This window comes from Ammodytes marinus, assembly GCF_949987685.1.
Source record: "Ammodytes marinus genome assembly, chromosome: 7".
Taxonomy (NCBI): Eukaryota; Metazoa; Chordata; class Actinopteri; order Uranoscopiformes; family Ammodytidae; genus Ammodytes; species Ammodytes marinus.
In genome coordinates, this window is record NC_137211.1 from 26,252,712 (window position 1) to 26,324,800 (window position 72,089).

The following is a 72,089-nucleotide window of genomic DNA, read 5'->3' on the forward strand; positions in this document are numbered from 1 at the left end:
AAGTGTATATTTTCATGGGTATCTTCGAAAAACTGTCTAGCTCGACAAACGTACAGTCCTGTTTTTATTTCCGCAATCATTCTGATTTTTTTTCAAGGGGGCGTAGATATGTATCCTGTCTGTGAAAAAACATTTGTTTTTTTAGAGACATTTATATTTTTAATGATTATCGGGATAATGCTGTGGGAAAAAAAGGTATTTTGGCCAGGAGAATTGCGACATGAAATTCCTATGACCACCCATGTGTTTATTCATATAGCTTTGCTTACATGTGAATATGTCCTCAATCGTTTCCTTGTGAACCCCCTTTTTTCCCCCCTCCCCAAACTCAGTTGACAGTCTAATGGTCCAGCAGGGGTTATTTATAGGGTTGTTGGCCGAACATGCCGCATACCAGGCACAACTGATGAACTCTGGAGATTGTGGGCGAAGAGCATGAGAGAAACCGCCCCTCTGCTCCTTCTAAAGGGTGGCGCTGGTATTTGTGTTACTATCAAACACTCACACCGCGGTTAGGAGTAAGGGGTCTCACTTGCAACATTAGCAGACTGTGACAGACAGATGTTGTGGCTGTAGATCAACCTTCTGCGATCAGGACCTATTGTTGTGGATCGTACTGTATGGATTTCTGCTTGCAATTATTTTAAAAGGCATGTCGATTTCTGTAACTGAAAATCTGGAACCCACAATTGAAGCTGATTATTAAAAAGAACATTATTAAGTTGTCATTTGGTTGATAAATGAAGTGATGTTGCATAGCCTCGTCTTGATAGGTCTTCAATATGGAATCAGACCACCTTTCTGGTCTTTTACATTAACAGCAGTTGTATTTCTCTGTTCCTCCCCGCTGTCTCCACTTTGTCCCACACCACAGTCATTCATTCTGATCTTCTTTCTGCTATAGCTGGTAGTAAGAGGAAGTTCCCATGGCGATGGGGTCGTCATAGTCTATAAATAGGTCGACTGCAGCATGTTGTTCGGTCAAAGAGCAGGTGAGGAGGCCTGCTTAGAGTAACAGTGGGAATTTGTCAAGGCTGAAACTATCTGGCTTGAAAGGTTAGTAGCCTAGGCACCGGAGACTCTTGACTGTATTCAGCTGTAGTTCAAGAAAATAGCTGAATAAAGGTATAGATACGCTCTAGAAAGTGTAAAATGAACTCTATCATTCATTCAACTTGATGAACAAAATGTAACCCTACTATTCTTGTTGTCAGTAGCTTGATGGTTTCCATTTTGTGTCAAGAAATAGAAACATAACATTTATCTATCTCACCAAGTTCAGCCACCTTAGATCGAGACACACAATGTATGTCTGTAATAAGTTTCATTGCCGATCAGAAAATATTTAAGTTATTTTACCGCGGACCAAAGTGGTGAACCTACCTCATCAACCAATGCAATCTCAGCAGAGCTACAACACTAATATGGCTGAACAGAACTTGTATCTGAGGCCGGTATGGTAGCAGATTTGACTCAATAATACATGAGGCACACAGAATCGGTTTGTTTTATATATATGTATATTTTATTAGGACTATTGCTCTCCCTTGTCTCAAAGGAGTGTGCAGATTTTTCAGCCCTGTTTAACAGACTGTGATGGGCCACTCCTTCACACACTGACACTGACACACACATACACACACTGACACGTACACACACACACACTGACACACCGACACCACTCAAATCCTTTTGACAGTGGGCGTGGAGGTTATTACTAAGTATACTTCTTATTCTTGCTCATGAATAAGTAAAGAGTAAGGCCCGAGACTTCCCCCACTTACCAGACACAACCTAAGACACATGCACCTGCTCATGACAGACAGACAGACAGACAGACAGACAGACAGACAGACACACACACACACACACACACACACACACACACACACACACACACACACACACACACACACACACACACACACACACACACACACACACACATACAGATTCCCAGTCTCTTCCCTTTTAACCCTGTCATGCTTGTTCTGATTGCAGCCCCAGGGGGCCGACAGTTAGGTGAGGTGGCACTGCATGTCTAATGTCTGTGTGCAATCTATTCACACTTGCAAGGTAATGGGGCACAAGATTGTATTTTTATCTAAATATTACACTCTTGTAGAGCTTTCTCTTCACATGTTTTCTCTCTCTGGCATTATGCTGTGTGTTGGGGCACAAATAAATCCTTCTCAGAGCTCCATTATATTCTATGTATATTCTATACTCTATAGATCCAAGATGGTGTATTTGTCATATGCAGAACAATTACAACAGCAGTCACAATGCAATTCTTAAGTCCCAGGCTCCTCTCAACAATGCAATATAGAAGAAGAAAAACACAAGTGAAGAGAGCAACACCTGAGACACAAATAAACACAAAAGTAGTGCAAGGACACAGTGCAGATAAAAAGTGTAGATATAAGGTGCACCATATAAATATAAATTAAATTAAGAATGCAAAATAAAATGTAGACGAAATAGAATACTGTATATGAAAATAACAATACAATTATAATAACTGTAGTGAAATACGATAATACATGTTTTAGAATATGGTATATATAATAAAAAATATATCGTATAGTATAAAGTATATAAAGTATAGCTCACATCCACAGTTGAAAACTTCCTCCATGCACTGTGGTGTACAGCAGTTATTTATTTATTTATTTATTTGTGTGGGACCCTCCTCAGTGGGGTCAGGGAAAGGTCTGAGGAACCTGTTAAATAATTAAAGGTGTTTTTATGTCTAATGCGGAGGCTCTCGCTGTCCACACAGCACTCTACTCAGAGGTGTTGACTGATTGCTGTGGACACGGGGAGACAGTTGTTGTTCTTTATGCTCCAGCTGGAAGATATACCGAGGCTGCTATTGGTTTTTTGTTTTTCTTATTCAAATCAATACACTCTTCACATAGTGGTAAAGTCATATTGTTTTATGGTTGACTTGAGACTCTTGTGGGAAATGTTCTAACGAGAAGTGATAAAGAAACTAATAGGTATGAAGCAGCCAGTAAATATGGGGTAAATTAGACTGAACAACATGGCTATTTTTATTCTAAATATTGAAATAGTTGGCAATTGATAAAACCATTTTGGAGGGGTGCCAAAAGGGGACTCTTGAATCATAAATACACGGGACAAGATATTAATTGTCTGTTGTGCCAATGGATGGTATTGATGCTCACACATGAGGTTTGCCTTGATGTTGAGTGACGTGGGAACTGATATGGGACAGATGTAAATTTCGGGACACATTCTCAGTAGTGTACCTTTTGAATCAGTGGGTGTTTCGGCCTTTCATCACTAGACACCCTCATCAAAGGTGGCCAGCTACAGGGTGATCAAGCCTGTGCTTGTGTCCCATGCCCAATCATAATACATTTGGTTGTTGGAGCAGCCCACGGGACTATGCAAGGCAGGGGGGTCTTCTTCCCTGAGTCAGGCCTAGAGCTGACCGCATACCTTGTTCACCCTCCTCCTGGAGGGTTCTGACCTGGGTTCTCAAGTGGGTGGTGGGGGTGGGGATAATTGTTCAATGAGCCCAGCAAGGGTCCTTCCGCTTGATCCAGATCCACTGGCTGCTTCTTTCTTTATTGTCTGTCGCAGAGTCTGTCCATGGATGCCAAGGTCTTGAATGATCAGTTTTGAATATACACTTTCACTTTTTTAACATATACTGGTGAACTGGCATGTAGGATACACCAGAAAGAAGGAATATTCTGAATGACTATGATCTTTGGATTTACCCAACATAGACTACATTGTGTGTGCGTTTGTACATTGTAATGAAAGAACATGTTCAATGAGGTTCATGTGTTTTCAGTAGTTTTTGGTCTATGGCACTGAGGAGTGAGCTATATCTGGCGTTGACCACAGGAAAATTGCTGCTTGTAATGTAACTTCATTTTTGGGTTGACAATAAGGAAAATATAGATTTTTCTTTTTTTTAACCTTAGGTCAGGCTAAACATAATGCTGTGTTTCAGCCTCAAACATTTGCTAGTGCTATAGGCTTCTGACCCTACTCTCTGATCATACTTTATATTCTCTGTTTCTGTTCTTAAATATATTCTGTTCCTTTTACCTATTTTATTTCTGTTCTTTCTTATGATAGTATACATGTTATGTGCTTAAGTCTGTCTGGAAAGGTGCTATGTAAATAAATAAATGTAACCCTTTTTTTCTGTTTTCAGAATATTTGCCATGCTACATGGGAAGGCTCTGAACTCCACCCTGCTCTTCCTCCTCATCCTCACCATCATCTCTACCACTGCTTCCCATGGTCGCTCCTACCCTCGCTTCTCCCGCAATGACACGGAGTTCCAGCACCTGGCCCTGCACCCGGACCCCTCTGTGGGCCGGGTGTACGTGGGGGCCAGGGACCACCTCTTCCAGCTGGACTCTCTCGGCTCGGACCGTCTCCGGCTGGAGCGAGAGGAGACCACGGGCCCCGTGAGCGACAGCAAGGACTGCCTCCCCCCGGTCACCGAGCTGAACTGCCCCCAGGCCCGGAGAACCAGCAACCACAACAAACTGCTGCTGGTCGACCCCAAGTCTCTGGAGCTGATCACCTGCGGCAGCATCCACCAAGGAACCTGCCAGAAACGCAGCCTGGCCTCCATCCAGAAGGTCCTGTTCTCCACCGAGAGGCCCGTGGACACGCAGTACGTGGCGGCCAACGACCCCTCGGTGTCGACGGTGGGGCTGGTGGTGGGGGGGCTTCGCGGCGGGGACAGGACGGTGATGTACGTGGGTAGGGGCTACACGGCCAGCCACCCGCCCATCTCCACCCGACACCTCTCATCCGAACCCATCTTCTCCTACGAGGAGACGGCCAAGCTGGCAGTGGCGGGCCGTTTGTCAGAATACGACCACCACTTCGTCAAGGCTTTCACGCGGCGCTCCTACGTGTACTTCTTGTTTTACCGGCGGGACATCAAGTCACCGTCCAGGGAGTACAGGACCTACGCTGCCAGAGTGTGCCTGGATGACACCTCCTACTATTCCTACGTGGAGGTTCCTCTGGTCTGCCGATCCAAGACCTCTCCATCCACGACGTACAACCTGCTTCAGGCTGCACAGGTATTTATTTATTCTTCATTCTATTCAAGATTATTTCTGGGCTGTAACCAATACACCACAACGAGTGCCCTGTCTATCTGCATACATGTTAACAACACACCAGTCCATATAAATCCTTATCTTATACGAAGCAACAGCTTATCAAAATATACACCCTATAGCTAAGGTATAGGTCAGCAGTGCGCAGTGCCAATCTGTTTTGGTTGGTTTCGCAGTGCCTATACCTGCGTGATATAATTTACTATAACTGAATTGAGGTGGGGCTTAAGCATTATTTCCATGACGAGTCAGGACTAGTTGCAGAGTTAATTTTAGAGGGTAGGGCATGTGGAGTACTTTCCAAATTGGTAAGGCATTTTTCGTGGATACTACTATACTGTATACTATACTTTTTTATTAAGGGCACTTTTGGACTTTAGGGGCACAAGGACAGGGGCTCAAGCTCCCCCTTAGATCCTATTCTTTGCATGTGTGTTAAAAGGTGGGGTGAAGAAATACCAGTTTACAGAGCCTAGGCTGTTTATTAACACTTGATTTTTCACAACACACACACACACAGTACGCACAGGTAGCAGATTGTGAGGAAATATTCACTGATTTTGACAAAAAAATTAAATTAAACATTCTCCAGAATCGCTTCCGTCACCTTTTAACTTTGCTTTCTGAAATATGTTTTATTATTAAACTATTCCCAGGGCTGTGTTTAGTTGAACTTTTCTTCCCATCATGCCCTCTGTTGCAACAGGTGGGACAAGGTGGTGCAGGCAGGGAAGGCCAGGATCTTCTGGGCGTCTTCTCCAGCCGCGCCGGCAGCAGCTCCACAAACAGCGGCGGGGCCTTTGATGCCTCGGCCCTGTGCGTCTACCCACTGGACCAGCTGGACCGACACATCGACTACACCCGCGACCTGTGCTACACCCAGGACGGCCTGGTGCAGGGCGGAGAGGAGGTGGCCTATATAGAGTACGAAGTCAAGTCCAGCTGTGCCAACCTGCCCATGGTAAGCAGAGAGAGACAATGGAGATGGGGATTTTTTTAGTTTTAGATACTTTCATTTTTGGATTTTTTTTTTAAGGAACACAAACACACAACTGAAAAAGTGAACACACAAACAAAAAAAGTAGAATGGAATAGAATAGAAATAAACAACTAACATTGCGTACTCTACTTAACAGGTTTCTGAAAGATGGGGATTTTTGTGTGTGTGTGTGTGTGTGTGTGTGTGTGTGTGTGTGTGTGTGTGTGTGTGTGTGTGTGTGTGTGTGTGTGTGTGTGTGTGTGTGTGTGTGTGTGTGTGTGTGTGTGTGTGTGTGTGTGTGTGTGTGTGTGTGTGTGTGTGTGTGTGTGTGTGTGTGTGTGTGTGTGTGTGTGTGTGTGTGTGTGTGTGTGTGTGTGTGTGTGTGTGTGTTTATGCTACAACATCAACCTAATGTTTTCTCTGATCAAAGAAAAAGAGTTGTTCTTCAAAAACATGCTCAGGTCTATATTTTCGTCTGTATGTTTGTTACCGCATAGATGCTGGCCCATTAAATACATACATTCATAAATCATGTTGAATAATTCCCCTGTATGTCTTTATGTGAAAGTGAATTGGCTCAATTGGTTTCAGTGGTCTCTAAAACACAGTAAACAGAAAAAGCACAGTTAACAAGGGAGTGCTGAGATGAAGCTGAGTGACTGCACTAAAATGAATGCAGCCAGCGTAGTAATGAGGCCCTGGTTAGAGAGAAGAAGACCCATAGTTCTGAAATGCCCTGGCCGGGAGTAGCTGTGGCCGCTCCCGTACACACTTATAATGGGATCGTTAGGGATCAATAACCCAAAAGCTAAGCCTCAATCAGCTGTGCCTCTGCTTTATGAGCTCTGACAAGGAAAGGAGAGGAGTTCTTTTTAAACCCACTTATATAGGCAGAGAGAGACACAGAGAGAGAGAGAGAGAGAGAGAGAGAGAGAGAGAGAGAGACAGAGAAAGACAGAGAGTAAAGGGGGGTACATACATATGGGAATAGAAAGACAAGCTTATAGAGTGACAGACAGAGAGGAAGAATACATTCATCTAGACTCGAGGAAGGATAGTTGATTGAATCAAATGGAGGGATGACAGGGATGTATTGGATCACACATGTTTTGCCATGCAGCAACCACCACAATGCACCGTCTTATTTTGATAAACTGACTCCCGGGTTAGACTATAAAAAGATTCTACATCTGTCCTCCTCCTCCTCCTCCTCCTCCTCCTCCTCCTCCTCCTCCTTCTCCTTCAGGGCCAATTATCTGGAGCCAGAGCTTGGGAGACTTACTGTAAAGCAGGATTTGTTGTTTTGCCAAAAACGCAAAAAAGAGCGAGTTGGCCTCTAAGGAAGTGTACTTTAATCTATGGTGCAATCCTCTTACCAGGAATTAAGAGGGATTCAGAAGGCTTCCGTAGCAATCGCATGAAAGAATGAAAGACTAATTGAAAAGATGTGGATTTGTTAGTCTGTGGGCTCTCCAAGTGGCTTGGACATGTAAGAGGTGGAGTCAGCGATTCTGGAGAACACCTGTTACCTAGGCTATGTAAACCAGCATGCTGCTAGCTACCGTGGGCCCCTTTTTGTTTACATACCCTTTGTTTACAGAGCATCGGCTGTGTATGAACACCAGATTTCGGACAGGTAGCAGATCGTGAGGAGATATTGATTGATTTTGAAAACACGCCTTTTAGAAAAACAAACTTAACCCATTGATGACTATGGCAATCTAGGATGCATGTCCTTAATGCCTGAGGGTTTTCTGATAAAATAGTATGAATTGTAAAGTCTACCAAAACCTTAATATCTAAGCCTGTGTAGCACATAGAAACATGAAATAAAATACATTTAAAAGTTAAGGTTCACAGGTTGTATTTAAACGTGCTCCCTTAGCCCTTACAAACCAACACATTTTTCAAAAAATCGTCAAAATTAGATGAATTAGAAAATTATTAAATATTGATAATAAATAGATGCAATGTGTTGTGTGATTTTCGTCAGTAGTCTATAGTAGACCTTGATTCTGCGCATCAAACGCCACTAACTGTTCTGTCGCCGACATAGCTGGCGTATTTTTTTTTATTATTTTGTTTTATTTTTTTATTTTTTATTTTTTTGATTGACATGATTTTCGGCAAACCACACAACTTTTGGGTGGTCACGTGGTCTTAAAAAAATCAACAAAACCCACCTCATGTGTATTTGAACCAATGACAGTGCATTCTATGCTGGGAATGCCATGAAAATTAGATAAAGTAATAATGCTGCGCGACGCAGCATCAGGCAGGAGAGCCAATGTGGCATCGCGCAGCAGCCGTCATCAATGGGTTAATCTTTTTGAAAGTGGAAAACATGTTTGATTCAAACTAAGAAAATCTGGAGGCTTTCTGTTGAAAAAAAAAAATATCTCCAGTTTTGATATAAGATTTGGTGTCACTATACGCACAATCCAGCTGAGCTAACTGATCCCTCTGTGTTGTGTTCATGTGTTTGTAGAATACCCTTCAAGCATATCCCTGTGGCTCGGACCACACACCCAGTCCCATGGCTAGCCGCGCGGCTCTGGAAGCTAACGCGGCGTGGCAAACCTCCACCGCCCGACTCACCGCCGTGGCCGTCAGCGTCAGAGAAGGACACAGCATCGCCTTCCTGGGAGACTCCAAAGGGACTCTGCACAAGGTAGGGCCGGTATTACAGCCCATCTCCTGCTATATAGGGGATGTCACCATACTAGAAATGTTATAGTCCATACCAACGCAAGTGAAATGCCATGGTTCTCGACGGTGACCAATTCCATACCACGGTAAAAAAAAAAAAAAAAAAAAACATCCCATGTACAGTACTTCAGCATACACTGCTTTTATTAAGAACATTTTAATTTGTTGGGTGATACTTGACTGCTTGATTCATGTGCTCTGCTGCTGTTGGTATATATTGTTTTGTCTTCTGTTTTTTTGTTGTTGTTGTTGTTATTGTGTTTATACTATATGTCTTTGTTTGACAGACGCTTTCTTATTTGTTTTTTACTCTTTTAAACGGCAGACCAGAATACTTGTAGCACCTGTTAGTTCCGGAAGAATTGCATCCCTGGTACTTACGGTAAACGGAGTGCCGTCACATTTTCTGAATTTCTGTTATTGACTAATTTCGGTAGCATCGGTTCTTGTGTCATCCCTACTATATGTACTGTACTTTGATCCTGGAGCCTGCCCCAGCATGCACTAGGTGGAAGTCAGCGAGACGCCCTAAGCATTTCACCAGTATGTTACGAGGGATAACAATGATCAGTGTATCACAAAAAATATTTGGAACATTAGGCCCGTCCCAATTTGGGCAGTTTCTTAATAGTCCTGTTGTAATAGACACACGTAACCACTACTTAATGCCATGATCCCAACAGCCCTGTCCGAGATGTCTCTGCATGTCTATGAATCATTTCCCAGCCTAGCAGACACACCTTACACACCACATAAAACATTTGTAACCAATGTCAGGGTTTTGTCTTTTAGGCGATGCCAGTTCCCATTATACTACATTATGGCACCAGCCTGGAAGATTCCAGTCATTCCAACAGTCACATTTTTCCAGTGGGCGCGTGTGCACACACACACACACACACACACACACACACACACACACACACACTAGCATACCGACATGATCCCCCTGCTTAATACATGTGTTTTTTGATCCGTGGACCGCACTGTGCCATTGTTGGAAACTTGATGCATTTTTTAAAGTTATTTGGAAGACTTCCGTAATGTAGTTTCCAGGGGGGGTTGTGTGTGTGAAAGAGAGAGAGAGTGAGACACAGAGTCAGACATGGTGCTTTTGGGTAGCAGATCAAAGCAGCGCTCCATGTGGCCATCCAAAGTAAGCTTTGTAACAGGATTATCATATCACAGCAGGACAAATTCCACAGCATCCATATGTGTGTGTGTGTGTGTGACCAGTTTATTTTGGATGGGCAGTATGACTTGTGACAAAGTAATTGTCAGCAACTTCAAAAGAGTATAAATCAGACCACTGAAGGATTTTTTTTTTATCAAAGGCATTGTTGCCTTTGTTGGCTGTTTTCAGAGGGTTAGATGACAACTTTGCTACTTAAATCATAGATTTCTGTTAATATGAAGCTACAATGGGAAGCAGCTAGCTAAGTTATACCCAGAGGTAAGTCATTCCTTACCACATCTCTGCTCACTGAGAAACATGTTTTTGCCCGTTTGCTGAATCAGTAGCCTACAATTACTGAGGTGATAAAAAAGACATGTTGTGGATATTGCTGGACTAGTTATTGGCACAATCCCTTCCTTTAGTGTTGTCACTATGAGGTAGACAGGCAACTGACAGAGATTTCATGTGGGTTCATCAAACAAATATATATATGGGGTTATTAGTTAGTGTTATAGGCACTGTTAGGCAGATGTTATTTTCAAACCGTCTCTAGCTACATATTCAGGGCAAAGACATGAAAGTGGGTTCGATCCTCTCATCTAAGTCCTGACAAAGAGGGAATAAGCGTTTGTAATAATAAGTGTGTAATTTTCTGAATTGAAAATCCTATCAAGGAATGTATGGCTCTTTTTCTACCTAGTGTAAAGCTCCTTAACACCAGTAGCACATCGGAAGTTCCATCATCAATACAGCAACAGCCATTTCTACAAGATCTAACATGCCAAATGACACCCTTCATACATGTATGTAAGTCAGCAGGCATTACAAAGCTACTTATCATGCCAGTATGTGTTGAGTGCATCCTCTTCCATTCTGTTCACAGTGATCAAGTGAGAGCCTTATGGAAAGAGGCATGAAAAAAAACCCTGATAATCTCATTAGCAGGAGGTAACATGAGACTTTGAAGGCCTGGGAATCACTTAAGCCAGAGGTGTCCTCCTCCTCCGCTTCATATTAGATTTGACTGTGCCATAATCACATTCACGGCCACTTCCGCTGCGATCCGGCACAAAGTGTGATTTGATTTGCGTATGACTCCTTAGCTGAATATGATATTCCTTTTTGAGGTTTTTTTCTTTTTTTTTTGTCGGCTTCTCATTTAAGTTTTACACTGTGAGGAATGTGGGCTAACACTTTCTCTTCCAAAAAGGCTGTAGATATAACAAATGCTAGTGATATTATTTTTTTATATATTTAATAAGCCACAATTGATCAACTGTCTTGTTTTTCTGATGTTCTGCTTCAGGTGTATCTGGGCCGAGATGGCCACGTGGAGGTTTACGCAAACATGACCATCCTGGAAAACTCACCCATCAACAGTGACCTTCTACTGGACCAGAATGGGGCTCACATCTACATCATGACCAAAACTACTGTAAGTCTTCAGGGTGTAGTAATGCTGTTCGGGACTAGCCTGGGATTCCAGACCCTCTAGAACTATGAAGTGTCCGGCAATGAGCAATAGACTTTCCCAACTCAAGGGACGGCACGCAATTGGATAGCACTACGACAGATTAAGACCAATCGGAGCAATGAACAAGGTGAAGTATTCAGAGCGACGGTTTAGTGACCAGCGGGGCTAACTGGTAAATTAAACCTTTGCCGTATCAGTTCGGCAAAACAACAAATACATATTTCTTGCTAATGAAAGATTTGAGTGCAAACTTATGTACATTTTTTAAAGAAAGTCCAAATCATTCAGGGTGTATTCACACTGGGAAAGTCCGCTAGTTCACTTGCTTTGGTCCAGACCAAATAGTGTTTAGATTTTTTTTGTTTGGTGTGGTCCACTTTCATTTTGCCCCTTTTGCAAGTGAACCAGCGTTACGAAGCAAAACCACACGTGATCTGAGGTCATTCATTCATTGGACAGACATTCTTGGGTGAAGTGAAGCAGGAAGTAAAACTGTGAAATATATCATTGATTTAATTTGGGGTTAAAAATAATAAAATGGCCTACATCAAGCCTATAGATATAGAAGAAAAACATTAAATTATTTTTGTTTCATTTGGTTATAATATGTAGCCCTATGACAATGCCACGTTATGTGGCTTGTAGTCTACGATGTGAAACATCATTTTTACTGTATTTTTGCTGCTGGACGTGCAGCTCGCGAGAAGAATAGGCTCAAGCTGACACTCGGCTGATTAAGCTGTGTATCAGCTGGGTGTTAGTACGGCGCAGTTCAGCTCCAAACTGACACGGTCTTGACGGTCCCGTACATGGGAAGAAAAATAAAAACACACACTTCTTGCGCAGCGTGAACCTGTTGGCACTGTGCGGGAGATGCTCCCCTCTCCTTCATCTGATCGCTGAATGCATTCAGCCTTTTTACGCGTCCTCTCGATCAAATGTAGCCTAATATATTGTTCTGGGCTCCCGGTCAAACCACAACTTATGGTCCTAATAACGGCGACAACCACACTTTCCCATAATGTGAAGTTGATGGCAATTTATTAAAAAAGAAAATAAATAAAAGGCACAGTGCTTCCTGCATTTGGGTCGGATCGAGTCCGGACAAATTCACACCACAAACGAACTGCAGCAGAATGCGTTTGGAAGCGCATCGAGACCACCTCTTCAGCTGGGTCTCAGAGTGCTTGTTTGGTCCGCCCCCCAGTGCGATTGCTGTATTCACACCTGCCTGAAAGATGCGCACCTGAGTTCGTTTCAACCGAACTAAACACGGCATGTGTGAATACACCCTAAGTGTCAAGGCCAAAGTTCCGCAGCCATCTTTGTTTACTATCACGACTAAGATGGCGCAGCACTGTCGTTATCCAGTTACGCCCGACCATATCAGATAGTAGGATTTGATTGGTGACTTGGTGAATTTTCTGACATAGTTAATGAGCTCCAATGGTTCATTCCCAGAGTAAGCAGCAGAGAAAATTTAAATTTGCTAGTGCAGAGGCTGTATTTCAAGGGTAGTTTTGGACAGTTTGAGTTTGAGTTGTATATATAAATACTGGACTCCAGTGGATTTTGTTAGCAAGTTTATTTTTTAATCTTCAAAGGACTCAACAGTGGTATAAGCAGCCGTAGCCTTCTTGTGGAGTCTGTCCATTGAGCCTCTCACCCAGATGTCTCCATGCATGAGACTGAACACGGCTTGTCATTCATGGTGGGACAATTTATCATTTGTCTCTTGGAGTTTTTCAGCCTTTGATACTTCCTCAAGCTGGGTGCCTCTCTCTCAAGATAAAAAGAACAGAAGAATACGAGGCATGAGAGAGCATGAGAGAAAACAGAGAGGCCAGCTGGCTGTCCGGATCATAGGTCACTGACTCACCCCGCTGCCATGGGAGTACAACAGTCAGCACAGGAGGCTGTAGGTCAGACACAACAATGGTAATGACTAGAGAAAGTGGGCTTCATTGTGTTGGCACACTCCCTACACAGAGTGTGTGTGTGTGTGTGTGTGTGTGTGTGTGTGTGTGTGTGTGTGTGTGTGTGTGTGTGTGTGTGTGTGTGTGTGTGTGTGTGTGTGTGTGTGTGTGTGTGTGTGTGTGTGTGTGTGTGTGTGTGTGTGTGTGTGTGTGTGTGTGCGTGTCGGTAGACATACATGCTGATAAATGGATATGGGAAACTGACAGTCTAGTCTCTGAAAGGCTTCTAGTCTTCCTCCGAATATAATAATCAAGTTATATTTGACACAATATTTGATCAGAGGGATATAAGCATTAGACTGCTTTTTTTCCATCAGCCACACACTTAACCTTGCAGTACAGTATGTCTGCAACATTGTGGTCAGCCATCAATAGACATCCAAGGATTCCCACGGTCACGAACTTCCTGGAAAAGTTATGACAAAACTGTTTTCCATTGTGAAATATGGTTATGGACATTGGGTAAATTCTTATGGAAAGGTCATGGAACAGTTTTGAAAATGTATTGGTAAAAATGTGTGCGAACCCTGGACATCCAAAGGCACTCTAATGTTGGTTAACAAAGTACTCTGATTTCTATTTATCCCTAACCACAATATTACAAACCAGCACATTGATTTATTTAGTGGGTTGAGCAATAATTCACTTTATTCTATTTCAAGCTGGGCAATGTTTGTCAATACGTTTCCGAAATTGAGATATCATTAATGCAGCAGCCCGTTTGTGGTTTATCATTCTATTATTAGTGTGAATGGCTTTGTGAGAGGCAAAACAATATAGTATGATCAGCCTTAGAATATTTAAAATGGGCTGTATATTCCGCCATCAGTGCATAAGTACAGTATGTGTGTTAATGGGGTGCAAGCCACATGAGTGTAAAGCGCTTTGAGTGGTAAAGTACAACAAGAAAACTACTGTTGTATAAGTACAGATAATTCCATTTATCATTATTCGTAGAACTATTTAGTTGTTTTGTATGTTGCTCACTTATGTTTACCTCATTATACAGTGAAGACCACATAGGAGAAACTGACAAGGGAAAGACTATAAGCATAGCGCTGGGGTCCACTCAGTTTACTGCATACATTTGTCTTGAAATGAGTCTCTGAGTGCTGACCCTCCCTTCCTTGTGGTTTACAGGTAGAGAAGCGTCCAGTGGCAGAGTGTGGAGATCACCCGGACTGTGCCTCCTGTCTGTCTGCCAAAGACCCTTACTGTGGCTGGTGTGTGCTGGAGGGACGGTAAGTCACTGTGCATGTTAACATGTAACAGGATGCTCTACTGCTCTCTAGTCCAATGTGGGGCTGTGCTAAAATATCGATACGGCAATATATCGTGAGATTTATCTTCGTGATATCGGTATCGTATCGTCAACTCCAGGATTGATATTTTAGAGAAAAGAAATTCAGGTTTTTAAACGGGTTGTGATATAAAACCTCTGTTCATGTAGATGTCGCAGTAAGGCTAGTTGCCTCAAATTGCTCAGTTTTGAATTTGAATTAAAGTTTGCAATTTTAATTATCAATTTAATGTGATGTATAAAGACCACCCAGATCTAACAACTTGTATTACAAATCTGTTTTTCATATTTGAAATATCGCAATATGTCAAAATATGCATCGTACCATAATGTATCGTGATATATTGCATCGTGAGCCATGTATCATGATGTGTATCGTATTGTGAAGTAATTTGCCAATACACAGCCCTAGTCCTCAATGTCTCTCTCTCACTCTTCTCTGTCATGTCCCAGCTGTGTCCAGCAGGGGGAGTGCCAGCAAGGGTCTGCTCAGGGCCAGTGGCTGTGGAGCTTCAACCAGACGCAGCAGTGCCTCGCCATCCAGCAACTCAGCCTACACAACATCAGCCGCGGGGAGAAAACCAATGTAATTCAAAGGAGAAAATAATAACTGTTAACTGTGTGTCTGTTGTAGTCCTAAACTTGTAAAGGCCCTATCTCACTGGGCTGAGACTAGTTGGAGACACAAAATTGCAGGAAAATCTGCAAATTAGAGATTATTTTAAACTGTATTCACACTGAATTTCGTACTTACGACATGTTTGTGGATGCTGCATGAACCTCTGGCGAAATTTGGACCAACATTTGACCGGAGTTTGCATAAAGTCGTGCGATGTTCGCCCGACGTTCGCTCGACTATCGCCAACCCCTCGCAAATTTGTGTTAAAAATTCCAGCGACACGATAGCGAGGCTCTGCGACTCACAAGGAATTTGAGAACTCCAATGACCGTTTCGAGACATTTTGGAAACTCATGAATGTCGTTCGCAATTGCTGCAGTCACATACTATAGAATCAGGCAGACAGTGCAGGTTAGACAGCGGGTGACAACTCCTGACCGGCAAAAACATAAAACAATCTAAATAGACAGACAGATGGCAGGATGGCATAGGGAAACCAAACGAAGCGCGTATAACCATGTGTTGCAATGCTGAAATCAGTTTGTTTACAAGGAGTTGTATGTATTAAATAAACAAAATATGTTCAATGCATGAAGCTGTAAATACACCTTTCTCTTATAATATTATATTGAAAACCTAAAACAAAAGTTAAATTCCCCCCCAAAATGTAATGTTAGATTCCCTCCATAACGTAAGTTTACTGATTCATTTGAGTTCCACGATGCATTTGAGGAGCCACGTAACATCTGGTTGTAAAAGCCGTCGCACTCTCTTCCACTTCAATGACATCCGGTTTGCTTATATAAAAAATAGCTTAAAATAAATAAAAATATCCAGTTTGCTGTCTGCCGATTCCATGTGAATGCAGCATTAGCCCTACACAAATGTTTAAGCTTTTTAGAGATAGAAGTTGAACCCTCAGTTGGTGGAGTGAAAGAACAACTCTTTAACATGTCCATTCTTTTGATGTCTGTTTCCCATTCCATCTTACCTCAGATTGCGGTGTCAGTGGAGGGTCTCCCTAGTCTAGGGAAAGCAGAGGCCTACTCCTGCTTCTTCCAGGACACACAGACGCCTGCCTCACTCACCAGCACTGGAGTGACATGCCCCACCCCCGATGCCAGCAGTCTGCCCCCCATCGCTCATGGAGATGGTGATCCTCTTTTTATATTGTTAGCAATGTTAGCCAATGGGTCAAATTTATGAATACAAAAAATACAATAGTTGCATGAAACAAGGACTATCAATTTAAAAAAATTTGCTGGGTGAAGTTGACCCATCGTGGCGTATGCTTTGTGGTATTGCAGAGTTTGTCATGGTGACCCTGTCGCTGCGTTTCATAAACGTGACGGTAGCAGAGACAGAGTTCACCTTCTACAACTGCAGCTTGGTCCAGCAGCTCTCTGGACGCAGGCCGTGAGTACACTAAAATATACTAAAAATTTATATTTACAATTATTTTATTTTTGCTACAGTTCAGAATGTATCAATACCAAGTGGAACCTAGAGAACAAGATGCCTCAAGGGGCAAGTGAAAATGACAGTAAAGTATATATAAAGCATAAGATCCCCTGAGACTGTAGGCTTATATTTATTATGATATATTAATATTTATGCTGGTTTTTGCTATGATTTCCATTTGTATTGTCACTAATCTCTTGTCATGTTTTTTGTTGTTCTGCTTCCCCTACTTAGATGCCAGGGCTGTGTTAGCAGTCGCTGGGGATGTAACTGGTGTATCCACCAGCATGTCTGCACACACACACCCTCCTGCAGCCACGGAGTCACCATCTACAACCATCATGTGAGTCCACACCAATTCTGAAATGGAAAACCTTTTGCTTTCTTGCTTGAGACATGTTGAAATGAAAGTGGCTTTGTTCTACTGTGCATGTATCATGCAACTTTCTTTGTACGTATTATCTTTTGCATGGGCTGTCTGTTTGCTGTTCTTGTATGTTTATTTTTTTACGTCGCTCCTGAGTTGCTCCTGAATGTATTTTGCATTACCCTTTAAGTTTTTTTATCCTAATTTTTTGTCTTCCCACTGTCTTTTTTTCTTGTCTTCTCCTCCCTCCCTTGTTTATTCACTCCCATCGTCAAGTTCAAACCGCCCACACCCACCATCAGAACACTGACACCCTTACCTCCTACTGTACGGGCTGCTACGGCAACCACCACACAAGTTGCCACAACAACTACAATATCAACAACAACAATAACAACAACAACACAGCCGCCACCCACAGAGACCCTTAGCCCCTCCACAACCACTCTCCCTTCCACGACGTCCACAGTGTCTCCACCCACCACCAGCCCTACTAGCGCTGCGTCCAGCAGCTCAACACCCCTCGCCATGGCCACAACGTCCCCCTTTAGCAGGCTCTTCACCCAGGCCACCACCACCACCACCACCACCATACACACGGATGTCCCTACCTCAAACCTCTCCTCCGTCTCCATTCTGAATGGAACAACAGAAGAGGCAAATGATGGCATTACAATAGGTTTTTCAGAAAATAGAGGAGGGATTGAAACCTGGAATATCACTGAATCAACTCCCAATAGCACTAGTGGTCAGTTAGACTCTGAGCTGAGATCTTTGGGTGAAGCGATGGGTTCTTCTTCTTCCGATGTAAGCGCGACCACCTCCGGCGTAGTGGCCATTTTAACAGAGCTTTCTATGGGAGACACTAAGGAGACCACTGTGGACATGGACTCAGCTCCACCGCAGAGAGAGTGGGAGGAGCCAGAGGGAAAGACTGTGGAGGGCGCCAGAGAAAAGTCCCTCGTCTATACAACACAATCGCCTCAAACGGTTATTGAACCCGACTCTGAATTTGCAGCAAACTACCAGTCCGATTCCTCTTGGACAGAGTCTTATTTTCGGGTGAGTGCAGCAGCAGATGTCACGTGTGCAGCTTTAGTCTAAGGATGGTACTGTTTGCCTACGTCACCATGAGAAACGAAAAATTTAAAGTTTTGGGAAAGTGAGTTATATAAGAAGAAAGACAGAGGTGTCACCCTGTGTCATAGTTGTCTGTATATGAAGCTACAGCCAGAAAAGCAGTTAGCTTAGCTTAACGTTGAAAATTGAATTGCCTGGCTCTGTACAAAGCCAAGAATATCCACCTAACAGCACCTCTAAAGCTCACTCATTAACACCTTCTATTTAGTTTGTCTACTCTGTGCAAGAGAGCGAGGCTAGCGGTTTCCTCACTGCTAAGCTAAACTTACCCAGATATGAGAGTGGTAATCATGTTTTCTCATCTCAGTTAAGTGTTAATTAGGGGGCCAAGCCCGAGTAGGGCTGGGACCGCGTTTTGCAGAGCAACGCGGTTCCCAAGCCCTGCGGGGCAGGGAACCCTATTGTTTTTGTTGGGCCTTTTATTATTATTAGGGGGCCAAGCCCGAGAAGGGCAAGGGACCGCGGAATGCAGAGCATCGCGGTTCCATGACAATGCGGGGCATGGAACCCTATTGATTTAGTAGGAATTATTATTATTAGGGGGCCAAGCCCGAGAAGGGCAAGGGACCGCGGAATGCAGAGCATCGCGGTTCCATGACAATGCGGGGCATGGAACCCTATTGATTTAGTAGGAATTATTAGGGGGCCAAGCCCGAGTAGGGCTGGGACCGCGTTTTGCAGAGCAACGCGGTTCCCAAGCCCTGCGGGGCAGGGAACCCTATTGTTCTTGTAGGGATTATTATTATTATTTTTCCTTACGTAAAAGTGGTGCTGCAGCCCAAACCGTAAAGGGTTGGGACATGCCACTTGCAGGGCTTATCCAGGTCCGTGCCTGGTACGCAGACAAAAAAATTCAGACATGCCAGCCACTAGGTGGCGCTACAACAATAAAAAAACATGTTTGGGGCTATAACTCCCACACCGAAAGTCCGACAGTCAAAAACTTTATATCCACAGATGCCCACAAGTCAGCTGCATCTTTTGAGATAGGCCACGCCCATTTGCGTATATATACATTTTTCGCTACATCGCGAAAACTGTGTCAGTCACCAAAACATACTCCTCCTACAGTTTTCGCCCGATTTGGACGAAACCAAAAGCATTATGCTCTACCGACTCCCACGAGCAAAAGTAAGTCAAATAATTTTTCTACGACCATCGGAAGACCAAACGGTAGCGCTTTAAAGATTTGCGAAAATTCCTTAAAAAAATAAAATAAAGGGATTTTCTTGAAACTCAAGTGACACTATCATGGGGCGTACCTGAGTCTATACAAAAAATATGGGCAAGAAATTCCTATGTGGGCCGGACTTATTAAAAAAAATAGTTTTTCAATTTTTTTGCCTGTTTTCGCCATTTCCTAAGTCTTTAGGCGGGAAAATGGGAAAATTCAAAAAACTGTCTTTACAATGGAGAGGTTGACAATTTGATTTTGCTATAACTCCCCAACCAAACATCGCACATTCAAAAACTTGACATCCACTTCTTCGGTACATTGAGCAACATCTTTCTATCAAACACAGTTTTGCAAATGTCATCCATAGGGGGCGCCAAACCACAAAAAGCAAAGAAAACGCGTTTGGGGCTATAACTTCCACACCAAACATCCCACAGTCAAACACTTTATATCCACAGATGCCCACAAGTCAGCTGCATCTTTCTACATAACACAGTTTTGCGAATGTCATCCATAGGGGGCACCAAAACCGCAAAAAGCAAAGAAAACGCGTTTGGGGCTATAACTCCCACACCGAACATCCCACATTCAAAAACTTTACATCCCCGGATTCCGTGAAGCGAGGGGCCGGCGCTGCGGACGACGACGTCCAATCCCGAGTCGCGTGGGAGGCTTGGCCCCCGTTCACAACTGCTTGCAGTTCTAGTTCTTATTATTATTTGGAGTCGTGTAGAAGTGGTGCTGCAGCCCAAACCAGAAAGTGTGAAGACATGCCACTTGTCGGGCTTATCCAGGTCCGTGCCTGGTACGCAGACACAAAAATTCAGACATGCCAACCACTAGGTGGCGCTACAGCAAAGGACAACGCGTTTGGGGCTATAACTTCCACACCGAAAGTCCGACAGTCAAAAACTTTATATCCACAGATGCCCACAAGTCAGCTGCATCTTTTGGGATAGGCCACGCCCATTTGCGTAGAGAAAGATTTTTTGCTACATCGCAAAAACTGTGTCAGTCACCAAAACACACTCCTCCTACAGTTTTTATCCGATTCGGACGAAACCAAAAGCATTATGCTCTACCGACTCCCACGAGCAAAAGTTAGATAAAGAATTTTTCTACGACCATCGGAAGACCAAACGGAAGCGCTTCAAACATTCGCGCAAATCCCCCCGAAAAAAAAAAAAAAAGGGATTCTCTTGAAACTCAAGGGAGACTATCATGGGGCATACCTGAGTCTATACAAAAAATCTGGCCAAGACATTCCTATGTATGCCGGATTTATTCAACAAATTAGTTTTGCACTTTCACTTCCTGTTTCGAACTATTTGGCGGGAATATTCAAAAACGTGGAGAGGTTGACAACTTGATTTTGCTCATAACTCCCCAACCAAACATCGCACATTCAAAAACTTGACATCCACTTGTTTGGTACATTGAGCTGCATCTTTCTATGCAACGCAGTTTTGCGAATGTCATCCATAGGGGGCGCCAAAACCACAAAACGCAAATAAAACGCGTTTGGGGCTATAACTTCCACACCAAAAGTCTGACAGTCAAAAACTTTACATCCACAGATGCCCACAAGTCAGCTGCATCTTTTGGGATAGGCCACGCCCACTTGCGTATGGTTTTTTTTTCCGCTACATCGCAAAAACTGTGTCAGTCACCAAAACACACACCTCCTACAGTTTTTGCCCGATTTGGACGAAACCAAAAGCATTATGCTCTATGGACTCCCACGAACAAAAGTTGACTAAATAATTTCTCGACGACCGTCGGAAGACCAAACGGTAGCGCTTTAAAGATTTGCACATTAGCTACCTTGTACCAAACTGCTCCTAAATCCAAAACGATTCATCCTATTGACACCAAACTTCACACATGTTTGTCCTATGGTTGGTTCTACTTTTTCCTTAAATTGCTCCAAAAGGGGGCGCCAACAACACACTTGAGCATCTTTCTCTGCCATTTTTTCCCCTTTTGGTCTGTAACTCCCGAACCGAACATCCCACATTCAAAAACTTTACATCCCCGGATTCCGTGAAGCGAGGGGCCGGCGCCGCGGACGACGACGCCCCATCCCGAGTCGCACGGGACGGCTTGGCCCCCGTCCACAACTGCTTGCAGTTCTAGTTATTATTATTATTCCATGTTTAGAAGTGGTGCTGCAGCCCAAACCGTAAAGGGTTGGGACATGCCACTTGCAGCACTAGTTCAGACCCCCGGTCTCTCAGCATACAAAAAAATTCAGACATCCCAGCCACTAGGTGGCGCCACAACAAAGGAAAACGCGTTTTGGGCTATAACTTCCACACCGAAAGTCCGACAGTCAAAAACTTTACATCCACAGATGCCCACAAGTCAGCTGCATCTTTTGAGATAGGCCACGCCCATTTGCGTATATATACATTTTTCGCTACATCGCAAAAACTGTGTCAGTCACCAAAACATACTCCTCCTACAGTTTTCGCCCGATTTGGACGAAACCAAAAGCATTATGCTCTACCGACTCCCACGAGCAAAGGAAGGTCAAATAATTTTTCTACGACCATCGGAAGACCAAATGGTAGCGCTTTAAAGATTGGCGCAAATCCGTAAAAAAAAAAAAAAAAAGGGATTTTCTTGAAACTCAAGGGAGACTATCATGGGGCATACTTGAGCCTATGTCAAAAATATGGGGATGAAATTCCGATGTGGGCCGGACTTATTAAAAAAAAGAGTTTTTCAATTTTTTTGCCTGTTTTCGCCATTTTCTAAGTCTTTCGGCGGGAAAATGGGAAAATTCAAAAAAGTGTCTTTACAATGGAGAGGTTGACAATTTGATTTTGCTATAACTCCCCAACCAAACATCGCACATTCAAAAACTTGACATCCACTTCTTCGGTACATTGAGCAACATCTTTCTATCAAACACAGTTTTGCAAATGTCATCCATAGGGGGCGCCAAAACCACAAAAAGCAAAGAAAACGCGTTTGGGGCTATAACTTCCACACCAAACATCCCACAGTCAAACACTTTATATCCACAGATGCCCACAAGTCAGCTGCATCTTTCTACATAACACAGTTTTGCGAATGTCATCCATAGGGGGCACCAAAACCGCAAAAAGCAAAGAAAACGCGTTTGGGGCTATAACTCCCACACCGAACATCCCACATTCAAAAACTTTACATCCCCGGATTCCGTGAAGCGAGGGGCCGGCGCCGCGGACGACGACGCCCTGTCCCGACTCGCGTGGAAGGCTTGGCCCCCGTTCACAACTGCTTGCAGTTCTAGTTTAAATTTAATTCTGCATTATGGACCCAGTGATAGCTCTGCTTTAATCTGCAGTCAAAATGCTAATGTACACAATGAGAAATACTGATTTTGACATTTGTATTCGCTGCAGCTAGAAAGGCAAACATCCAACACAAAATCAATCTAATCTCACATGCGAGGATGGAACTGAGAAATGTTAAGGCACTAAACCTGACTGTCAGGCCTTATTGACAAGTGGACGCTCTCTCGCGAAACAATTTCTGTTCACCTCATTCAATGCTAGCTGATAATACAGATTCACTTTTGAAACATATACATATGCAAGCTGCTATCCCTGATCATGGCAACCATTTTAGTTTTTGAGTTCAGCTCCTTCCTTGTGTTTTTTTAATTGTCCAGTGTTCCATTGCTGTGGTGTGTGTATGTTCTGGTGGTGGTGGTTCATTAGGTCTTTGCTTCTTCTGAAGTTGAATGTTTGGTTTGGATTTCCCTTTTTGTTTTTATAGTGTCCAATAGCTGCCTTTTTCTGCTAGGTGTGGGGGTATAAGATGGGACAGCTGCCCCCACTTTGATGTTATGTTTATTTTGATTAGGCTATTGCTGTTGTTGTAAGGCTATTATTTGCAGTCAAAAGAAATTCAGTGAAATTCTTCTGGTGATTTTTGTAGCATGACAACAACACACCCATGCACATTGTCTATACAACATGTGTTAAGATCAGGGCAGGAGAACTTGAGTGAGTGAGTGAGTGAGTGAGTGAGTGAGTGAGTGAGTGAGTGAGTGAGTGAGTGAGTGAGTGAGTGAGTGAGTGAACAGAGCGCTGAACTGAATGACCATGAACCAGGTTTAGTTGCAGAGCAGCAGTACTACTTAACCATAATGCTTTTTGCAGACAGACAGACAGACAGACAGACAGATAGATAGACACATATACATACTGTATACGACCATGATTATGATAGACACCGTTAAAGGTTCACTATGTAGTTTCAGGGGTTTGTTTACATTTGCAGAGCCTGCAGTTAGTTTACAAAACATTATTACTCTGCGTGTAATTCTTAGTCTTGAATAATTATATCATCATAAATCAAAATAAAATCATTTTGAGGCCCATAGAACCAAATTTAAAAATAGGTGTTTAAACATACTGTGGGCCCTGCTGCTGTAAACAACAACAGTCGAACAGGAACTTTTTCAGGTAGCTTTCTAACTTCAGTGTTCCAGGGATCCTATTTTCCTGTAAGTAAGGTTTGTTTATTCAGATATAAGATTATAACGTTAGAAAATGTTCACTTTTCTGACACACCCAAAGTTACATAATGCACCTTTTAACAGACAGTTTGAGTACACTCTAGACTTGTTTATACAGTGTAGCTGCCTATCTCTATGTTGCTATCTCTCTCATTGTAATGGTGAATAATGTGCCGTCAGGAATGTCCGTGTGTGGGGAAAGTTGAGGATTCCTCTCTGCTGCCTGTCAACGTGGAGAGGAAAATTACTCTGGTGGGACAACACCTGCACCTGTTCAAGGTAAGGTCCACCATGCATAGGGCAACAGGCCCCTTAGCTTAGCAGAGAGCGAGCACACTAAAGCTGTGTTTATGCAGGTCATACATGTGTTACCATATTCATCCTGGAAATTATTTTAATACATTAAACCAGATATTTTCTTCAGAGTTAAGGGGTAACTTTTTTTTGGTTCACCTCTGAGGTGAAGTGAGGGCCAGCTGTCACTCAAGAGACCGCGCCCTTAATTATTCATTATTTTAACCTCCAGTAGAATAAAAACTAGCCTTCTAGAAAAAAAATCACCCCTCAGTGTTGTCATGGAGATATGAACTAAACATGCAGACTAGAATGTTTTTTTTGTACCAGGCCTTAAATAGGTTTAATAATGCTGTGAAAACGGCATATTGAACATGGGAGTCAATGAGGAATTGCTCTGTTTTGAAACCTGCCCCTAGTGGCCACTCAGTTCACTGCAATTTGTGTCACTTCCGCATTGGATGCTGGCAGAACTCACTGTGGTTGGGGCTTGGTCTTTAGGTTCAGGAAAGATTTTCACTGTTAGAAAGGAACAAAACGAAAAGAGAGGAAAGGCATTTTTTTTCATGGAAGCAGACGCATGTTCAGTTTGTACCTAAAAAAGCTGAAATAAGTTTTATTCTGTAACGTATGTGTCTTGTGTGACTAAACATCTGTTGCGTGTACATTTAGGATGTGAACCTGGACTACGAGTGTGTGTTGGACATCGAGAATCATTCTGTGGTGGTGGAGGCTTCAGTGGAGCCAGACGCTACACAACACTCCGTCTTCCTTATCACCTGCCAACCGCACCAGGTCAGGAAAAAAAAAACTATTTTCCCAAAAATATTATCTACAATAATTTCTGGTAACACGCTGATTTAAAATTTGCTATGAAGGCTTAAAAAGAGAGCACTTTTTGTGTTTTTAGCTATGGTGGCTATTAGTCCCATGCTAATCACACAGATCTTCTATTTTCAAACAGGCACTCGTTCACATACATCACATACCAATTACTAGCTTTCACCATCTGAAATCAATTGCATGTCTCAATCCGATAACCCCCCCCCCCCCCTGCCACCACACCCATCTAGCAGCATTCATATTGAGTGTAAAATCCCTTTAAATCGACAAACAGAAAAGGGTCATAACCAACTCCAATGGACCAGTGGCATGTCATACCAACAGGAACCAATACACTGCTGTCTGTCTAAATTACCGGTAGGTTTTATTGTGTTTCCATGAATTTGCTCCCCTAAGCAGATAATTGGACTCACACTGTAACATGGGTGTGCATAACATCCGCTCATATACCACACATTATAAGTAGTGCTTAAGGTGTTCCTTGTTATTTGCTGCTCTTGTTTCAGTATGCCTATGCTGGCTTAATGGAGGAATACCCAGCCATTATAAACGTGAGGAGGAAAAACCACTTCCACCTCGACAGCACCGAAGACCTGTATGGTAAGGGACTATCAGTAGTGTGTTTAGTGCTGGCCAATTCATCAATAGTTAATCAATCGGAATTCAGACACTGTATTCTACATAAAGTTGCACGTGTCGATTACATTGATAGGGGGCCCTGTCCAGGATATTTTGTCAGATATTCGTTTACCAGAGATTCAAGTACTTTTCAGTTTTTCAAATGGCAATCTTTAAAATAGTGTATTTTATTAGTAAAGAAATGCAAGTTATTTATTTTCTACAGGTTTTTTTTAAAGAGAACATTATTTTTTGAGCATATTTTACAGTACAAACCTTGTCAGCGAAAAAAGGGCAGAAAAAAACAAAATAATCGTTGAATTTATCCTGATATTGATTTGCAGTCAAATCGCCCAGCCCTTTGTTTTAGCAGTGTGTCAATGCTATACTGTGAGAGCATGTTTGACAATGTGCAGATGGGACCCAATCTGATTATGTGTAGCATCTGTGGCTATATTGTATGGTTGTTTTGATGTAATTTCCCCTCACAGTCTCTCTCTCTCTCTCTGCCTTTCTTTCAGTGACTCTGTTCAACTGTTCTGTGGGGCGATCAGACTGCAGTCGCTGTCGCACGGCGGACCCTAAGTATGGCTGTGTGTGGTGTGGAGGAGGTGGGGCTGCTGCTGCGACTGGCGGCTCCCACTGTGTCTACCAGGACTCCTGCACACACAAGATCCAACACACCTGCCCAGCACCTGTCATTCACTTTGTAAGACATTTCTCAACCACTATTTTGAACTCTCTCTCTTAAGATTATTATTATTTAATGTTTTTCTTTGAGAGTGGGAGATTTGATTTGATTACATTTGTATTTTATAAGGATCCTCATTGGCAACACACCAGAGTGAGATCTTGCCTCTTGCTTTTATATCCGTCGCATCCCCGGTTGTTTTCATACAGAGGCTCCGTCAATGTGACGTCACTTCCAGTGTGCACTGGATTGTGGGGTCATAATCAACCAAATAGCATGCTAAAAACCTCTGTAGTAGACATCCGGTTATTTTTAAGCATACTATATCCATAAGCATCCATAAGCATACTATCCACCCTGTATTTTTGTCAAAGCTTCCTTGAGTTTCTTAAAAAAGGTGCTGTATAAAACCAAGACATTATTATTATTGTTATTATACTTTATTTGAAAGGTTCCTCATGTGCATACTCTGTGTGTTTCAGCTGAGCCCAGTATCGGGCCCTGTAGAGGGGGGGACCTTGGTGACTATCTCAGGCTCTAACCTGGGTCAGAGAGCAGAGGACATCCAGAACTCAGTCACAGTAGCCGGGGTCCCCTGCAACGTCATACACAGCAGATATGAAGTCTCCTCAAGGCAAGCCATCAATTTACTTACATTTTATTTTTTATATGTTCCATTTTTGTGTTCTATTTTTCTTTTCTATACATATATCAATCTTAAAATATATTAAAGAATATTTTCTCCCCCCATTATTTCTACTATCATTATTACTGTATATGTATATATGTAATAAATCATGTGTAGGATGCTGTATATGTGAACAATAACATTAAGATGATAATCTATTTGAGCTCCTACAATAAATTATATAAAGAAAAAAGACAAGAAACAAATACACATTTATAGATTTTTATTATTATATTATAAAACAATAATAATTTTTTCCCAATTTTGCTTTTGTAACCGCAAGCATCTCATGTCTTTATAGGATAGTGTGTGAGACTACCAGCAGTGGAGGAGAGAAGAGCGGCCAGGCCTCGGTCAGAGTGAGGGGTGGAGGGGTCGGGCTGTCTGCACAGGTCTTCCGCTTCCAGGTGAATGCAAATATAAGATATATAAGAAACCTGGTTACTGAGAGAAATCCAAAAATCTAGATAAAAATCTAGTTGGATAAAGAGTAAAATCTTTTTTTTTTTTTTTTTTTTTTTTAGAATAAACTGTCAGACAATTAACAAACATATGAACAAATCCTTTCGTAATAACATTCAAAATAGTGCTAATAATGATTCTCGAAGATGATGTTAATGTGAGTGCTTTAGAAGTTGAGATGTTTTGGTTACAGTAGTGAACATCTTGAGATAATAGGGTTAAAGATGGTTGTATGGAGAAATATTCAGACGCAAACAGACAAGATTTAGTCAAATACACACCTACATGTACATTTTGGACCTTTTTATTTTTACTAGTATGAACCTTTTATAAACTATCTATGGTATGAACATGTTATGGAAGCAAAATAGACAAAATCTCAAAATTTACCAGCGCTTGAGAAAAACAATGTTTTGGCCTGGAGTGAGTTGCTCTAAATGAGGTTACTACAGAGAGCTGACTGTAGTCCTGCTTATCAGTGCATGTCAACCCACTGAATGTCTGCAGAAACGCCCACTACACCCTTATGCATTGGTTGATTTTATAATGAAGCTGAAGCAAATAAACAAGCATTTAAATAACAGGGACATCTGTATTTTTATCACACCCAGTTCACAAGGAGGAGTCACTTTGATATTTTTTACACCCCCCCCCCCCCACACACACACACACACACACACACACACACACACACACACACACACACACACACACACACACAGACACACACCATACACACAAGTTTTTGTTCAGTTCCTCGGTAGTCGTTATTTGGGTGTGGAACCAAAACAGACACAGCGCCCGAGACCTCTGCTGTTTCTAAATCACAATCTTGAAATGCCTCATTTGGTAGAATGTACATACAAATGTGTTCACTTTTTGTTTTTACAGTTTCCAGCTCACAGCCTTCCTTTAATTATGCCCTACTATAACACTGTGCCTGCCTTAGAGCCTTCCCCTGGGAATTATTTAGAGACAGGATAGTTTCTTTTGGGGGAAATTAATGTAGTTTGTCTTTAAAATATGTAAATCGATTTAATATAAATTGCAGATAACAGGAGAGAGCAAATGCATTTTACACTGCAGATAGGGTGGGTGGGGGGGCAAATTGTTCCATTCTCATTATTGGCACCCCCCCCCCTCCCCCCCCCCCCCCAAAGAAGTGGTGGTTTCGCCCACGAATGGAACCACTGCAGTGTAATAACTTAACAACATGTTTACAGTAAAACTGATTGTAGATTTCCACAACAGCCTTAATTAATTAGCTCTAGTGACAAGCTAATGAATTGTTCTCAGTCGCTGGCTGTGAGGCAACCAAACCTTCTAGTGTTTTGTTTTCTTCCCAGAATGCCCCTGGTGTCTCGTTTATCTGCCCAATAAATCACACGGTTTATCGGTTTATTGATTATATACTCCCTTTCCTCTCCATCTCTCACCCACATATCTTTCTTTGCTCTTCTTCTGGGTGTCTTCATCCCCTCCAGGACCCCCTCCTCAGCAGCATCTTCCCCCACAGAGGGCCCCGGGCTGGGGGCACGGCACTCACCATCACAGGGCACAGGCTGAGGACCGGACACCCCAGTGACGTCAGCATCCTGATCGGAGGAGTTCCATGCATGCTGTAAGTGATCCCTTTTTTTACCTTCGTACTTGTTGTATATTTGTACTACTGTTTATGTGTACTGTTATTGTTTACATAGTTCATTGTGTTGTTAAGGGTAATAACAATTTTTTTTTAAAGTAAAAAAAAAAGTATGCTGTAAATGTCTCAATTTAATTTGCAAAAAATACTACATTACTATGTACATACAAACATATATCTACATCGAAATCACTTTTTGTCAAATCAGTGAATATCTCCTCCAGATATGCTTCCTGTATGTACTGTGAGTGTGCTGAAAATAAACAGCCTAGGCACTGATTTGACAAAAAGTGATTAGCCAGAATTGCTGAGCCTACCTTTTAAATTAGTTTTAATATTCGAGTTCTACCAACAAAAAGTTTTCTTTGGCTCCGTCCCTGCATTCCAAATCCAATTCTCTTTCCTTTTTCAAAGTGTATCCCAATTTATGTGCCTACTGCATGCACTAGGCACATAAATTGGGATACACTTTGCTAAATCTGACCACAAGAATTGGGACATCCTTAAATCTTTTTTCTACCATAATAAATAGCAGAAAGTATGGGTATTGGAAAGCATGGTAAGTCCATGTTTGATGAAATGTAAAAGTGTGTGTGTGCTTCTGTTTTCAGGCTGCACATCCAGGAGAATGAGCTGAGCTGTCTGACCCCCGGCAGCAACAGAACAGGCCAACACGCCCTCACTGTGCGCTTTGGAGGGGCTGAGCGCCACCTACAGGGAGTGGTCTACCGTTACACCCACAACCCCAACATCACTATGGCTGCTCCGTCCAAAAGCTTTCTCAGGTTAGCTTATCCATCTCAATTAAATGAACATTTGATCCTGTACTTAGTAGACGTTGTGTTATTGTAAATTATGTCTTAAGGTGAGACACTGCAGGTGACTTGGGTAAATGTTTTAACTTATTATATTCCATCATGAAACTTTGCCAGTTGATTACATACATTTAACCAATTATGTATGTTTTTATAAAAAAAATGTTTACAGAAATGTTTGAATGAATATGCAAATCTGCCAATATCTAACTAATTATGTGTCACATTTGCATCTCTTTAAAAAACAAAAATGTAGGTGTTGAATAAAGCCAGAGTTTAAATCTTTATTTTATGTTTGCAACAAATTATTGTCCAATGTTTAACAGAACAGATTTTGGATACAGCCTTTTTTTAAATTTAATAAATCAAAAACTGCAATGCACAGGTCTTAAAAAAATACTTGTGGTACATGATTTTAAGAAAAGATGGTTGTATAGGAGAAATAAACAAACACATCCAAGTTTAGCCTGAATGGACACCTAAATATACATCCATTGTGGACCTTTGATATAAACTGGTATGAAAGAAAACCCTGTTATGGAAGCAAAGTAGTCCAAAAATCTCAAAATATACGAGTAAGTGCTTGAATAAAAATTACATTTTGCCTTCAGTATCTCACCATAACATAAAATATAATAAATAAAGCATGATTTTTAAAAAATGTCTCTCGTTGCAGGGGAGGGCGGGTCATCAGAGTGTCTGGTCAGAACCTGGATGTGGTGCAGGAGCCCAGGATGAGAGTGACCCTCAGCCCTCCTGACACGCTCCCTCCCCGCAAGAGACGCAGCGCCGGAAAGAGACGGAGCGCTGGTCACTCACTGAAGAGAGGCAGGAGGATCGTCCCAGAGGCAGAATGTCCTGAAGGAACGCTCTGTCAAGTCAAACAGGTCAGACTCTCAGGGACACTTTCCCACTTAATAATCAGTGCAATCTTAACATGTACAATATCTATTTATACTCAGTCTGCATATTGTATAATACTGTATATTGCACCTTTTGTCAATTATGTTTTTGATATTGTGTATTTTCAATATATGTGCCTTACTTTTTGCACTGTCAATACATTTATTTTTAATATATATCACTTCTGTTATTTTATCCTTTTGTACTTATTGCACCGTTGGTCGGAGATAAACCTATTTTGGATTCCTCTGTATGTCTGGCACATATTTTAGAAATTGACATTTAAGTTTGCTTAACTTGAGGTATGTTACGGAACTGACTTTTTTGCCAAGTTCTTGTATTGACTATAATAATAATAATAATAATAATAAATGTATTTTAAATTGTGCTTTTCAAGGTACTTAAAGACACTTTACAATAAAATGAGTAAACAAGAACATTCAAAACAGGTGTAGCAATAAAGCCAACACACAATAAACAAAAGCAAAGACGGGTATATTAAAAGTCAATTCAAAATTTAAATCAGAATATAAAAGCAGGTATATTGTAAATATACCAGTTTGTAAATGCTGCAATACTAAGACATATAGAGAGATTTTTGTGGAGCTGATAGACGTAATCAACTTTGTGTCAACTCATTTGGCCATGGTTTGAATGTAAACGAAAGACGCACTACAGCTTTAAATCCAGATTGTAGTAGGTGGCTTTTTTTTGGGCCAGGCAGTGTAATATAAGCGTGGTGATTGTGATCCTAATAGATATACTTCATAGATAAATACTTCTCTTATATATTTCCTTTGTACAGTACGAGTCTCGCTGCACGGTGAACAGCTCCTCTCTCATCTCCTGTCCCACTCCGGCGGTGGGTCCTGAGGCCAGGCGGGCCACGGTCAGGGTTCACTTCCTACTGGACAGCCTACGTTTTGACTTCAGCGCGGTGGGGAACCAAGCTTTCAGCTATGAGCCAGACCCACGGCTCTACCCTCTCAACCGGGACGATCCCAGCCAGCCCTACCACCACAAGCCTGGCAGCGTCATCTCTGTGGAGGTAGGGTGGAGTTACATATAAGTGGCCTCGGGTCCCCTTGGAAGGCGCTATATAAATTATAAATATTCTTATTATTATATAATTGACTTTACCACTTCTTTACACTGTTAATTGCAGGCTTTAGATCAGCCTTTTAAAAGTAGTTTGACTTATCAACCCAGAAATTTGTTCATCATACATGGAGTCAATTTAGCAGTTTAAAGCTAGACACAGCAGGCAAAACAAATATTTTTAAGGACTGGTCAATTGTAATGGTTAACGCCATTGACTGGGACGCGGGAGAGTGGGGGATCGAATATATAGGGCTGTGAAGGGGGCTCACCATCCTGTCTAAGAAGCAATCTGAAGCTGCTGATTTGAGAATGAACTGCCAACCCTTTTTGTAACAAACTTAATGAAAGCCCATGAATGGAAAGCTGTGATGTAGAATTTTTTTTTATTTCTTTAAGCAATCAATTATCAAGCATAATGTATTAACATTTAATTGATCTCGCTAACTTTAATACACAAAAAGTGAGGCGATATATTTCACCTCTAGTGAGTGGCCCTTTGTATATTTTTTTCAGTATTTGGCCCTTGGTAAAACAAAAAGTTTGGACACCCCTGCACTAGACCATTGAGCAGCGTCTTGAGGATGTCAGTGAAGTACTCCAGTTTACCTTGTAAAATGAATTGAACATTTCATTGTGTATCTTTCTCCAGGGAGAGAACCTGGACCTGGCCATCTTCAAGCATGAGGTGGAGGCTCGGATAGGGGAGGGGCTGTGTGCTGTGAAGACCCTGACCCACAACCACCTGTACTGTGAACCCCCGGCCCAGCAGCCCTCAGTCCAGGCAGGCATCAAACAGGAGGGCCTGGACAGTCTGCCGGAGTTTACCGTAAGTCAACTTGTATGAGAGTGCAAATGGCATTACATTTAAATTAAAAAGGTGTTATACATTTCTTAAAAGTCTTATATTTGATTTGGAGAACCCTGCTGATAACATGATAAGAGTAAATAACGTATTTCCCAACATTTAATAAAAAAAAGACCCTTTTAAATAAGGTTTGTGGCCTACCCTGGTACACACTGACAATCAGCTGAGGTTAAGAGTGTAGAGATTAAAGGATCAAATCATATTAGAAAAATCAACGAGGCATGATTGCAAACTAAACCATACTAGTGTTACAACAACTCAACTGTTAAAAGTAGCTACGGGGAACTTTTAAATATCTCTGAAACAGTCTCATTTTCTTCTGATGATCATAAATGACATGTAACGGCAAACGAGACCATCAGTCCAAATAATGCTATTTTTATATAGTCTTAATGCCTTTGTCATGGGTACACTCACCCAGGAACTACAGCTGGCGTAGTAAACACTACCGCTTTTGGTCCAAGAATAAACACAAAATGAAAGTTCCTCGGAGCACCTTCAAATCCAAACACCTTCAACTTAATCTCAATGGCCACACCAACAGATGTTCTCCTTTGTGTCTGTTACTGTGCAGGTGAGAATGGGGAACCTGAACTTCTCTCTGGGCCGAGTGCAGTACGACAGCCAGGCCGGCTCTACCTTTCCTCTGGAGGCTCAGGTGGGAGTGGGGGTGGGAGCCTCCATAGTGGCTCTCATTGTGCTCATCATAGTTCTCATATACAGGTAAACACACCAGCTGCACTCAGTTCACTCACTTCAATTGGACTCAAATTTAGTAGTAGTGATCTATTGACATTTATATTTCCAATATGTGTTAACTAGAGATTCAAGTTATTTGATGAGTTTCAAGTTATTAAAAGTTGAGCATATTTACAGTACAAACCTTGTTGGTGAACTATGAAACAAAATAATAATTAATTAATCTTAAATCGAGGTAAAGTGTTCTCAATTAATCGTGAAAATTTGAGGTCAGAATCGCCCAGCCCTACTCAAATGTACTGGTCTTCTTTTTATTTCATGTATGAACAGTGTTGATTATTTATTTAACCTTTTTTAGGTTTAAAGGTGCACTGTGTGTGTCAGAGAAGTGAACATTTTCTAAAGTATACTCTCACAACTTAAGAAAACAGCCGTCAGTCTGCCCCAGGGCAGCTGTGTGGCTACTCTCGTAGTTTACCACCACCGGTATGACTGTGTGTGAACGAATTGAACCAGGAACCCTGTAAAGCGTCTTTGAGTGCCTAGGCAATAAAGCGCTATATAAAACCTATCAATTATTATTATATTCTTTCCCAGGAACAGTGGAATCCTGGAACACTGTTTGAAGTGTCCTGGCTTTATTTCCTGACCTAATTGTTGTCTGTGCATCCTTATTTGTTTGTCAGGCGGAAGAGCAAACAGGCCATGAGGGACTACAAGAAGGTTCAGATCCAGCTGGAGAACCTGGAGACCAGTGTGAGGGACCGCTGTAAGAAAGAGTTCACAGGTACAAAACAAATCTCCTCACTTACTTAAATTGTTGAGTAATATTTTGTACTCAACATTCATGTTTGTGTTGTCAAATGAAAGAATAGATTGTTCAATAAAATAATAAATCGATAAAATTCTACTTCCAAGTAAATCTGTTGAAATGTAATGTTTTTTAATTGTATTATTTTGCACGGATGCCTGCCTATGACATGACAAAACAAAATGTTTATCTTTATGTTTGGATATGAGAGTTCATTAAAATTATCCCCCACCTCCAGTTAGTTCCTGTAATTCCCAATATTTTGTCATTTTAAAAGTAGATTTCCAAAATATATTGAATGGACATTTGACAGACAGACAGACAGACAGACAGACAGACAGACAGACAGACAGACAGACAGACAGACAGATAAGCCTCCTTCATTCCCTCCCTCTCTCTCCCCCCTCCTGCAGACCTTATGACTGAGATGATGGACATGTCCAGTGATCTGGTTGGTTCAGGGATTCCCTTCCTGGATTACCGGGCGTACGCCGAGCGCATTTTCTTCCCCGGCCACCAGGAGTCTCCACTGAGGCGAGACCTGGACATCCCAGAGAGTCGCAGGCAGACTGTGGAACAGGGGCTGGTTCAGCTCTCCAATCTACTCAACAGTAAACTCTTCCTAACCAAGGTAAGCCAACAGCCTTCTAATGTGTTAGTTAGAGCAGGTGATTCAAATAAAGTCTTTGTTTTCAGGAAGTTCAGGTTTGTTTTTGGGAGAAATCAAATATCCTTATACTCTTCTTTTTTTATGAGAATTATACATTACATTTAAGCCCTCACTCATGAGGTATTGTAACATGGGCTGGTGTGTGCATAGACATTATAAAGGATAGACGCCGCGTTGGCCGCTACTGGCAATTGGCGCTGACGAGAAATGCGGGCGCCATCTTGGACCGGTCACACGTTCCACTCAGTGTAGTCTGTTTGGCAGGTGCAATGAACTGTCAGCGCATGTAATTAATCATATCTCATTAAATACCAAACTTTCACGCGGTTTTCTTTGCTGCAAAGATCATACATGTAGCTAAGATACAGGGTACAAGTTTCGACGTGTTTTAATATTCATAGTGGGCTTAACAGTCATAGAAGATTCTGATATGATATAAGTAACCAGACGTCCGAGATCAAAACGAGGAACATCCCCAGAAAAGGGGGAAAACGGAGACATTTCCAGTTTGACTAGCAATCTGATTGAAAAACCTAATGAGGTGTCAACAAAACGGGAACAGGTAGTTGTTTCTGTTTAGCCAGGGACAGGCAACCAACAATGGGGACGTCTGGTCACCTTTATGTGATGTAGGCTATGATAGGTATTTTGCAAATCACACACTTTAGACTAAATATGATAGAGAAGCAGAAACAGATAGGGGCAGTAAAGTCAGCTATTTTAATAAGTTAACAATATATGATTAGGCTATATATAAATATATTTATTCATTTACAGTGACGAGCATACACAATAAAGACAATCACAGGGATAACATAAACAGAGAGCAGAAATAAAATATGATAACATATATTAGGCTAATTTAAATAAAGTAGGCCTATACAAAGTACAAAACAAGAGCAAAAATAAAATACTAAATGAACAATGAATTCAGCTAAAACAGTTACAGTCAGATGTGTAAAATTCAGAAATCATAGATTCAAATAAACCAAGAGTAGGAAGAGCAGTCATTTTTAAATTGATCTGCAGAGCATTCCATGAATTAGGGGCACTACATGAAAAGGCAGTTATTCCTAAACTGGAGTTAGCTCGGGGCAATTTAGGAGGAGTAGTCGAGCATAGTACATATGAAGGGTGGATGTTTCCCATGAAGGCATTAAATATAAATAAAAACCAGTGTATATAATATCTCATTAAAAGAGAAGGACAACATGAGTGTTCATGTAAAAATATGTTTTATTTCTCTAATTTAAAACACAAGCTTGTTAGGCAATTGCCTCTTAAAAGAGGACGGGATTATTTAAAAGCAAAGTCTTCTTGGTTGTCCAATGTTCTATACTAGGGGGGGAATACCAAGTTCAGTCTAGTCTCGAGTTGGTTCCTCAGACACAGACAGGAAATCAATGCGTGCCTTGCAGCGCGGTAGCCTACATTTAAAAACACATTCAATACAAAACCACAGCAGTCAAAAGTATTAAAGTAAGGGAAAATCAAACAACAACAGCAAACAATAATACTCAAATGCATAAAATAAAGTTAACCATCCTTACAATTGCATTTTACCCCGAAGAGAAATTCAAGCGAGGCGAGTTTGGCAATGTGGTGCAGCCTTAATTTGTGAAAGACAGACACAACCAATGACAACAAGTCGGAATGGTGGTTGTCGATGCCAAACTGTGTCTCCTCAATATGTTCCCCAAGCAGAAACACATCCTCCGTTTCAATCTCCTCCCGGACGAAGTGTGTGACTCGGACGTCTGGTTACTTATATCATATCAGAATCTTCTATGACTGTTAAGCCCACTATGAATATTAAAACACGTCAAAACTTGTGCCCTGTATCTTAGCTACATGTATGAGCTTTGCAGCAAAGAAAACCGCGTGAAAATCAGTTTGGTATTTAATGAGATATGATTAATTACATGCGCTGACAGTTCATTCCACCTGCCAAACAGACTACACTGAGTGGAACGTGTGACCGGTCCAAGATGGCGCCCACATTTCTCGCGCTCAACGCCCAATGCCGCGTCTATCCTTTATAATGTCTATGGGTGTGTGTGGGGAGGAAAGTAGCTGAGATTGTAGCTACGGCTACAAACGGGATTCCCACACCGCAACTTTATTGTAATTTTGTTCATATTTAACAATCAAACATACAACACCAGGTCTCCATTGCACTATATCTAATAAATAAACATAAACCATCACATTGTGGCACTACATTCAATAGACTCTGGTTGTTACAGTATGCGCTCCATATTAAAACCAGCATGAAAATAACCTGTCGTTGCTCCATGCTGTGGTCTATTGTAAAAATGTCCATGTACAAAAAACTTGCTGTTATACAATACGCTGTTTTCCTTCCCCCCTGTCTCAACCCCTCCAGTTCATCCACACTCTTGAGGTGCAGCGGACCTTCTCCCCCAGGGACCGGGCCTATGTGGCCTCTCTGCTGACTGTGGCCCTGCATGGTAAACTGGAGTACTTCACTGACATCCTCAAGACACTGCTCAATGACCTAGTGGAGCAGTACGTGGCCAAGAACCCCAAACTCATGCTGCGCAGGTGAGTGTGTGGCCCTCAGTGGTTTATGCTTTATAGAGGTGACTTTAGAATTTGAATGATGTCATTTCTTAATATTCCCTTTGCTCACATGTGCACTTTTTACTTTTTCCCAGAACGGAATCGGTGGTTGAGAAGCTTTTGACGAACTGGATGTCCATTTGTCTGTTTACATTTCTGAGGGTACGTACACTATACAGTATGTTTTTCATTTAACCTTTGTGTTTATACACGAGAGATCATTGAAGGGTGACCCTCATTTCCAATGACGTTGAGCATATAATTATTCTCTCTTTAATAAGAATATAATGATAACTTATAATATAGTATAATAATTCAAATTAAAGTATCAATCTTGGTCAAGATGTTAATTGATAAACACTGGAATAAACTTGTGTTGTGTTTTGATTTTGATTTTGATTTATTAGGATCCCCATTAGCAACACACCAGAGTGAGAGCTAGTCTTCCTGGGGTCCGAAACATACAATATAAACAACAGACAATCACATGTTTGACAGAAGCATGTCAAAAAGAAATACAATAGACAAATGATAAACAATAAAATCAGAATTACAAATAACTACAACAAAATAAACAGAAAACAAGCTACAACCAGAAACAAAAACAATAATATATATATATGTAAAGTACATACAGTCATATGAAAAAGTTTGGGAACCCCTCTCAGCCGGCATTATAATTGACTCTGCTTTCACAAAAAAAATATAAAAGTGGTATGTCTTTAATTTACTAGGAACAGCTAAGTACTGGGATGTTTTCCAAACAAAGATTTTTTGAAAAGCAGTATTTGGTTGTATGAAATAAAATAAAATGTGAAAAACTGGCTGTGCAAAAATATAGGAACCCTTGTGGTTTTGTTGATTTTAATGCCTGTAACAGCATGTAAAACTGATGACTTTAAACACAAAGTTGGTTGGATTATGTTGTTAAGCCTTGAACCTCATAGAAATGTCTGTTTAATCATGAGCAAATGTATTTTAGGTGCCTAAATGCAAGTTGCACTTCTCTTTGACTCTCTGCTGAAGTGAGACAGAATGGGATCATCAAAACAGCTCCCAAAAGATCTGAAAAACAAAGATTGTTCATTGTCATGGTTTAGGGGAAGGCTACAAGAAGCTTTCCCAAAGGTTTCAATTGTCAATTTCGACTGTAGGGAACGTTGTCAGGAAATGGAAGGACACAGGCATAGTGGCAGTTAAACCCAGGCATGGCAGACCAAGAAAAAAACAGGAGCGGCATAGGTGGAGGATTGTGAGAATGGTTGCACACAACACACAGATCACCTCCAAAGACCTGCAAGAACATCTGGCTGCAGATTGTGTATCTGTACATCGTTCAACAATTCAGCGCAATTTGCACCAAAACATCTGCTTTTTATAAAGACCAAATAACTTAATTTTTGTCTCATCAGTCCAAAGCATTTTCTTCCAATATGAAGCTGGCATGTCTAAATGAGCTTTTGCATACTCCATGCAACTGTATCTGTGGCGTGGGCGCAGAAAAGGCTTCCTTCTCATCACCCGGCCATACAGATGTTTTGGTGCAAATTGCACTGAATTGTAGAACCATGTACAGATACACAATCTGCAGCCAGATGTTCTTGCAGGTCTTTGGAGGTGATCTTTGGGTTGTGTGCAACCATTCTCACAATCCGCCGCATATGCCGCTCTTGTACTTTTCTTGGTCTGCTAGACCTGGGTTTAACTGCAACTGTGCCTGTGTCCTTCCATTCCCTGACAACGTTCCTTACAGTAGAAATTGACAATTGAAACCTTTGGGAAAGCTTCTTGTAGCCTTCCCCTAAACCATGACAATGAATAATCTTTGTTTTTAAGATTTTTTGGGAGCTGTTTTGATGATCACATTCTGTCTCACTTCTGCAGAGAGTCAAAGAGAAGTGGAACTCGCATTTAGGCACCTAAAATACCTTTTATCATGATTAAACAGACCTTTATATGAGGTTCAAGGCTTAACAACATAATCCAACCAACTTTGTGTTTAAAGTCCTCAGTTTTACATGCTGTTACATGCATTAAAATCAGCAAGACCACAAGGGTTCCCATATTTTTGCACAGCCAGTTTTTCACATTTTATTTAATTTCATAAAACTAAATACTGCTTTTCAAAAAATCTTTGTTTGGAAAACATCCCAGTACTTAGCTGTTCCTGGTAAATTAAAGACATACCACTTTTATCTTTTTTGTGTGAAAGCAGAGTCATTTATAATGCCGGCTGAGAGGGGTTCCCAAACTTTTTCATATGACTGTATGAATTCACAATATCACAGGTTTGAGTAGCGTCCAGTCATTCAGCTGATCTAGCTTAGGACAGTGTTGACCCTTCCGTCTGTGTGCCCTGTCCAGGAGTCAGCAGGAGAGTCCTTCTACATGCTGTTCAGAGCCATAAAGCACCAGGTAGACAAGGGACCAGTGGACGCTGTCACTGGGAAAGCAAAGTACACACTGAACGACAACCGGCTACTAAGAGAGGACGTGGAGTATCGCACGCTGGTTAGAAAACATAATTGCATATTTGTTTTTTATTACATTATTATTATTATGTATTTTTTTAAATATTATTTTATGATTTTTTTTGCAACAGTCATGACAATACAATCAGACACATTTACTGTGTTTAATAAACCTTGATCAATAAACTTGAATGTTGTAACTACTGAATATACCTGTATCAATGGTAGGACTTAATTTTTCTGTTTGCATTTGAATTCAACTTTTACTCAATTGTAAAGGTGGAGTCAGCAATTTTGGAGAATGCTTGTTATTGAAACATTGTTTTGTGAAAAACAGTGAGTATCTCCTCACAATCCACTACCTGTACATACTGTGTGTGCAGTATATATATACCCTTTTATTTATATACCTGTTTACAGAGCTTAGGCTGTGTTAATCCTATATATTTTTTTGATGTTGAGATATTCATTGATTTTGACACAAGCAAGTGTTCTCCAGAATAGCTGATTTCAACTTTAATTAATCAGAAAAGTTGTACTCAAACTGTTTCACCACAAACTGAATTTCTCCATTGTGTTATGATAATATTGTGCAGACCCTAAACGTTGTGATACCGGCTGCGGCTGCTAGCAAGGCCGCTACCACCCAGACAGTACCGGCCAAAGTCCTGGACTGTGACACCATCACCCAGGTGAAAGAAAAACTTCTGGAACAAACCTGGAAGGGAACCTCATTTTCCCAGAGGCCACACATCGACTCCTTAAACCTCGGTAAGTCCTACTGTGTTTAAAGTAATAGTTCAATGTAATTTTTCATATTTAGCTTTTTGCTTCACTCTCAAGCTCAAGAAAAAAGGCAATGGAAACACAGGAGCTTTTGAAGTGAAGTTTTTTTTCTTTTGACCTGCTCCCCTTGACTTTCAGTGTTTGAGCTAAGCTAACCTGGATGAGCGACCTTTGCCCCTTCCTTCATCTAAAATGCACGCACAGTTACGGGTTTCTGTCGCCTTTTCTTGAGCTGGAGAGTAAGGCAAAAAGCTTAAAATTGAAAGATGTTGAGACCATTCCTTCAACAACATCCAGCTCCTCATCAGCATTGCACTGTTGTTAAAAGTGGGTTGCTCATATTCATTATAACCTTAGATCGTGGGGTACTGTCTTTTTTGCCAGAATATTCAAGTATTGAAAGAATTGGGTTACCAAAAGAGAGGAAAGCAACTCTGTACCATTTGCCTTCTGATTTGGAGCAGCACTTGTGTCCTATACTTTCTATCTTTATTGTTGAGTAAATGAAACTCAGTCTTAAATCTGCAATGGAAAAGCAGTATTTATGAGGTTCCCATACACGTGTCCCTGCAGAGTGGCGAGCGGGCGTGGCGGGTCACCTGATCCTATCAGACGAGGACCTGACGTCAGTAGTACAGGGCTCATGGAAACGCCTCAATACACTGCAACACTACAAGGTCAGTGCAACAGGCTGTCAGAGGAGACTACACTCTCTCCAATTCTTCCAACTGTTTAAAGGCGGAGTCAGTGATTCTGGAGAAATAATTTGTCACGTAGTGTGAATGCGATGTAAATAGTCTGGTGTTAATAAACAACACTAGGCTCTGTAAACTGGCATGTTCCTAGCTACGGTGATACATCCTTTGTTTACAAGCCCTTTGTTTACATGCAAGTTTCCTAAGCATAGGCTGTTTATTAACACAGTACACAGTACAGACAGGTAGCTGGGATCGTGAGGAGGTTGTCACTGATTTTGACCCATGCATTCTCCAGAATCACTGACTCCACCTTTTAAGGCACCTTTCCCTCCAAAGTGTGAACGTTTTGAATAAATCTGTGCCATGCAGGTCCCCGATGGAGCGACGGTGGCCCTGGTGCCCAGAAACGGCAAACATCACCTGCATGACAGCCATGATTACATGCCTGGAGAAAGTGAGTACACAGGATTTACACAAATACATTAGTATTGACACGACATGACCACATACAAAAAGGAAGTTATGGGAGTGAAAGTGGCATAGCTTTCCTTTATGCAGATGAGCCATAATGTTAACAAAGACGCTTTGGACTAAACCCAGAGCAGGCATGTTGATATAGTGTTTCAATAACTTTGTTTACATTTTCAACCGATTTGTCAATCATTGCAGGATGACGTCTTGACTTGTGTAATTTTTGACCTCATGATATTAAAGCCTGCAATGTGCATGACTTAAAGCGGTAGTGTGTAACTTCTGCCTTCCTTCTTAGAAACGCCCATGCTGGATGATGGGGAGGAGGGAGGAGTGAGGCTGTGGCACCTGGTGAAGGCCAGTGAGGAGACTGATCTGCCCAAACACAGGAGAGGCAGTGTGAGGGAGAGGGGGGGAGAGAGGGCCAAGGCTATCCCAGAGATCTACCTCACAAGACTGCTCTCCATGAAGGTACAACACACCATCTGAAGGCTCGCTAGCTCTTATTAATGTACTGTATATCGGTTCAAGGTTCAAGGTTCTTTATTGTCATTTTCTGTGTACTTGTGTATATAAGATATGTATATATATACCATTTCGCCTGTAGAGTCAAATACATGATTCATACTAATAATGTTGTCATGGAGTGTACATAGAAAAATTGTACACAAAAAAATCCCCTAACATTAATACTTCTAGTATTGTTTTTTTATAAAACAGCTAATAAGACAATGTTTTTGTATTGTACAGACCCATATATATAACACATCATTTAATGAAAGATTTGTTTGGTTAGTTGTAGTACAATGTCCAACACAAAACAAGTCTTTCTATCCTCACAGCTCTCAGTCTTTAAACCTCCTACCAGGAACTTTTAAAACAGTCCTTTACACATGTACATCTGTGTCCCTCCCTTCTGTCTTAGGGCACACTGCAGAAGTTTGTAGATGATCTATTCACAGCCATACTGAGCACCAGTCGGCCTGTCCCTCTGGCTGTCAAGTATTTCTTTGACCTGTTGGACGAGCAGGCTCTGCAGCACAACATCACAGACCCAGAGACCATCCACATCTGGAAGACCAACAGGTAAGCTGGTATCCACTAACACAAGAGCGCCCACCAACGCTCAATAAAAACCAGCATCCACTGACTGAAGACATTACATTATTAGATTTCATTTAGCCAGACCAAACTACAGCTAGTATTAGTATGGTCTGGAGGCTGGACACACGCTATATCGTTTCAGGGATTGGGGGGGGAACTGGGCTGGCCTCTTTCATTTCTTTAAACCAATCACAATTGTCTTGGGCGGCACCAAGCCCAGGAAGCTGCAACGTGTCCTTTCAAAATAGTGCAATTTGGTTCGACCATGGACCTATTGTAATAAATGCCTAAATGTTCTTTCATAGTTAAAGTAATTAAGAAATTAATGTAAAAATAGGCGGTGGAATTGGTACATGCTAAGGAGTTGTCAGTCCAAAATCCAATAAGTAAATTGCAGCCATCGGATCCAGTGCTTCCGAAAAACAGTAGTTTCAATGAAGCATCTAATTTTTTCTCTGATATTTAAATATATCCTGTCTCCGTACACACTTTTAAACAGTGGATCACCATTGTTCAACCCTCTTGTCCCCTGCCGTACAGTTTACCGCTGCGCTTCTGGATCAACATCCTGAAGAACCCTCAGTTCATCTTTGACGTGCAGACCTCCGACCACGTGGACGCCGTGCTGTCTGTCATCGCCCAGACCTTCATGGACTCCTGCACCATCGCCGACCACAAGCTGGGACGGGTGAGACAGGCACTTCAAAAAGCCTCTGGGAAAAACCTGCTCTAAAATAGTCAAACAAAGTCAATACATGATATCGAAATCTGATCGAAAAGAAATGTTCATAAATATTAAAGAATGTAGTTGTAGAAACACGTTTTTCTTACTGTCTAGAATCGTTTGACAGGACAGTGTGGTCCCTATCAAACGGTCTCCATGGCAGCAGTCATTGTATTTATAGAACGTTTGGGAAGAGAACTGCTGTGATTGGTTCAAAATGTGTGACATAAGAAGCTGAGCATAGAGCTGAACCTCATCTAAACATCTCTGTTTAGATTGAGGTGGGCTAAACTCTGTCTCTCCGCACTATCAATTAAGCATGGAACATTCCCCAAAAAATCATCTTTAAAAGAAAGCGGTGTATGACCTGTCTCGTTCTATATTCAGAACACGTTTGTCCATGTTGTCATTCCAGGACTCTCCCATCAACAAGTTGCTGTACGCCAGAGACATCCCGCGCTACAAGCAGATGGTGGAGAGGTAAGAACAGGACAGATGCTTGAACCACTGTTTTCTATCACAACTTGCAATTAAAACACATGTCCTCCCATCTTTACTTAAGACATCAAATTCCATAAAATTCCACATTGTGTGTTTCCTTTATAGAATAAAATAGTTACAAATGGTATCACTATTCGCTATTGATTTGTAATTATTCAGCAATCATTTTCTTTCTTTTTTTTGAAAGAGGCTATATTAAACTAAGCTATTTTTATTATACATAACTTTGTCCTATGTCTCATTGCTCCTTTCCCTCCAGATATTATGGAGACATCCGTCAGACCATCTCTGCCAGTGACCAGGAGATGAACTCCGCTCTAGCAGAACTCTCTCGAGTATGTTAAAAAAAAAACGCTTTGCTTGATTCCATTTAGTAGAAAATAGATCCTATATATAATCAACACCCTCCACTCACTCTGTTTGTACTCTCCCCTCAACAGAATTATACTGCTGAAGTCAACTGCATGGTGGCGTTACATGAGCTGTACAAGTACATCAACAAATACTACGATCAAGTGAGTATGACTGACAAACTGTACCACACGTACATGCAGTATAATGGAAGAGAAGTCGATGACAAAATATTTTTTGATATGTTTCATAGCCTATATCTTCAGTTTTTAGTTGGCTAATCACTCACCATTTCAACTGCGCCCTCTCATGGTGAACATATAGTATTTTCTATACAGTTCAAGTTTAAAAACGTTTTATTAATTTTGTATGGAGCAAACCATTTGAAGGAATATGAAGAAAAATTTAAGTATAACCGTAATATGCGATTATATGTCGAGTGATAACCCCAGGAAGAAAAAGTCTATATATCTTGGTGCGCCGACAGTACAGCAGCAGGGCCCCACAGTTTGCTTTACAGACATAGTCTAGTCTTACGCTTGTTTATAACACTAAGAATTACACGTAAATATGTTTTGTAGACTAACTGCAGGCTCTGCAAATGTAAACAAATCCCCCTTTCCCTGAAATTGCATAGTGCACCTTTAATGACCATTGTCAGCTCAAATATCTCTACTCCCACTCTCCTCCACCAGATCATTACGGCCTTGGAGGAGGACTGCACGGCCCAGAAGATGCAGCTGGGTTACAGGCTGCAACAGGTCGCTGCGGCCGTAGAAAACAAAGTCACAGACCTATGACCCAGAAAGGAACCAACATAGATCTATCTCCCCATTGACTTAGAGCAGAGGACAATGATTGGACAAGGGGCTTTCTATCTCCAGAAAAGGAAGATAATGTGTTTATTTCTTTTTTGAAGACATAGGAGGACAAAGGAACACTTTTGGCGCATAGTTTTGACAGACTGATTTCATATCAAGAGCCATCACTGACATTGGCCACGCACCCCCCCCCTCCCCCTTTCCATTTTCACATACTGGGAATAACAGGGCCACTGATGAAGCACTTCCGAACAAAAGGAATGTCCTTTTCAATGGTGTCCAGTGTGGAATTTTTAAAACTAGAAGGAGAAATGAGATGAAAAGATATTTCTTTTTCTGTTTTTCCTGTGACTCCACGTACGTATTTCTACACACGGCATTCCCACACGTTTTGCAGCGACAAGTGATTAGTCTGAAAAAGTGAAGGAGGAGGACTTTAAAATGGACAACTGTTGATTTTAACACAAGATGTCTTACGTAAAAGGACAAACAAGACAATGACACTGTCGGAAGAAGTGCTTGTGGAGACCTGAGTCAACCACTCGTAATTTTTTTTAAAAGGAGTTTTTTTTTTTTTCAATCTGCCTTTCAGCTTCCCTGAAATCATTCTTTCCAAGTCTTACTCTATAGGAGGCATTAGCTGATATGGAACAGGCTGTTGTTCTTTTTTTCCAGAACAGGTTTGCATTTTTGTGAGCTTCCATGTTTTTCTGATAGATGCTGCCTTCTTGTAGTTTGAACTTTTAAAACCCAATGTTTTGTAAAAAGTGTTGATTTGATTGTGTTCAGAAGATTAGCATTGTCCTACTGCTGTTGTGAATGTTGCTTTTTTGCTTGGGGAATGTTTTGCAAATGTTGATATCAGTTTTTTTTATGCGTATTTCCCAAAATATGTGGCAGAGCTACTTAAACGTAAGTCTTTAACTTAACCGTCCCTAAGTAAAAAAAACATGACAGTCAGAATTCTAACTTGAGGAAAGCCATTATTGCACTACTGTTTTCTGTAGTAACTCATTGAAATAAGGCGATCGGCCATTGCTAAATGAATTCTTATCTTCTCCCCTATTGACTAAAAGGATATGGCGGCAATTGATTAAGCTCCACTTGTACATTTTGAAATTGTATTTTAAAAATGGCTCACACCCTTCCATTGGAACTGCTGTCTCCGCTATTTAAGAAAGATTGCTCCTGGTTATCCTGTGCCTGGATTTTAAGCTTTAATTTTCATTAATTATGTTTTTGGTGTCAAAAGCGAATGCCACCATTTTAAAGTGTTACTTCAGAGAAAAGCTTAACCTCTCTATCTTTTAGAAATACTTAGCACTTCTCTCTAGATTTCAAATCAGACAAAAATTATTAATGAAAGCAGGTGCCTGTGCTGGCTCTTGCTCTGTGATTCCACACGTGAAAGTCTTTTTCCAATTTTTTTCCAATTTAATTTATTTTCTTATTTATTTTATCGCATATGTTGTTGGTTAATATTTTTCTGACGTATAAAATGATAGGGGTTATACCTCTCCCAAACAGATGGTCCATGATTTTTTTTTAAGGAAATAATTGTTTTATGTTTTACCTGAATGCTTTTCTTATATCTGTTGATCTACTCTCAGCCGTCTCACAATTATGTTGACAGTTTCAGTTTCTCATTCTGTATTTTCATCCAATTTAGGAAAGAAATAGGAATTTTAACGTTGCAAATGATTACTTTGTACATCCCAACAAAACAAAAAAAAAACTTATTTTCTTTTACTGTTGCACATTAGTGTTGCTTGTGGATTAGTTGTGTGTGTATAACTCCATTCTGATGTTTGACCATATTCCTGTAGATACATACTGCTCTCTAACTGATGAACCTAACAACAACTTAATGTGATGCAATAAAGTCCCAGTGTAAATGAATGAGCTTGTCCTTCCTCAATAGTCCGCTTCCTTTGAGAACGGATACAGTGTTTAGTTTTTTAGAAGTTTCAGGTCACGTCCACAAAGACAAAACTCCAATGGACTATATTGTAAAGGGTTACTGATTTTATTTTATTTTTTAGTAAGCTGTAATGTTGTTTTAGATGCAGAGTCTTGGTCTGGTTTTGATGGTGGTTGCTGCTCTGAGTGTGCATGTGTTCACTTTAGAGTTGGTCTGTAAATGTTTCTCCTACACTTTGCTGTAAGTCATTAGATGAATATGTGTTATTCTTAATTAAGAAAAAAAGATATAAACTTAAAGAGCCTTCTCAAGCTTTGAAAGGGTCAAAACAAGGCTACGGTATACTGTATGCTACCGACATAATTACTGTTGCTTAACAATGACGGTCCGCTTGCACTTTTGTCATTGGCAAAAAGAAAAAAGGAAGGAATTAAAGTAAAGAGCAGCTCCCAGACTATCACTGTTTGTTGGCACTGATGTGTGCACTTAGTGTTTTTTTGTCAACTAGCAAATGAACTAATTTCCATCATCAGAGATCCAGGATGGGATCTCCATATCCCATACATCAGTGGACTGTAAATCTGGGAGTCTGAGCACCTGTTACGCTCACCTGGAGATGAGATGAGTATGGATAATGTGAATGTTATGTGACTGTGTTTGGTTGTTCATGTGGCCGGAGGGTGTTGAATTCTAAAGTTGGTGAAATCCAGCCACCCTTGAAAGTGTTTAGAGCTGAACTAGGGACAAAAGTGTGTGTGTGTGTGTGTGTGTGTGTGTGTGTGTGTGTGTGTGTGTGTGTGTGTGTGTGTGTGTGTGTGTGTGTGTGTGTGTGTGTGTGTGTGTGTGTGTGTGTGTGTGTGTGTGTGTGTGTGTGTGTGTGTGTGTGTGTGTGTGTGTGTGTGTGTGTGTGTGTGTGTGTGTGTGTGTGTATTTAGCAGAACAGCAAATTAATGCAAGTCATGATTCCACAGAGGTATAGGGTCTGAGAGGTCAGAGAGAGAGAGTTTTTGTGTGTGTGTTTGCGCACGCATGTGTTAGCAAGTATACTATTTGAAAACGTGTCACGTGTGTGAACTTGGGTTATTTATGTGTAGTTGTCTTCTCCTGATTGGTCAGAGGCTGATCTGTCATGTTTCTCCTAACAACAATAACAACATGATTTGTACACGCTCTGAAGAACTAACAATGCTGGTATCAAGAAGAAGAATCAACTAGCTGCCTCCACTCCTTATCACGTCTGCAGGGTTTTTGATCAAATGAAATATGATTTTAGCATGAAGTTTCAGCAGTAAAGCAATATGCTTAAGGTGTTAACCACTTTCATCAACTGATATGTCTAGCCTACTAACCTAGTGATGGACATCCATGTTATGATGGCACCCTGCAGTACACACACACACACACACACACACACACACACACACACACACACACACACACACACACACACACACACACACACTGCTCCTTCGGTCTTACAACAGCTCCACAAACATGGATTGGTACTTTTTATTTTTCTGCAATAAACTCAGTGGCATTTGACTTATTTGTATATTCAGTTATAATTTCATATCACAATAGTATAGGCCTACATTCTCAATGTGCTAATTTAATTTTACATTGTCTAAGTAGCTTTAGTTAACCAAACATTCCTCCGATGTCATGTCATTGTGTCGAAGCGCTAGTACAACTCACCTTGTAACCACTGTAAATGCCCACTGTAAATGCCCCAAGCAAGGTGAAGTGTGTGTTTGTGGGACTGACAGCTCCGTCGTCATGTGCCGAATGGGCGGGGGCAGGCTGGGGGGGGGGGGGGGGGGGGCGTTTCTTTAGCTGCCCTTACCTTACCTCCTACCTGCTGGTTCTCACCTGTCAGGCTGCGGACATTCCGAGACTGTTGCGGGGCTTTTCGGACGTCAAACACGGCTTTGATTTGAAGCAAGTAGCCTACCAGCGCTATGGATTCTCCAGTGAAGGACTCTCCCGTCCGGCCGGGTTACCACAGACAGGAGATCCAGAAAACCACCTGGGACGTCCCGGAGAGGTACACCGCGCTGCGCTCCATCGGCTCTGGAGCTTACGGGACCGTTTGGTAAGTTGTTGTGGTTTTTTTACCCCGGGAATGGGGCACACGACCTCCCGCTACACTGACGAGGAAACTGCAGCAGTAGTGCGTGTCAGTTGTTTTTCTTATTTTGTGTGTTTAAGTCATGTGGTATTACAAATAGTTCACCCATTTTAAATCATGACATGTTTATAAGAACTAGGCCTATTATGAAATACTGAAATTAAAAAAGAAAAAAGCTCCTATCTTAAACTGTCAATAAATCCCAATCCTATAGGTTAGTTACAACTTTCACTTTTTATAGGGACATTTAAATGTTTATTTTTACATAATCATTTAAGATTACAGTTACCCACTAACAGTAAATACATGATTATTTCAATAGTAGGCCCAGGACCACTGGGAAAATGATTTAATGCCAGATAACATAGGAATGTTGTTTTGTAAATGGTCAAAGGTGCTTAATTTCTTGTTGTTCACTTAACAATATGTAAATGCCTCACATACTAAATAGTTATATGCTACATGTATATACTTTAGGCCTTAAATCAGCATTCCAATCCCCGCCTACTTGTTTTCGGTCCAAGAGGCATAGATTTTCATCTGCTAACAGAAGCACTATTGTCTGCCTGGGGCTAAGTCAGCAAGTCAATGCAGGTCCTCCAATATGACAAGAATCTCCTCCACCAACAACACAGAAAAAAAAGATGTCTGCTGAAAAAAACCAAGATAACTCTGTCATAGTTCAATCTAATGATAAGCCACTTACAGGCAGACAGCTCAAACTAATAGGATCACATTTGGTCAGTCCATAACAGAGGGGGACATCATTTCTGAATAGTGACATTTGAGTGTTTCATTTCAGATTGTGCTTATAAAGGCTTGTTGTTCCAAGCAATTTGTTTGTCTTCAATTATAATAAATCAACTATTAAAGCATTAAATCACAATTAATCCAAATATGTAGGGCTGGGCAATTAATAGAAAAATAATGGAAACCAACATTCAAAACCTCTAACAAAGGTAATCTTTCCCATGTCTATTATTTAGATTGTTTTAAATGTATTCTTTTGATGCAATCAGCAGTGTTCTGTTGACATGTTTGCACATGGCAATATTTAAAAAAAAAAAATTACAAGAAATTCAAGTTATTTTCTACTTTTCACATGAGAATATTCAAGATAATTGTCTTTGTTGGCAAGAAATGCAACGTATTGATTTTCTACTGTTCAAGAAAACTTTACTTTTACTTCAAAACTAAAATATGTCCTTTTCATTTTTAAGCGACCCTTTGATTTCAGTTTGTAATTCAATAAATAACCATAAATCTTTCATTTGTGCTTCATAAAAAAAATGAACAATCAAAAAGATATGCACTCTTTAATTATCAAAAATATCCCAGAAAACCTTGTCAGTGAAGAATGAGGGTTAAAAAAATAAAATAATAATCGTTCACTTAATATAATCGAGATAAAATGTTCAATTAATGGTAATGTTGATTTGAGTTCAAATCGCCCAGCCCTGCAAAAGATGTTTGATAGATGTCACTGTGTGTTGTTCCCACGTAGTTCTGCCCTTGACCAGAAGACCAAGGAGAAGGTGGCCATCAAGAAGCTTTATCGTCCTTTCCAGTCACTCATCCACGCCAAACGGGCCTACAGGGAACTCAGGCTGCTGCGCCACATACAGCACGACAATGTAAGCACAGCATAGAGTAGGCGTGGATGGAAATCTTTCTTTTAAAAGGGATAGTTCAGTACTTTTGAAGTGGGGTTGAATGGAGTACTTATCCATAATTAGTCTGTTACCTTATGGAGATGGCTGTCAGATCATCCAAGGGAGTTTGGAAGAGACGTCTCAGTAGCAGAGGTCAACATTGTACTGTACTGTTACAGAGGGGGCAAGAAGAAAAAGTCTATCTGCAAATAAACAAATGCTTGCTTAATAAGTAAATATCGGTTCAATTATACACTAAATATAGGGTTTTTGCATTGCTGATTCGCTGCACGTTGGTGTAGTAAGACATAACCGAACTTGAAATAAGTGCAAAATAAACAGCCGTCTGCTAGTGCTGTGTAGCGTATAAGTCCGCAATCAGCAGTGAAAAAATCCTACATTTAGCGTGCAATTGAAAAGACTTTGATGTTTGAAGGAAGCATGTATATACGTGGCAAAAATCGCCATCTCCATAAGGTAACAGACTAACTATAAATACCTCATACAACCCTACTTCAATAATACTGAACTCTCCCATTAAATGGTTGCTCACACTCCCTGTCTTACGGTTGATAAATCAGAGGATTTGTCTGATCCCTTTTCAATCAGGCAGGTAAATCTCAGGCTAATACATTTTGAGCTTGCGCAAACACTGTTGACCATTATACTAGAGCCCATAATGCCATCACTGCTCACTGACAAGCCAGGACTGTTGTGTTGTGAGCGGACCCAGTGTTTACAGTTCAAACCTTTCAGGAAATACAAACACTGTATATCACTTAGCCTTTGACATACATAATCTTTGGTATGGACCAAATTCAGTAAACCCCCACTCTTTTTATTCCAAGGACAATGATATCAGTGCAGTAACAATCCTGCCCTGCATTTGACCACCTCTTGGTAAATGTAGAGCTCTACATATGTGTGCAAGGTTTTTTTTTAATTAGTTTGGAACAGATAGGGTTTCTATGATAATGTCTTCACTAAGTCTTTTTCTTTTCTTAAAGGTGATCTGCCTTCTCGATGTCTTCACACCTGACTTCAACCTGGACAAATTCCAAACCTTGTGAGTTGGCAGTCAGAAAAAAAAAAACACATTCTTGTGCTAGTTGTCGCAGCTTGTTGAGAGACCCTGAGTGCATGTGTGTGCATGTACTATGAGAAGTTCAAGCAGGGATGTGTGAGGGCAGATGTGTTCCCGGCTATGTTTCGGTTGTTGTTTCTTTTGCAGTTGTATTCCCTCACCACGGTCCGTGTATCTTTTGGTCATTCTATCTTTAGTTTCACAAAAAGGAGATTAACAAAACAAACATTAGTGCTTATTTGATTTGTTCGTATTAAAATACAAAACTTCATAAAATATGAGGCCTTTTTTTCTTTATCACAGTCAGACAGGGATAGACCACAACAAGAAAGGATTTGATTTTCATGTTCTTGTTACAATAACAGCACCGTCCTCTTACACGCTCTTACAATGTAAACTGCGACGTGCGTTTTTTCGGTTTCTGTCTTCCAGTGGTTTTAATTTTATTATTATAACGAAAAAATTCTAATCAAATCCTTTTTGGTTTTTGTCCATGCCTTTCTGACCGTTACAAAGACCTTTTGGTTTTTGTATTTAAAACGTAAATCAAATGACTACACATTTTTTGTTTTTTTATATCCTTTTGTAAAACACAAATCGAATTTTCAAAAGATAAACGGACCATGATCCACAAATGTCCCTTCTGTTGATTTCTGTCCATCCATTCATTCTTTCTCTCTCACGTTGTTTTGCCTCTCTTTCTCTAGTTATTTAGTCATGCCTTTAGTAGCCCAGGATCTGGGCCACATTATGAAGAAGAGGAGATTAACCGACCGTATCATCACATACCTGTTCTACCAGCTTCTAAGAGGACTCAAGGTTAGTGAGCATTCCCTGCATTGATATAACTGAAATGAACATAGCCTCTGGTGAGGTGTTTACAGTAAATATTTGTAAGGTATGTACGCTGTGACAGCACACAAAATGGCAGTGGCATAAGCATTAAAGGTCTCACTTAAATGCTGCATTTCACTACTGTTATAATTGTCTCAAATGCCATTCACAGACAGACAACAGTAGTGTTGATGGCTGCCTTGCCCTTATGCCTTGTCACTCTCTTGCCAGTCAATGTATGACCCAAATTGATTCATGGAAAAGAAAGCGAGAGCACGTTTTTAAAATGGGAAAACAAGACTAGCTTGTGATAATTGCCTTCAAGATTGTGTGACCCTCTTATCTGTGTGTGTGTGTGTGTGTGTGTGTGCTGGTTTATACTGTGTGCTTAAATCTACGTTCTCTTTCTTCACAGTACATTCATTCTGCAGGGATCATTCATCGGGTTAGTATTTTAACACTTTTTAAAAAGATGTCACTTGATTTCAGTTACCTGAATTGTATAAAAGGAATAGTTCCACATTTTGGGAAAAAAAAAACACGTTCCTTGCGGAGAGTTAGAATGGGATTCATGTTTGTCCTGGTTGCACGTTGGATGGGAATGTGCATAGGGGGGAAGCTTGCGTGTCTGTGTTGTTTATTCATGCATGTAGGGGAGTTGCTATAAAGCCAGTTTGCTTAGCTTTGTGTTAAATCAGCGAGTGACTTCCTGGAGTCACTGCTGCCCTCTTATCTTGCATTGATCTTTGCTTTTTTTTAAAAACTCACCTGCTTTGTTTTTTAGGATCTGAAGCCTGGTAACCTTGCGGTCAACGAGAACTGTGAACTAAAGGTGGGGATGTTTAATCAAAACAGTCAATAAAAGTCAACGGAATGCCACAAATATTGTATAATCTATCAAGGCCAAATGGACTTCAGACTTCTGAGTGGTGAACCTAGAGTGTAACTCTTCTCAGATCCTGGATTTTGGGCTGGCCAGGCAGACCGATGGTGAAATGACTGGCTATGTCGTGACACGCTGGTACAGAGCCCCGGAGGTCATATTCAACTGGATGCACTACAGTCAGACAGGTAATAATATCACCTTCCTTTAATACAAAACCGCTATGAACCAGTATTCCATTTGTATTATTCAAAAGTCTCTCTCTCTCTCTCTCTCTCTCTCTCTCTCTCTCTCTCTCTCTCTCTCTCTCTCTCTCTCTCTCTCTCTCTCTCTCTCTCTCTCTCTCTCTCTCTCTCTCTCTCTCTCTCTCTCTCTCTCTCTCTCTCTCTCTCTCTCTCTCTCTCTCTCTCTCTCTCTCTCTCTCTCTCTCTCTCTCTCTCTCTCTCTCTCTCTCTCTCTCTCTCCCTTACAGTGGATGTGTGGTCAGCTGCCTGTATCCTGGCTGAGATGATTACTGGCCAGGTTCTATTCCAAGGACATGACAGTATCCTCAAACACCCAGCTCACTGGATTTGTAATGTTTAATGTATTACAGTAGCCATAAGGACACACTCTCCTAGGCAGTTTTTAAAGCTGCTCTATGCAGTTTCAGAGGAGGGGGATTTGTTTACATTTGCGGAGCCTGTAGTTCACTTCTCTGACACACCCATAGTATAAGGTTAGAGGCAGCATTGTGAGTCTTCAAACAGTATTTCACCGATTTACATGAGAAGAACTAGCCTGGAAATCCAGACCTGCCGCTAGGAGCTGGCAAATTAAATTAGCTGTGCCTGTTGGTCTGGAAACTCTCCATTGAAGCTCATTTAATATGTCATGAAATCCTGAGCTACTAATCAAATCGTTCTATCTGATATGGGCGGGCCAGAGCCCTTTATATGGTGCTCTGGGGAGGACGTAACCGGATGACGACAGTGATGTGCATGTGCCGCCAAAGCCGTGATAGCAAACATCAAAGATGGCTGTGGATATGTTGTTCGAGTTTGAGACGGCTTTCGCCTCGACACTTAGCGATTTGGAAGACGGCACTCAAATCTTTCATTAGCAAGTAAGATGAATGTTCTGTTTTGCCGACCGACCACGCCAAAAGTTTAATTTAACAGTTAACCTGCTGTTTGCTAAACGAACAGGGCTTAATATGTTGCTCTGATTGGTCGTAGTGCTATCCAATTTCCTGCAGTGGCATTTGAAATGCACCCGTAGGTGCCGCCCCTTGAGTTGCAAAGGTCTATTGATCGAGGCCAGACCCTATATCGTTCTAGATATGGGTCTGGATTTCCAGGAAGAACCTCTCAGACTTATAAATAAAAACTTTTAAAGTGTCCACTGTGGCTCTCAAGTACGATGGAGTATCAGGGCCACGGTGAGGAAAAAATAAATAGATTAAATTACAAATATAAAGTCGTAATTTGACAAGAATCATTTTTAAAATAATTAGTAATTTGACCTAATACTCCCTTTTTTCATTTATTTTTGTTGTTGTTGAATAAGCAAAACATTTTGATAGGATGTGTGCAACCTATGTGGTCAACATATTGGCCTGCTCTAACAGTAGATCTATAAAGGTGTATACTGCCAATCACAAGGTTTCCTTCAGCAGCCACTTCAGGTATCGATCAGCTGAAGAAGATCCTCCGTCTGACAGGGACCCCTGACGCCTCCCTGGTTCAGAAGATGCAGAGTAAAGATGCAAGTTTGGTCTAGACTACATGCAATATTAAAATGATGATTCATTTCACTTTTGGAATAAGCATGTATTTCAAATATACGTGGTAAAATGACATTTCAATATTATTTTAACTGTCTGTGTCCTAATATTTCCTGGCTGTATATTAAGCCAATGCTTTGGAATGAAATGTGACCACACCCTTCACCCGTCACTGTTTTCCAGGCGCAGACATTTGTGCAAGGTCTTCCTCCACAGAAGAAGAAAAACTTCAAGGAGGTGTTTCCCACCATGGAGGATAATGGTGTGCAAGAACTGCTTCTACTTGTTTACATTCAGACTGAGATTTGTGAAAAGAAAAATATAAATACTGTACAGGCGCATCTCATATTATTAGACTATCATGGAAGGGTTTTTGTTTTAAATTATGTATTACAGCTCGTGGAAATCAAAAAATCCAGCATTTCAAAACATGTGATGCACCTGTATATATATTGCAAAACCACCAATTTTCCTTATAACTTTACCATACCCCTTTGCAACATTTTGCCTACCAAGGTGAACCATTATACCCCCAAAGGTCTTGTACATGGAAGGTGTACCTGCCTTATACATATTCAGTGAATTAACGTTCTACTGTTTAACACATAGGAGATTGAATGACTCGTGAAACTCTGGTGGAAGGACATATTTAACCGGAGGATTAGTTTGAAGTTTTTAGTCAAGAAGCCAGAATGTTAGCTGTCAAGAAACCTTCCTGAAGTATGGTTGTATGCTTGCAGCGTTAGACATTGTGGAGGGGATGTTACTGCTGGACCCAGAGACCAGGCTGACAGTGAAGCAGGGACTGTCGCACCCTTTCCTGGGTGAATACCACGACTCAGAGTTTGAGCCGGACTCCGGGCCGTACGACGACTCCTTCGAGAGCCTGGAGCTCGCTGTCGGGGAGTGGAAGAGTAAGTCTGGTTGTGTTTAGAAGAGGTTGCATTGATTGTTACATTGAGATTGTTTTGAGTTTTTACAAAAGCAATAGGGCCGCTGTCGAAGAATTTTTTACTAAGTTCGAATCGGATCTTTCTGTCCAATCCATAGCTACGACGTGGATAAATGGACATAAAAAGGTGGGGTAAGCGATTCTGGAGATTTTTTGTTGACAACATCAGTGAATATTTCCTTCATAAAAAAGGTTTAATAAACAGCCTAGGCTCTGTAAACTGGTATGTAAACAAAGGGAATGTCAACCAGATTTATTTTCAACATACACACACCACACCGTATGTACAGGTAGCAGATTGTGAAGAAATATTCACTGATTTTGAAAAAGTGGTTTGTCAACAAATTCTCCAGAATCCCTTACCTCACCTTTTAAGATAACTGAAAATGGAGCTTTAAGTAAACACCGTCCAGTGTGTACGTCTCATTTAACGGGTCAAACAGAGATTTGAGACGAAGTGGAGGCTCGAGTGGACGACTGGACGCGTGCCAAATGTTTCACAGGCGACCTATCGTTACTACAGCATTACTACGGCCAGCAGAGGGGAATCAATATATTCAACACAAACGTGTGAATCTGCTTCGTTTTTTTTTTTTGCTTTTGAAATTTACAGATTTGTTTTCACAACTTTCTTCTATGTTGTCTGACCTGACATGACACATTATCACCGCCTGCTGGCCTGGCATGACTGTCACTGTTTTGCTTGTTTTATTCTTATATTGTTATGCACCCTGACTGACCCCAAAAAAAGCGAAACTGACAGCTGATCAACTTTCAGGGGGCGGACCTACAAATCACAGTAGAGATGTCGGCGTCTTGCTAAGACCTGCGCAAGTATAACGCTCGGCTTACTGTGCTCACAGCATGTTTGCAGCATTTTTGTTGTGTGCTCAGCAAGACGCGCGTCATAGTTGCGCAGGTCTGAGCAAGACGGCTCCAAGTCGAACGAGGCTATTTTCAAGCCGAAATCCTAGCAGAGAATCGATTATCTTATTAAATCTCAACTATCCTAGTATATTAAACATGATCAGTACTGTGCTATGCTACTTAAAAACACATCTACACTATGGTGCTTTTAAAAGATTGTTTTTTGTAAAACTTATTTTAAAACTTATTTTCTTTTTCTATTCAGGTCTTATCCACATGGAGATCATGACTTTTGACCCCGAAAACCCCAGTATTACAGCCATGTAGGACACTGATGTGCCGTTGTCTCGCAGTGCATGCTTTGAATACATACACATACTGTAAAAGGTCAACAAAACCGTCAAGCTCAGAGACACAAACATAGACAAATGAAGATATCTCAAATACTTGTTGGTACTTCTGAAATGTATTGCAGTTAAAAGGGCAGCTTCATTTGGTATGGTGGCCTGTGTAGGACAATAGAACATAGAAAGTGTAAGAAGTTATGCTTGCGATAATGCTCTTTTTATTCTGTCATATTTAGACACAAGACACTATAATCCAGTGGTCTGGATGTCTTCTCATTACAAAAATGTAATTACAAAATACAGTATATTGACAAAATAATCTATTTCCCTCTTTCAGTCTCATGGTTTTCATCTCAACCTTCTTTATGTGAAATGTTAAAAACAAAATTGGAAAAAAAATAAATGTATAAAAGAAAATTGTTGGAAATAAATGATAGATTAAAATATTTTTAGTAACATTTCAGCTTGCTTATGAGGTAAAGTTATTATATATGTCTCATTGTGTGTGTTTCTGTGTAATATTTTAATCATACAGTATGTATAGGGTATTTAGTGCAATATCACATTAGGACTATGGGAATTTATTTGTGATACTATTTTGCTCAACTCCGCTGTTTTGCAATAAAACAATGTATAAAGAGTGACACATTGGTGTGAAATTGCTGCCAAAAACAAATGTTGTGGTGAAAAATGACAGCATAGCTCAATCAGTTCTGTCTCCAAATTAATGTGTCTATAACTGTTGGGATGTTCTTCTCTAAAACAAATGAATACCCAGCTATTCATATGCCAGGAGAAAAACTACAGATGGTTAAATAATTGAAATACCTTTGCATGCTTCTAACTGCAACCTTAATTTCAGGGCACACTTATGAAAATAGTCTAAATTAAAGGAGAAGTAAGCGAAATATCTTTGTTTGTATACTTTCTCCCAGTCATTCAGCTTTGCAGTAGTTGCCAGATACAATTTTTTTGTATTTTTGTACAACGTTTTTATCCAATCAAGGGACAGAGAGCTATAAAGAGGCGGGTCTATGTGCCCGTGAACGATGACTCGCTGCTATCCATCGCGGCACTATCTGACGAAGACGGCTGTGTGTTCATCTGATGTAGACGTAGTGACAACGGAGGGGACTGCTAACTTCAGTCACTGACAGGAAATTAGTTAAACGGACCAAATCACTTCTCCTTTTAAATCTAGAAAATGTTAGATTCATAAGAAAATATGTCCACTGATGTCCATGATGTACAAATAACCAATACAGCCTTTGTATAAACATACATTTAAAAGTTATAGACAAAATGTGATAATATGATGACGCTGCCTTTATTGGTATTTGTCTGATGCTAATTCTTGTTTGGCCTGCATGCTTCAAGTATTTTATCCCTCGGACTACTGACTACTTCTATATGTAGATTTGAATAATGTGTCATCACAAAGTGGTGCTTTAGATTAGGTTACATGTGTTATCCGCCCTTCTTGCTTTGTTTAACTGCTTAGTAAGGAGTCTATTGTAACATCTGGCCAGGGAGCACAGATGACATTTTGCCCTTTGGCTAAATCTGGCATATTAATAGAAATGAATATGCACTGTCCCTGTCAAATAAAATTAAGATGCAGATTATGAATTATGCTGGAAGGACTATATAATTGCAAGGGCTCAAATAGAAGTTATAAAATAAATAAATAAAGAGGCACAAAGTGTCATGCAATCATTGATCACTAGAGGGCAGCATCATATCATGCTATACCCTGCGTTCAAGATCGCGTACTCTCTTTTTTATTCTATGTACTACTGACCATACAAATAATCTAGTTAGCATAGATAGATAGATAGATACTTTATTTATCCCGAGGAAAATTCAGGTATCCAGTAGCATAAAACAAGTCATACATTAAACATACATTAGGCTAAAATTAAGATATATATCTAAATTAAAATATAAAAACTAACAGTACCTACAATAAACTTTAACCTAAATTAAGATATAAAATAAAATTAACAGTAGGTAGGCATACACTTGGGACATACTTTAACTTGTTTATTTTATCAGAACATTGCACCTTGGTCTTGGTCTTGCCTCTTGCTTTTATTGCATATTTATTGTTTTTTTTTTAGCTTTGCATTTGTTTGACTCGACATCATTGCAAATGAGGGTCACCTCTCAAATGATCTCTTGAGTATAAATAAAAGTTAGATAAATAAATATCTGTTGCATCCGTGGTTGTTTTCATAACAGGCGCCGTCGATGAGACCTCACTTCCGGTGGGTACTGGATTGTGGGTCAGAATCGGGGAGGCCACAGACCCTTCGTTCCGAATCGCATACTTTCTACTATTTAGTATGGAAGAAAAAAGATTTAGGATGTCTCGATTCTTTAGGCCGGATTTAGGATGGTTAGAAAGACCCGGATGTCTATTACACCCGGCCAAGATTGTTAGTGTTGAAAACAGCATCCTATTTGGGCGATTCTGACCCATAATCCAGTGCGAACCTGAAGTGACGTCGCATCGACAGAGCCTCCATATGAAAACAAACGGGGATGCAACAGATATAAAAGCAAGACGCAAGATCAAGGCGCAATGTTCTGATGAACTAAATAAGTAAAAGTATGTCCCAATAGTATGCCTACTGCATCCCAACTAGATAATTTTTATCGTCGGATGTAGTATAGATTAAAGAATGAGTATGCTATTCGGAATGCAGAGCAAGATTCCCCTTCAAAATCAGCAGCGTTAATCAGGCTGACGACCAGCATCTGAGAGCAATGAGGAGCAAGGAGGAGGGGAAGGACAACGAGGGAGTTCGTAACACTTATATTTAAACACAAATTACACTTGTAGTAATCTTTCTTCAATGAACAACATAACTCACAGAAAGTACAATTTCCAACATAAATATCATACATAAACACATTAACACACACACACACACACACAGTCAGCTGAAAGTCTAGAGTCAGACCAAATCAGGGAAGTTAGATTTTCACCAAGGTACGAAAAATGTTGAGGAATGACATATGGTGTGCCTCTTGTACAGTAGTTTTTGATGTTTATTTTTTGTGTCATGCCACACACTTCACTCACACAGACACCGCACTCACTACTGATTACTGACATTCATGCACCATTTATTAGATTAATTTAAACTTGGTTAAATAAATTATAATTTGGTTAAACTAACTTTCTTGTGTGGTCTTCTCTTTTGTCCTTCCCTTGAGCCGGGATTCAACACCCCAAAGACCAGCATCTTCCGTGCTGTCCATAAGGTGGCCCAGAAGATTGTGGACAATAGGAAGCGGTGCATCCACCTCCCAAAGCCCCATATGCTGGATGCAGTTGGAGAAGGATTTGCTGCACTGGCACAGCAAGATGCCTTTGAAATCTGTGTGGGGGCAATTGACGGCTGCCACATCCGAATCAAGGCACCTGCAGGTCCGACCTCCAATGATTATTTGAACAGGAAGCTGTTTAATTCCATCCTGCTCCAGGCAGTCTGTGACAGTTGTGGCAAGTTTTTGGATACTTTTGCAGGCTACCCGGGGTCAGTGCATGACACAAGAATCCTCAAAAACAGCCCTCTGTTCGCTGATGTGTTGTACCCTCCTGCAGGTTACTTCCTTGTAGGGGATGGTGTGTAGCCCTGCATGGAGCAGCCAGTCTGTCTCCTGACAGGGAACCACTACACGGCAGAGTCCAGGAGCGCTACAATTTTCATCATGCCAAGGCCCGCTGTATCATAGAGCGGGCCTTTGGTATGATGAAAACAAGGTGGCGTTGCATTTTCTTCAAGGCCCTGGAGGTGGACCCTACATTTGTCCCTGCCATAATTACCTGCTGTGCTGCCCTTATTAACATCTGCTTGGGAGTTGGGGACTTTGAGGAGGCTGAGCAGGACGAATGCAGGGACAATATGGAACAAGCCCCTTGTGCAGTTGAGGTCAGTGGTGCAAGGTGTTAAGCTCAAAACAATAGTCTTTTTAACGACTGATCGTATCAGCAATTTCTATAACGGAGTAACATGCCTTTCCTCTCTCTTATAGGTCAGTGGAGCAGCAAGGAGGACAAGACTCGCAGGCCGCATCTCTGCACCAGCCCAGCAGATGCTGGACCATGATTATTTGTAATCACGTTTTTGTACACATGTAAATAGTTGCAATGTAATATTTTATTTTGTCTCGTCTCCTCTGTCTTGTTTGTTTGGTGTTGGATCATTGTCGTGTTCCTTGTTCTGAACCAGGTGGTTCTAATATTATTTCATTTAAATAAATCATCACATCCACGACATCATCTGCGTTTGGGTCCTTCACCTGCTGCCAGCCAACAGAGTGTAATTCAGTATATTTATGCTGTCAATATTTTAAATTTTTTAATGTAGGCTACTATCTTAAATCCTTTTTAGTGTAGTGTGTATTGTTGTTTTTTTGTTAGGGAGACATATCAATGCATCCAATATGACAGACTCAACATACAGGTGCCAGTCCTCAGGCTTGACATGGAAAGGGATATGAGGGTGGATTTTTGGGTTTCATGACAGGCCTTTTCAATGGCCTAGTTACCATGTATGTTGCACCAGGAGAGATCATGGCTGGGGTCTTCAAATCTTCAGATGATGGTTGCGTTCCGAATCGCATACTCTTTCTTTTTTCTATTCTACATACTACATCTGACGATAAAAATAATCTATTTAGGATGCAGTAAGCACACAATTGGGACATACTATGAGGTCATAACAATGCGACATGAACTTTGACCTTCTTGCTTATATCCGTCGCAGTTCATCCGCCAAATTTGAAAACTTCAAAATAATTTCAAAATGATGGTTGCCTTAGCGATCCATGACGCCAATCGCCGAGCACGAGAGAGACGTGCGTACACTCGGAGATCAATCCGGAGAGCTCGGATGCTGTTGCTCTGTAATGTATGTTTTAATTAACTTGAAAACTCTGTATTATCTGTAAAGCTACAAAAAGCATTTCACTGTCATTGTAAATGTAATTAGTTCATTTCGATGTTGTTATTCAGTGCAGTCCCCATTGTTGATTAAAATATAGGCTACAAATAAAGTGTATCATTCTAATTCAAATCATATTTATTTGTTTGCTCATATTGTTTGTGGTGAAGCAGAAGAACATTTTCCACTTTGTGGACATTGACAATAACAATTACCTAACCTGGTTATCTTCGAAATTACTTTGTCCAATTCATTTATACATATTAGGTTACTATCTCTACTCAACTAGTCACCATAGGCATGCTACCCTATTCCACACGTAGCAAATGAGATATGTGTGTGTGTGTGTGTGTTTGAAATATTATGACTACCTTTGACTACCTTTCTTGTATGAACACATGTGGCCAAATCAGCGGATTCTGGTATGCATCATTGTATGTATAATCTGGCCATTTCAGTCCTAATAGTGTATCTCTTACTGTAAATAAACAATGAAAGTAGCTTTTCTAGCACCAGCCTAACAGTGTTTGCAGGATTTAGAATAGTTATATAGCCTATGTAAAACAGTTGGCCCGATATAAAACAGTGAACAGGCAGGATTGAACAGGAATTCAAATAAGTCTTGCATACATCAACATTTGATCTTTTATTTTATAGAACATCCAACCTACAACAACAAACTGCCAGTTAAACCCAACTGTGCCTATACTCCAGTTATTTTTTGATGGGGTTTCCAACCTCCGCCCTGACCTTCGCCTGACAAGAACCTCCATTCTTGCTCTCACGGCTACTCTTCCGCATGAGTGCGATCATGGATGGGGCAAGGAGCTGGAGGTCCTGGTCTTCCTTTACTGGCTGGCCCATGCAGCCTCATACAGGGTGGTGTCAAGGGCATTTAACATCCCCAAAACCACGGTACACAGGATTGTGCACAAGATCAGCTGGGCAGTGGTACACTGTAAATAATTTCTCTGTAAAATAACAGTAAAATGCTGGCAGCAGAGACGCCAGCAAGTTACTGTTATTTTACAGCACCCTTACTGTTAAATTGATTTACATTATTTTACTGTAATCGAAAAAACAGTATATTTCTGTATTTTTTTAAATTTACAGTAAGATACTGGCAGCAGAGACGCCAGCAAGTTACTGTTAATTCTACAGTATTCTTACTGTTGAATATTTTACAGTTTTTCAAAGTAAAAGTGAAATGCAGTATTTCTCAGTTTGAAAATAAATTAACATTCTGATTAGATGGTTGCAAGTAGATAACTGATAAATGTTTGCTTTAGACAGATGTAATGTAATACAATAACTCAATGTAGCAAATTAAAATATCAAACTTCTAACATTACACATGTTTTGTTCTGTGGCCTAAAGACATATGCATATCATACATTAATATTGAAGTGATGCAAAATAAGCAGTAAACAACTTAAAATATTGTGAATCAAACAGACTTTTATTAAGGGCAGTATTAACAAATACAGCTATACAATTTTGATTTATTTAATACAATGCATTCTCTGTTAAACATATATATGATCATTTGGGAAACTCATGGAAGCCTTGTGGTTTACCTCTTAAAATAATCCTTTGAGGTATAGGCTTGTCTTTTACCTCTTAAAGAGTCTTGTGAGATAGGAGCATTCTTAGCTCCAGAAAGAGTCTGGCTGTTTGTAGACTGCTGGTATCTGAGAGGAGTCTTCTGGGTCGGGTAGAGATGACCATCACCTTGCTGTCATTGCTCCTTCATCTTGATTTGATCCAGTGTTGAGACTGTAAAACAGCAACAAAAAAAATTGTCAAAATATATCTAGAATTGGGAATGTACAGAAACAACTGCTGAAAAAGCTGATGAAGTCTGTTGTGACTAAATGTTGCTTCATCACTCAATCAAAAGTGTAGTAGTGAGAGAGAGAGAGAGATGAGAGAGAATGCACTGACCTGATACATGTGTATTGACTGTAGCTGACTTCTTCTGGACCCCCACACCATGTCTTCTTGGAGGGAACTGTTCCCCGGATGGCCTTTGTGCCTCTCTCCAGATTAAGGCTATACCATTGAAGCATCTGAAATCAGAATAGTCAAAGATTAGACACTGACTGTAAAAAATGTACTATTTTATGGGTTCAAAATTGACAATGTATTACACTTGAAACAGTTGATATATTAGGCTTCAATTCAAATGTATAGGTGGCATGATATGATAATCAGCTCCACTGCGTCAGCTCTTAACAAGGAGCTAAAGGCTATCCACTAGCTAAAAACAACCAGTAGGCTACTACTCTAAAGACTAAGACTCTAAGACTCACTAATGCTCAACACTGTTAGGTTTGAACATACATGGACTCTAAAATGCGCTTAAGTATAAATGTTTGAGCTAGTTAACTCATCTTCACTGGTAAACAATATTCTAAAATCACATACTCACTTGATACACAGGCTGCTGAGCATTAGTTTAATTTCAAACATTATCTAAAGCCACATTTTAAGAGTAAATAATTGATCAGAAACATATTACCTTAACATTTGTAGACGCTCCACTCGATCAATGCAGAGTAGACCTAATGCTGGACTTTTTGTTGATGCGTAGCACATGTCCTTCGAAGTTTGTCCTATCTGGAATGGCTCATTTCAAACTAATGTTCCTGAAAAAGGCCGTTGCCCGCCCACTTTCCAAAAAATACTGTAGTATACTGTAATTTAAAACATTATCATACTGTTAAGGGCTTCTGAGCTGTCTTTTCAAATGTACCTTCCCACAATGCATTGCTAAGTACAGTAAATAACTGTAATACATGAATACAGTAAATTACTGTTAAAATTTGGCCGTAAATTAACAGCAATTGCTTACAGTGTAGGTCTGATGAACAGGATCGTCAGGTTTCCTCAACCGGACCAAATGGAGGAAGTCGGTGCTGGATTTGCCCGGGCGGCTGGCTCACCAGCATTTCGCGTGGCAGTTGGTGCTATCGACGGCTGCCATATCCGAATAAAACCCCCTGCAGAGGATGCAGCCTGCTATTTTAATAGGAAGCTGTTTCCATCTATTCAGCTGCAGGCCATATGTGACCATCGAGGGAAGTTCCTTGACGTGTTTTGTGGGTTCCCTGGGTCTGTCCATGATGCACGTGTGCTGAGGAACAGCCCGGTCTACATCCAGCAGCTGTATCCGCCAGACGGGAGCTGCATCCTGGGAGACAGTGGGTACCCCTGCCTAACTGGCCCCATCCGCCTCATGACACCATATCGGGCCCGTGCTCTGAATCCGGTGCAAGCCCGATTCAATGTGAAGCTGTCCAGAGCCAGGTCCATTATTGAACGTTCCTTCGGAATGATGAAGACCCGTTGGCGCTCAATCTTTTTGAGGTCGCTGGAGGTGAGCCACACCTTTGCTCCTGTTGTGGTCACCTGCTGCACCATCCTCCACAACCTCTGCCTGGAACATGGGGACATCCTGGAGCCTGAAGAGGTCGACGTGGGGGCAGTTGGCCACAATTGTCCAGAACCTGGTCACAGGGAAGCAGAAACAGGGGAAGGTGTGAGGGATCTCCTGGAAGCAGCAGTATCTGCCCCCATTGATTTAGTGCCGGCCCTTCAAGACCACGATTATTTTAATTAGGATAGGATAGGCTTTACATTAACCCAGCGCTCTGTTTTTTCTTATTATTATTTTTTGAAAAAGCAATTCTAATTTATTTATTAGTTGGTTGGTTAGTTATTTATGTTGTGTTTATTCCAAGCTATACCAACTCATTAGAATTAACCTGGGTTATTAATAAACATCTAATGATGAAATCAGTTTTATCTGTATAGCCCAATATCACAAATAGCCATTTTCGTTAGTGGGCTTCACATTCCGTACACAGTATGCACCCTCTGCCCTTAGACCCTAAGCTTGACTGAAGAAAATCTCCCAGCAAAAAGTGGGAAGATGTGCAGACAATAAAGAGAAAATAATCAATGATCAATTATTGTGTACTGTGTTATGAATGTGTCATATTGTTCCAGTTTCACCTGTTACTTCAATCATCACGGTTATACAGTATTTTCACTGATTGAGATATAAAAGCCAGAACAAAAGAAAGGTTAAACGGCTGAAAGGATTCGGAGGGAGAGAATCTTTGAGGACCAAGAAGATTTGTTGGCAAAGGATGACAAGTGGCTAATGACCCAGTTCCATCTTCCGCACACTGCTCTGCTTGACCTCAGTGCTGTTTTAGGCCCAGCTTTATTGAGGGACACCCGACAAAACAACGCCAAGCCAGGTCCACTTCACATCAAAATGACATTCGGACTTATGAAGAAAGGTTTCCAATGCCTGTTACACCAGACGGCTCATGTCACGGCATGTGACATAACCGCTGCCTGCGCAGTCCTTCATAATATTGCCTGCATCAGGAAGGAAAGGGCTCCGATAGCCAACTTTGAAGTAGACTGGGACAAATTATCCTAAATTATTTCAGTTGATTTGTTTATTTATTTATTTATTATTATTTCTGACAATTCCACACAATACACAATTTTCTCTTTCACATATTCATACATCTTACTTTGTGTTGTCCGAAGGGTGACAGGAGAAGCCAAAGTCTTATCAGGTCCCGCCCCCATTTTCATCAGATTCCGATTCAGATACACAAATTTAGCAGTTCCATGATCAATCTGCTTGCTTCAGCTTTTAAGATCAGGAAAATTAAACCGTTTCAGAAATATTTAGAAGTTCCACGTAGCACCTTTAACCAAACTACTTTGAGGTGTATTACTAATACGATCCTGTGTATGCATGGACGTCGATTTGGCTAAACAAGTGGGGGGGACAAACAGGCATTCTGGAGTGCATTTTCAAAAGTGGGGGGGACAATGAGGAAACATCTTTTTTTCTCTTTAGTGCAGGTAATGAACGGTTCTGAAAGACGGCATACCCGCTCACTAATGAATACAATGTATACAAAACACTGATGTCTGACACATTTGATGAAAAAAGCGTTTTCAAAAAGCAGCGGACATATGAGCCACTAGCTGCTCCCCGTAGCCCAACCAAACATGACGTAAACAAAAGGAGCTTGGGAAGGTAGTTCCGACTGAGCAATCTGATCGAGCCGAAGCACGGCTGGACTGTCGCACAACAATATTACTCCGCCTCGGTCTCCATGGCAACCTAGCTAGTAGCATAGCCATGATCAGCTTCAATTACTTCTTGATAAACAACATCGTCAGTGACGTGCGGTGAGGTCAGTGAGTGGGTAGGCACTGAGTTCTGAAAGCCAGATTTCTCTAAACCTATATATTGTTAAATCAAAAACAATAAACAACAAACAGGCACGCACGGCCGATTTCAAATAAGTTCCTCCCTTTCTTTCTCTCTCTCACTCACTCACTCACTCACTCACACACACACACAGACGGGACGTATATGAAATGTCACGACGGTGACTTCAGGTTTGCCCGTAGCCTACTGTAGTTTGGTCTAAATGATTAAACATCGCATCCATCGACTTAACGGACCCGTCCCTCACACCGAGGGCCGAAAAAACGTAAGGCAACAAGTCAAACCTTCGCCGATTCAAACTACCGGTACTACTTCTATTCAACTTAAAAATAAAAGACAGCATTCATCATTATGTAGGACTACAGCATAACTGATGGCAACTCCACTCCATAAACTTTATCTTAATAGATAAAGTACCAGTAGCATATGCCCCATGGACCTGTCCAGCATCAGAATGTAACCATTTATCCACATTGCAGAGCTTAGGTTTGTCCGTCAGTAACAATGAAAACACAACTGCTCAATTGAATATAAAATGCAGAATGGATTGCACTCGGTATCAATTCATCCAACTTTATTATTAAATAAACCCCAAAAAAGTTTCTGACTCACCAATCTGACTGCCTGGCTGTAGAAATAAGCAAGACGATAGTAATCCAGTGACAGTCTGACTGACAGCACAGCTAGCTAGCATCCTTCCGTTCATGTAGGCTACCTGTCCGTTTGAAATGCTCGAACATTGTTTGTCCCTGTTGCTGCTGTACACCGTCCAAGGCTGGCGCAGGCCTTTCTCTTGCTATTCATTCTGTTCCTTTTTAAATTATAATCCAATTTGTTAAAATTCCTCCAGTCTGAAATATCTGCGGGCACGGCAGCTGCAATGTTGACTTAAAAATCCGCGGGGGTAATGCGACGTGAATGAGCATAGCCAACGTAATGACGTTGGCCTAAGCTGCGTAAATGTCTAGTAATATCTCGATTTTAATTGGACCATGAATGATATGTAATGTAAAGGCTTATGTGGCAATGCATACCATTTACGTAAAAAAGGCACAAAGAATTATGCTTATTTGCGTACATGTTAAATAATACAGAATCAAGTGCGCATGCGCGAAAACTTTTTTCTTGCCGTCCACAATGAATAGGCGCAAAGGCACTGATTCTTTGCCGTACACAATGAATGGGAAACAGCAAAGGCACAATATTTTTTTGGCATAACTTACTAACTGCCACGTTTCGAATCAAAACGTCTACACTTTTTTAAAGTAATCGCGGATTACATGTAAAGATCGAAATAATTAACAGTAACAGTAATAATACAAATATAATTTTATTTTATTTTTATTTTTTTGCACACGGCGCCTACCCTGACCGCACGTCACTGTAAACAACATCGTCAGTATCCATGTGCCGCGACACAAGCTGCTGTTAGTGTCCGCTACATTAACAGTCATTAGTGGGCATAGAGGATGGTAATCCCTACAGTTTACACTTCACAACGGGACACTTAAAGCCACTCGCCGTTGTCTCTCTGCTGCTGATTGAAATGCATCAGTCTTCTCTGGTGTTCAAACTAGCGGAGACTTCGGAGCATGTTTTCTCTGGTGTGCAAACTAGTGTGTGTGTGTGTGTGTGTGTGTGTGTGTGTGTGAGAGAGAGAGAGAGAGAGAGAGAGAGAGACCGTAACGCTGTGTTTTAATACGGCTGGACGCACTCCATGTCCGGCTTAAAAAGTGGGGGGGACAAAATGAGTCTTGACGAAAAGTGGGGGGTACATGTACCCCCCATCCCCCCCGTAATCGACGTCTATGTGTGTATGTGTGCAACACAGGTGGTAGACAAATGAGTTGTGTTTTTCAGATAAGGGCAGAACAATTGGGAAGTTAGGACAAGCGATGGGGTGGAGCAAGGTTGAACAATACTGTAACTGAAAACATCTACACACCGTCTACAGTTGTAATGTATTAATCCTAATCCTCAATACTATTAATACTAAGGAGAGATTGCCTCTCTCTCCTTTCCTGTCTGTGAATCGCAGATGATGGCTCTAGCTTGCAAGCATTAAAATATCTGAGAATCTTTTTTACATTGTTTCAACTGGACCATAAATTGTATAGTCTACTGAATATTCATTAAACAGAAAGACAATGCTTTTTGACTTTAAGATGTCAAAACATTGACGTTTATTTGTCACATGCACAACAATTACAGCAGCAGTTGTTAGAAATGCAATTTGTGATTCTCATGAATGTAATATTAAAGAATGTGTAAGACAAACACAATTAAAGACGCTAGGGCAGGGGTGTCAAACTCTGGCCCGCGGGCCAAATCTGGCCCGTTTCGATATTTAATCTGGCCCGCGAACCAATTCGGCAATTGCATTAAATTCGGCCCGCATAAAAAAATAAAAATAAAATTCTCTCTCATGTGGAGCCTGTGCCATATCTGCACGTCGCACACGCTCCCAACCGTTAGGACACTCGCATAGCTTACCACTAGGAATGTCTTCTGAAAGTTCCACAGCTCAGGATTTTAAGCCATGAATTGATGAACTTGCATTGAAGAAAAGATGTCAGTTTTCTAATGGCTGTAAATAGGCCAATCTATGTAGCTAAATAGTATGCTAATATTGATGATTGATTGTGTCAACTGTCTAAGGATGAATGCTATTATCTGGTTTCTAACTTTTGCCTCAAGTTACAATATAGCTCACTAGCTAATGTTAGATAGCCGCTGATAGCCCACCCCTTTTGTTTCCAATGGTGGCTTTGCATTTCATTACCAATGTAAAGTGTCATAAATAGTTAACACTGGTGCTGGGTCATGATTCCTATAAAAAATAAAATAAAAAAACGTGATATGTTTTGAATATGCAGAAAGTTTAGAAAAATCCAAGAGAAAACATATTGTGGCTCAATCCAGGATGCCTGAGAGCCTTACTGCATTATAGTCCTTTATATTTGTTTCACCAGGAACCTGAATGTTGTCTTTTCCTTTAGAAAAATAAAGACATTTCTACAATAAATTAACGCAGAAAACAGAAACAGAATAAACTACCAGAATACAGGAAATTAAGTGTTTGACGCACAAACATTTCTGGGGGAGCACCCCCATACCCCCCACCTATAATTTGTCCCCCAAAATATGTAAACAAAACCTAGCCTATGCCCCGTATGTACGCAGGTTATATACCTAGATATGTTGTTTGATTTTTGGATTAAAAAGAAGGCATGTCAGTAAGCGACATGTCTGGCCCTTCGTGTGATTATCAAGTCGTAATTCGGCCCTTTGTGAAAATGAGTTTGACACCCCTGCTATAGGGCCTGAATAAACACAAAATGGAACAAAGTCATAATGTAAATGAAAGAAAATAAATGGGTCATCTGTTAGGCTGGAGCTTGGGGGGGAGAGAAAGAAAAACATTATCAATACATTGTGATACAGTCACGCTTAGAGTGTGCTGTTATGGCCGGCTGCGATAGTCGCAACATAAAAAGGGAAAAGGCACTAGGTAGGTTGTAAATGAAGATGAAGATAACATTTATTGAAAGTAAGCAGAAACAACGGAATATGTTGCTCTGCATCCAGGAGGGAGGGAGAGTGAGTGCAGGAGCTGCTTCTATAGACTCCACTCAGGTGGCTGCAATCAGCAATTAAGGGAGCTGCACCTAGAACTGACAAATAGACAGGGGACAACCTGGCCTGTAACATGTGCACTGAATCAGCTCCCTCAGCTATTTTAAAGTGTTGGGTGGATGGGCCAGCCCCCGTACCAGATTAACCCTAAAAGAAAGAGTATGCG

General features: G+C 40.9%; 2 protein-coding genes across 2 annotated transcripts; both read left to right on the top strand.

Moving 5' to 3' along the window:
* Positions 1–4,208: 4,208 nt before the first annotated feature.
* Positions 4,209–45,726, top strand: plxnb1a (plexin b1a; the record flags this gene model as incomplete). Its single annotated transcript, XM_080030868.1, has 36 exons — positions 4,209–5,087; positions 5,833–6,087; positions 8,594–8,776; positions 11,298–11,426; positions 14,582–14,682; positions 15,195–15,327; positions 16,357–16,513; positions 16,668–16,776; positions 17,056–17,164; positions 24,199–24,297; positions 24,985–25,107; positions 25,662–25,755; positions 26,295–26,482; positions 26,947–27,098; positions 27,454–27,559; positions 29,099–29,235; positions 29,868–30,041; positions 30,748–30,958; positions 31,780–32,022; positions 32,725–32,901; positions 33,515–33,663; positions 34,326–34,426; positions 34,864–35,081; positions 37,507–37,685; positions 37,799–37,865; positions 40,068–40,214; positions 40,771–40,945; positions 41,534–41,637; positions 42,028–42,112; positions 42,428–42,600; positions 43,055–43,215; positions 43,774–43,921; positions 44,373–44,437; positions 44,718–44,793; positions 44,899–44,973; positions 45,505–45,726. 36 exons carry the CDS (start codon positions 4,209–4,211, stop codon positions 45,607–45,609), a joined length of 5,787 nt encoding a protein of 1,928 aa, XP_079886994.1. The 3' UTR covers positions 45,610–45,726.
* Positions 45,727–49,405: 3,679 nt separating this feature from the next.
* LOC307253038 (mitogen-activated protein kinase 12) lies at positions 49,406–59,678 on the top strand. Its single transcript, XM_080030873.1, has 12 exons — positions 49,406–49,643; positions 51,184–51,313; positions 52,339–52,397; positions 53,123–53,234; positions 53,665–53,694; positions 54,034–54,081; positions 54,206–54,320; positions 54,605–54,676; positions 55,799–55,878; positions 56,081–56,159; positions 56,638–56,811; positions 57,982–59,678. Exons 1-12 carry the CDS (start codon positions 49,510–49,512, stop codon positions 58,041–58,043), a joined length of 1,095 nt encoding a protein of 364 aa, XP_079886999.1. The 5' UTR covers positions 49,406–49,509; the 3' UTR covers positions 58,044–59,678.
* Positions 59,679–72,089: the final 12,411 nt, after the last annotated feature.

Excerpts from the sequence above, each read along its gene's own strand:
- LOC307253038 (XM_080030873.1), top strand. The coding sequence starts at position 49,510 with ATGGATTCTCCAGTGAAGGACTCTCCCGTCCGGCCGGGTTACCACAGA. Across the intron at positions 54,677-55,798 it reads TCTATTCCAAGGACATGACA|GTATCGATCAGCTGAAGAAG; the intron begins GTATCCTCAAAC and ends CAGCCACTTCAG. Across the intron at positions 56,812-57,981 it reads CGCTGTCGGGGAGTGGAAGA|GTCTTATCCACATGGAGATC; the intron begins GTAAGTCTGGTT and ends TTTTCTATTCAG.